The 71497-nt window shown below is 46.6% G+C and overlaps 1 protein-coding gene and 2 pseudogenes across 1 annotated transcript; 1 reads left to right on the top strand and 2 right to left on the bottom strand.

Moving 5' to 3' along the window:
- Positions 1 to 6859: 6859 nt before the first annotated feature.
- On the bottom strand, positions 6860 to 6972 carry LOC143656634 (U6 spliceosomal RNA; annotated as a pseudogene).
- An 18558-nt stretch (positions 6973 to 25530) lies between these two features.
- On the bottom strand, positions 25531 to 56988 carry CTSH (cathepsin H). The gene is made up of 12 exons (XM_077128556.1): positions 56844 to 56988; positions 46369 to 46400; positions 45605 to 45710; positions 44539 to 44609; positions 42807 to 42911; positions 40345 to 40431; positions 39601 to 39656; positions 36744 to 36825; positions 35169 to 35237; positions 32498 to 32604; positions 26736 to 26861; positions 25531 to 25961 (listed from the first exon to the last, which is right to left on the bottom strand). The coding sequence occupies exons 1-12, from the start codon at positions 56932 to 56934 to the stop codon at positions 25886 to 25888; spliced, it is 1008 nt and encodes a 335-aa protein (XP_076984671.1). The 5' UTR covers positions 56935 to 56988; the 3' UTR covers positions 25531 to 25885.
- Positions 56989 to 59889: 2901 nt separating this feature from the next.
- LOC143655524 (tripartite motif-containing protein 6 pseudogene) lies at positions 59890 to 65494 on the top strand (annotated as a pseudogene).
- The last annotated feature ends 6003 nt before the right edge of the window (positions 65495 to 71497 follow it).

Here is a 71497-nt window from a genome sequence, read left to right as displayed (position 1 = left end):
ACAAAAGAGGGAGGTCTGGAAGATGGCACAGAAAGAAAGTACCAGTACAGGTAATTTAAAGGATAAAAAGAAAATAAGTTGGTGGATTCAAGAAATGTCTTTACAGTAATAACTTTGTTAACAGACTAAACAAAAGATACAGATTAGGAGAATGGATTAAGAAATATAACCCAGATATATGCTGCTTATAAAAGACTCATTTTAGATGCAAAGATATAAACAGATTGAGAGTGGAAGGATGGAAAAAGATGTTCCACACAAGCTGTAAACAAAAGAAAGCAGGAGTAGCTATACTAATATCAGACAAAATAGACTTTAAATGTAAAGACATCATAAGAGACAAAGAAGGACATTATATATTAACAAAAGGGACAATTCATCCAGAAGTAACAACCATAAGTGATTATGCTCTCAATCAAGGAGCTCCAAAGTACATGAGACAAACACTGGCAAAAATGAAGGGTGTGATAGACTTTTCAACAATAAACAGTAGAAGATTGCAGCATATTGGTCTCTTCTATAGATGGAACAACCAGACAGAGTATAAACAAGGAAATAGAGAACTTAAACAATTTGATGAATGAATTAGCCCTGACAGGTATATATAGGTCATTATACCCCAAAACACGAGGATATACATTCTTCTCTAGGGCTCATGGAACATTATCTAGGATAGATCATATGCTGGGCCCCAAACAGGTCTTTATAAACTTAAGCACACTGAAATTATTCAAAGCACTTTCTCTGATCAGAGTAGAATGAAGCTGGAAATCAATAGCCACCAAAGAACAAGAACTTTCACAAATAGCTGGAGATTTAAATAACACACTCTTAAACAACCAGTGGGTCAAAGAAGAAATTGCTAGAGAAATTGGTAGCTGTCTGGAGATGAGTGAAAATGAGAATATCAGAACTTACAAGATGTGGGCAAAGGCTGCGCTGAAAGGGAAATTTATTACCCTAAATGCTTATATTAAAAAATAATAAGCAAAAATCAAGGACTTAAACTGCTCACCAGGAGGAACTGGAGAAAGAACAGCGAACAAACCCCAAGGCAAATAGAAGATGAGGAAAAAAAGATTAGAGCAGAGTTGGATGGGAGAATAAAAGAACAGTAGAAAGAATCAATAAAACCAAAAGTTGGTTCTTCGAGAAAATCAATAAAATCGATGGACCAGCAAGGCTGACAAAGAGAAAGAGAGGATGCAAATAAACAAAATCAGGAATGTGAGGGGGGTCGGTACCACAGACCCTGAAGAAATAAAATCATAAGAGGATACTATGAACAAATATATGCCAACAAACGACAACTTAGATGAAATGAACACATTCCTGGAAACACATGAACAAGCTACACTGACTTAAGAAGAAAGAGAAGATCTCAACAAACCAATCTCAAGTAACAATATTCAATAAATCATCAAAAATCTTCCTACAAAGAAAAGCCCAGGGCCAGATGGCTTCACAGTGGAATTTTATCAAACATTCCAATAAGAAGTAGCACCAATCCTGCTCAAACGCTTCCAAAAAAATTGAAGAAAAAGAGCTCAACCTAACTTATTTTATGAAGCTAACATCATCTTAATACCAAAGCCAGGTAAAGATGCTATAAGAAAGGAAAACTACAGGCCAATCTTCTTATGAACATAGATGCAAACATTCTCAGCAAAATGCTAGGAAATCGAATCCAATGACACTTTAAAATAATTCTACACAACAACCAATTGGGGTTTATACCTGGAATGCAAGGATCGTACAACAGAAGAAAATCAAGTAATATAATACAGCACATTAGCACGTTGAAAGGGAAAAATCACATGATCATCTTGATTGAAACTGAAAAAGCATCGATAAAACAACATCTTTTCTGATGAAAACACTTCAAAAGGTAGGAATCAGGGCGGTGCGATGGTGGCTCAGTGGCAGAATTCTCACCTGCCATGCCAGAGGCCCGGGTTCGGTTCCTAGTGCCTACCCATGTGGAAAAAAAAAAAAAGGTAGGAATCAAAGGTACTTCCTCAATATGATAAAAGGTATATATGAAAAACACATAGCCAGCATTGTACTCAGTGGTGATGGGTGGAAAGCTTTCCTCCTAAGACTGGAAACAAGACAACATTGCCCTCTGTCATCACTATTATTCCACATGGTACAGAAGTTCTAGCTAGAGCAATCAGGCAGGAAAAAGAAATAAAAGGCATCCAAATTGGAAAGGAAGAAATAAAACTTTCATTCTTTCCAGGTGACATGGTACTATTCTTGGAAAATCCTTTGAAATCCACAAGTTACCTGAGCTAATAAACAAATTCAGCAAGGTGGCAGACTATAAAATTAATGTGCAAAAATCAGTGACGTGTCTATAAACAAGCAATGACCTGAGGAGTCATTTAAGGAATACATTCCAATCAAAATACAACTAAAAGAATCAAGTACCTAGGAATGAAGTTAACTAGGGATATAAAGTACTTGTACATTGCTAAAAGAAATCAAAGATCCAAATAGGTGGAAAGACATTCCGTGCTCATAGATAGGAAGGTTAAATGTAGTTAAGATGTCAATTCTACCCAAATTGATCTACAGATTCAATGCAGTGCCAATCAAAATTCCAGCAACCTACTTTGAAGATGGGGAAAAGCTAGTTACCAAATTCATTTGGAAGGGAAAGAGACCCTGAATAGCTAAAACATCCTAAAAAAGAACGATATGGGAGGATTAAGAATTACTGATTTTAAAACTTATTATAAAGCCACAGTGGTCGAAACAGCATGGTACTGGTACAAAGGTAGAAGTAGTGATCAGTGGAATCAAATGGAGAGTGCAGAAGTAGACCACCAAATCTATGGTCAGCTAATCTTCAACAAGGCCCCCAAATTCACTGAACTGGGACATAATTGTCTTTACGATAATTAGGCATGGGAGAACTGGATATCAATAACCAGAATGAAAGAGGACCCTTACCTTACACGGTATACAAAAATTAAGTCAAAGTGGACCAAACACCTAAATATAAGAACCAGTACCATAAAGCTTCTAGAAAAAAATGTAAGGAAACATCTTCAAGCCCTAGTAATGGGAGGTAGCTTCCTAAACTTTACACCCAACGCACAAGCAACAAAAGAAAAAACATAAATGGAAACTCCTCAAAATCAAATGCTTTTGTGCCTAAAAAAGACTTTGTCAAAAAAGTGAAGAGGCGGCCAACTCAATGAGAGAAAATATTTGGAAATCGCACATCTGATAAATGTTTGATATCCTATATACATAAAAAAAATCATAAAACTCAACAACCAAAGAATAAACAACCCAATTATAAAGTGTGCTAAAGTTACGAATAGGCATTTTTCTGAAGAGCAAATGCAGATGGCTCAAAAGCATATGAAGAGGAGGTGTGAGGGTAGTTCAGTGGTAGAATTCTCGCCTGCCATGCAGGAGACCTGGGTTTGATCCCCAACCCATGCACTTCCCCAGAAAACAAACAACCAAGCAGGCAAGCAAACAAACAAACAAAAATTCAACGAAAAGATGCTGCAATAACGGATACTCACATGGAAAAAGAATGAAATGTTACCCTGCCATACATACAGCATACAAAAAAAAAAAAAAGAAAAAAAATGCACATGGAGAGATGCTCATTTTCATTGGCTATAAGGAAAATGCAGATCAAGACTACAATGAGATACCACCTCACACCTATAAGAATGGCTGCTATTAAACAAACAGGAAACTACAAATGTTGGAGAGGATGTGGAGAAATGCGGACACTTACGCACTGCTGGTGGGAATGTATAATGGTGCAGCCACTGTGGAAGATAGTTTGGCAGTTCCTCAGAAACTGTATCAAGTTGCCCTATGACCCGGCAATATCAATACTCAGTATATACCCAGAAGAGCTGAAAGCAGTGACACAAAGAGGGATTTTTGCACACCGATGTTCACAGCATCCTTATTCATAATTGCCAAAGGATTGGACCAATCCAAGTGCCCATCAACAGACAAGTGGATTAATAAAATGTAGTATATGCATATGATGGAATATTATGCAGCAGTAAGATGAGAAATGACGTCCTGAAGTACATGGCAAGATGGATGAGCCTTGACATAATGCTGAGTGAAGTAAGCCAGACACAAAAGGATAGATACTGTATGATTCCATTTTTATAAGCATAGTAAAGGTAAAATCAGAGGCTTTTAAACAGAATATAGGAGACCTAGAGATACCTGGAAGCTAGAGATAGGTGAAAGATTAGCTAATGAGGTTGAACTTAATGCAAGGGGATAGATAGAAGTAAAGGCAGTTCACTAGTGGTTTTATAAGTAAAATTACCATGCTAAAGGTGAACACGATTGAAAGGGGTTATATAGACTCCTTTTATGAGTCCCACTGATTAAGACTACAAATGTAAATAAATTCTTCCAAGAACCACTGCAAAGATATGAATACTTGTGCAAAGAGTATATGCATTTGGGGTATAGGGGAAACTGTGATTGCATGCCATGGGCTGTGTTCAACAGGAAGACATCATAGTACCACAGCAACAACAGGGCTATATAGTGTGGGGAGGACAACAGTTAAAACAGGAAGACATCATAGTACCACAGCAACAGCAGGGCTATATAGTGTGGGGAGGACAACAGTTAAAACAGGAAGACATCATAGTACCACAGCAACAACAGGGCTATATAGTGTGGGGAGGGACAACAGTTAAGGGTGATTTGAGTTTTCTATTTGGTGAGGGTGTGTTTACTGGTTTTCTTTCTCTTGGAAACAATGAAATTATCTAAAATTGAGAGTATTGATGGACTGTTGAGTTTGGATATTATACATGAGGCTCAGTGGACGGAGGTGGCTGAAGGATGCACTCCCTGAAAAGTAGATTGTCGAACATTGGTATATACATATGATAGAATATTGTGCTGCTATAAAAAGAAGCAAAGTTGTGAGGCATGAAACATTATAAACGAACCTGTGGAACATTTGCTGAGACAAAATAAGCCAGAAGCAAAAGACCAAATATTGTATGGTCTCATTTAGAAAACACTTAGAAGAAAACAGGGGCCTAGAATGTAAGTTCTTATAGCAGTCACATTTAGTCCAGAGTGGTAATTGTTATTTCTGGAATTGAAAGGCTGTTTTATATATGTATAACCTGGTATTTAGAAATAAGAATGAAGCCGATCAGGTTGGAATTAAGGTAATTCAGAATACAGGGGTAAGGAAGACATTGTCTGCATTTTAGGGCCTCATCTACTCTTTGTGATCAAAGGAAGAAAAGTTTATTTTGTTTAGAACTTAAAATTTTCTGTAACACATAATCTAACTCAACCTATCTGTTTAGATCATTTAAACAATCCAAACACAGGGTGCCCAGAAGAGAGTGAGGGCCTTTAATCCTGTATAGCTTAATGTAATGCCTGGATAAATCCCAGAATATATTAAACAGATAATCAAAAAAGTATTGGCAAAGTTCCTGGAGGGATGGGAGAAAAAAATAAGGAACTATTAAACCTTACCACTGGAAACCCCCTGATACTGTGTCAAAAATTACGGGCACCCAAATTAATAGGCCAAACCCTTGATCTTGAGGCTCGCTCTTGGGAAGCTTCTGTATGTTGCGGAGAAGCTTAGTCTACCTACAGGTATGCCTAACAGTTCCCTCTGGAGGACCTCTTTTTTTGCTCAGATGTGGCCTTTCTCTAAGTCCGACTCTGCAAGTGAAACCAGTGCCCTCCCCCCTATGTGCGACATGACATCCAGGGGTGAAAGTCTCCCTGGCAGTGAGGGAGATGACTCCCAGGGACAAGCCTGGCTCTGGTACCGCGGGATCAACAATTCCATCCTGACCAGAAGGGGGTAAAGAATTGTAACAAATAAGGTATCAGTGGCTGAGAGAGTTCAAATAGAGTCAAGAAGCTACTGTGGAGGTCACTCTTATGCAAGCTTCAGTTAGACATTCCTACCTATCATAGCTTGCCAAACCCCAACCAAAACCATTCCTGCCAATCCTAAAGAACACTGAGGGCAATTTATAAGATTCTGCAAAGGTTCCATGTGCTAGGATAAGTTTTCAGAAACCTACAACCTCCAGATGGGTCTTTGGACTAGATAAATACTGAAATACAGAGGGGCCAGCCTCTCCAGAACATCAACTAGTTCCACCCCCTATCCCATATTATTGACAGCCCCTTCCAACATGAAAAAGTTATAATGGATATAGCCCAAATACCCCTAAAGAGTGGGAGAAAGGGTGGGCCACAGTGGCTCAGCAGGCAAGAATGCTTGCCTGCCATACCAGAGGACCTGGGTTCGATTCCCGATGCCTGCCCATGTAAAAAAAAAAAAAGAGTGGGAGAAAGATCAAAGTGATGGTGGCGTTACACAGAGAAGTTGCAGGTTTAACAAATGAGTATGAGTGCAATATCATTATATTGATATTTCTTCTAGTATCTCAGAGCAGCTAGAAGTAAAAACTTAAAGTTGTAGAATTGTAACCCATACTAAACTTTGAAATCTGTTCTACAACTAATTGTTGCAGTGTACTTTGAACTTTATTGCTTTTTTGTATATGTGTTATTTTTCGCAAAAAGAAAAAAGTCAATTGTGATGATAAATGCATAGCTATATGATGATTTTGTAAACCATAATTGTACACTTTGGATGATGTTTACAAGGTATGTGAATATATAATGTATAATATTAAAAGTACTCATGGACCCCCACACACATTTACACAAAAGGCAAATAGTCAAGCCTTGTTTTACTGAGGTAGAATTTTCCAAAGGACCAGACATAAACACTAATTGATTTTTTAAAACCATTTGCTGCAAAAAGCTTTATTATTCACACTTGGTTCACAGCTTGAAAAATATAGAAGTCTTCATGAATTTGCATGACATCCTTGTAAATGGGAAGGGGTCATGCTAATCTTCTTTGTATCATTCCAATTTTAGTAAACATGCTGCCAAAGCGAGTACCACTAATTGCTTTTTTTAATGTGAATGTTAGAGTTTGTTAAATAGGAAACCTATCAACAGGAGGGAAAAAGGAAACTTACTTGGAAACTGGGCGAGAAGGCACAGAGTACATGGTACACCCTTACCGAGATGTCAGAGTATGCTCAGAAAGACACCAGGTCTCCTGCCCACTGGGAAGGCACTGATGGAATGGAAATTCCCGAGTCCTCATCTTCAGTGGACAAAACGCTACTTGAAAACGTTATCATTTTTAAATACAAAAGCCTACAAAATAGTGCATTTAACCAGCTTGACAGTGTGACTAAACCAAGAGGTGCCTCGGAACCGAGAGCTGCAGCCCTTGATAGGTGCGCCTGTGGTGGCTGCGAGAGGATGCAAGTCGGGACACCACGCGGGTGTGACAAGGCACAGATCCCTGCACAAGTCAACGTCTGGTGTTAAAGCTCAGTTACTGCGTGTCTCCACTTATTAATTGAATTTCTCTCACAACTAACATTCTGGGAAAATAATGGAAAGTACTTACTCAGAGCTGCTGTTTCCATGTTTAGTAATTTAAAAAGAAATGACCTGCTTTCATAAAATTTCTTCCAATAGATTATTAGAGTCTACAAAACCAGACAGTCGACCAACAAGGATTTCATATAAACTCTCGTGCAACTCATATTCACAGCTGCCCCCGGATTGCAACTGGCTAATGATACAGCTTCAGGTCATGGAATTAATACCTCATGATAAATATCTTTACTCTGGGGAAAGACTGCCGATTTAAAGACACAATCGCATTTCTAAATAACCAAGTAGTAATTTCAGGGTATAAGCAGAGCTTCAGGCTGGAAGCAGAGATTCCACGTCTCTGCTCCAGAAACCAGCTGCCGAAAGGAAGGGAGCAGACGCCGAGGTGCTACTGCAAGGCAGGCGCCCTGGCCAGGCCGCAGCGCCGCATCCCTCTCACTGCACCTCGGACACCTGAGCCTGGAGCAAACCCATTTCCAGTTCCCGGTGCACGACGTCATCCTCTGCTTTCGAGGCTCGCGGGGGCCCTCAGCTCGAGCTTCTGCGGCACCCGCTGGGCCGCCGACTCCAGATCACAGCAGCCTGGCTCCCCCAGCGTCTTTGCTTCTAATCTCGGCTCAAGCGTCCTCACCTGCCTGCTCGCTCACCTGCAGCATCGCGGGCGCGGGGCCTCCTGCTGGAGGCCGGGGTCGGGCAGAAGAACCCGCCAGGGCTGCAGGGCGAGGCGCTGGCAGCGACCCTCGGCCAGGCGTCTGCCCCACGGCCGGCGGCACTAGCCCGGTCGCACGCACCGTCCTCAGCCTCGGCCTCTTCCAGGGCTCCTGGGAAAATGGCTGCTGGCAGACCCCAGGTGTGTTGGAGCTCCAGTGCGTCGTGACCTCTTTGGATAGGTGGAGCGTCTTGGTTTTCAGAAAGTCTCGAAAGGAAAACGGGTTTGCCTCTTGAAGATCTCCAAGTTTATCATAGAGCTACTCTACCTCCAAAACGTGTCCCGTGGGCTCCTGTTGGCCCTTGCTTAGTCCATTTCCCTTTTCCATGGCCGGGACCTGTACCTCCCACGAAGCTGGCACCGGACTGGGTACCTAAGGCATAAACGGCGGCCGCATGCCCAGGAAGTGGGAGTCCAGGTCCCCCGTGGGGCGCGACCAGCCAGAATGGGGGCGGGGGGGGGAACGAGACCAGCCCTCATAGGACGCTGGGGCGAGGTGGCACCCAGACGGAGCCCGACACCCTCCGTGCTGCTCGCTGCTGCTCCGGCTCCCACCGCTAATTGATATTTTAAAAATTGTGGATGTATTACTTTGATTTTAAAAAGTGTTAGGAAGCGTGCCTTCCACCTATGTTTTATTGCCATCATAAACTATCCTGATGTTAGGAACCCAGGACCTGTGGTGGCCCTCTTCTAGCCTGCTTCACTGAAACTTTACAGCTTTACACAACCATTTTCTTTTTGTGAGTTGTGTGAGTCATGAATTCAGAATGTGCTTGGTTTGCAATTTGTCTTTCATCCATTTAGTGACAACTGGTGTGGCTGGAGCTGGAGGACTTGCTTCCAAGGTGGCTTCTTCACTCATATGCGATTGAGGCGTCTCCATGTAGCATCTCGTTCAACCTCCAGGGCTTCGCTGTATGACTTGAGCTTCTCATGTCATGGCATGGCCGCTTCCCAGTTGGAGGATTTCAAGAGATGGAAAGTGGAACCTGCTAGACTGGTTAAGGGCTATGCTTGAAACCGCTATTTTCTGTTGGTCCCAGAGGTCACAAAGCCTACCTTATTCAGTCAGTATTCCCACACACGCTACTTCTCAGTGGGAAGAGTATCAAAGAACTTAAGATGAACTTAAACCTGCTGCAAGATGTTTCCCAGTGAAACATTCCAGGATGGAGTGAGCTGTTTTTGTCCCTGAAATGTTTCTTGCCAGAAGGTTGAGTAGTAGGAGCAGTAGGGCACCTCAAGAAAGTAAGGGTTACTCAGAGATACCCAAATATGTTTAAAGTTTCTTAAATTTCATTGAAATGCAAAAGATAAAAGTAACTTTTGAAGAGGGGTCCTTTTGAATGTCCTAGGTTTCGAATTAGGCCCTTGCAAGTACAGGATCATCTTGACTGAGTTTTATTGAATTGTTTTCCTTGGTAATGTTAACCTATTGTTTGATTACACCTTATCTTGTAAGATGGAAGGAAGGCTTCACAAAGCACATTACTGATACAGTCTTCTACAGTCTGGGGATTCACCTGTAGAAACGACAAGACAGGGAAGGGACTTGAAGAGGTGTTCTTGTTGGTTCCCCTGCCTTCATGCAAGTCGACTCCAAAACTGTCTTGTCTTCCACACCGAAAAAAATCCAAGGAGAGAATCTAAAATGTCTCTGTGCTAGGCATGAGATTAATTTTTTTGTTGTTCCTTAGATTTAAAATTTACTTTTTCCTCATTGTAAAAATAATGCATGTTCAATAGAGAAGATTTTGGTGGAAACCCATCAGACTGGTAAAAGTTACAAAGAGCAGTACTAGAGACCTAACCAAATGGTTATGTATTGTGGCTGTTAGAAATATGAATTATTAGAACCCTTTTGGAATGCAGTCTGGTAGCATTACCTTTTTAAAAAATCAAGTACTCTTTTATCCTCTTACTAGTTAGGATTTAATCAGGTTATGAGAAAACGAAGTAACAGCAGCTTAATTAAGACAAAAGACTATTATTTTTTCCTCTAACGTTCCCGAGTCTGGAGGTAGCAAGTCCAGGGCTGTCATGACACTACCATTTCCATTCCCAAGGCCACCTTTCGTGACTGCTGAGCCCTCAGTCTCTGCATTACAACCAGCAGGAGCGGGGAAGAAAGAAGAGAGACATGGCCCTGCTTTTCAAAGCTGTTCCTGGAAGTCGCGCTCACCACTTCCACCCGTTGGTTGGAACACAGTTACATAGCCACACCTCGCTGCAAGGTGGGCTGGGAATTGTGGTTGTATTGGAACAGTTTTCTGCACAGCTAAAACTTAAGGATCCTATTACCATGGAAAGAGGAGAGAGCAGATATTGAGGGGCCAAGAGCAGTCTCTCCTGTTCTTGGCAATAATATGCCCAAGAATTTAGTCCATAGAAAGCAACGCTCAGTGTTTAAGGTTTTATGTGCAAAGATATTTACCAATGCCTTGTATAAAATGGCAAAAAATGATTAAAAGCAAAGTGCATGGGTGCATGGCTATTAATAGGAAAACGGTTGAGTAAAGTATGGTTCATTCCCACCATGGAATATTATTCCGTCGCTAAAAAGAATAAGTTTTTTGTGGAAGTTAAACTGACAAATTTTGAATAAGGTATTTGAGTAAGAAAACAAAGGGGAAGGAAAGCACATAATGTGCCCTCAGCTCCCTAGAAGCTCATGCTGTCAGACCTCATCGATCAGCAGCCCTTGCCGACCCCCTCACTTCTCTACTTCTGATCACTTTTGTACCTGGCCCATTGCTTTCTTTCCTTTCCACCCACACTTCTATCAGATTTCTTGGAGACTTCAACATCCTCATGGGGAAGATCTGTTCAAAATTCTGGCCTTAAAGTTCCTCAACTTCCTATCTGCCATCTTAGCTACCTACTCTCATGGTTATCCTTAACTTTATCATCATCAAAGACACACCTCCTCTCAAGTCTCACCTCGAGGAATCCCCTCTCTGACCACCACCTCCTGTGCATCCCCCACTCTAGAACTCCCACTCAAGCAATTTTTGTTTTACCCTATCAATTAAGACGTGAATCCATTGACCAGGCCACTTTTCCCCTTTAATGTCCTCACTTCTCCTGCTGGGGCTGCTGGCCTGCACTCCTTGGAGAATCTGGTTGGTGACAGCTGCTGAAATGAAACCAAAAGGAGAGTAATATTTCCAAGTATTGTGTATATCTTGGCTTTTAGAATACTGGGAATAACTAGGAAAATAGGAATTGAAGCCGAGGAAGAAGAAATGAGAGATTAAGAGGATGGTTTCGCAAGAACAGACGGATATGTCTTGGAATGCAGAGAGAAGGGCTGCTGAGCAAAGCACACCAGGCCTGGCATGTTCCTGCCATGAGGAAGGAGCTGTGGGTGGGGGGGTGAACGCTTGGGTGTTATATCCTGGGGTTACTGAGGTCAGACGAATCTCCAAGTGAATGTGTTTGCGTGAGAAGGGGTCAGCCTGGGATGTCCTAGATCTGGTGCTCTCTGACGTGGGCAGAGCGAAAGGCGTATCATCCTGTGGCCTTGGGAACGGTACTGACATTGCTGAGCCCATCTTGGTGAGCCTGAGAAATAAAGGTAGCGTGTTTTCCATGCTTATTATATTTCGTGAGTGAGGGCTACATGCTGTCACTGTGGGACTAAGACACCCTGCCCTTTCTGATCCCAAATCTGGAGCACAAGGATGCCTATTGGGCATTGAGTGTCCTGGAGCCCCCGAGCTTACTGATCTGACCAGGGTCCGTCAACTCCGGACACACTCTTTCACTTTTGCTTTTCTAGACGATTATTCAAGCCTTCACCTCCTTTAGCAGGGAGTCTTGTTTCTGCTTCTTGACCACCCCTGTCTTGATTCTCCAAGAATTAATTCCAGGGACCAGCCCTTTCTTCAAAGCCAGCCTGGGGGGACTGGAAAATTTGAGGTGAACACTAATTGACCATGGTGGCCACGAGGTGTCACTGTAGTAAGGGTCCCCTGCAGGGTGCAGCCGGCCGAGATGCCAGCCCATTCCGGTACCCTAAAGGTACTCCTTTCTCACCTCTCACTGTCCAGCCATCATTCCTCAGAGCAGAACACGTGCCAGGGTTCCTAGGACATCAGGGCCTTCACGCAGCCTTACTCTGCGGAAACCTGTCCATGTGAACCTTCAGACCCTGAACTTGAACCAGGGTCCCTTCCCTTCTCCAGGAGAGCCCCTTACGGTTCTTTCCTGCCACGAGCCTGCTGATAAATGCCTCTGACGTCACCCTCTGTGTTGGGCAAGCTGGCCCACCCTTTGCTATGCGGCACCCAGCAAACCAGGGACCTTGTTTATTATGTTCTTTACCCATGGAAGTTTATTGATTTAACATCCATGTAATCAGAGGAGTCTGGCTATTTTTTTCCCATAATAATGAAAATGTGTCCTGTTATCCGGAGGTCACGCACAACCTCCAGATAACTCCTTGCATCAGCCAGTGTCCCAGAAAGAGAAATTGAGGCGTGTTTAAAAAGGCATCGTTTACTAAGAGCAGACAGAAATAGGACACACACCAGGCACAGACAGTGCCCAGCTACCACCCCAGGCCCAGAGGGACAGGGCCAGGTTTCCTATGAGCAAACGCCAATCTGTAAAACCCATCTTCCAGGGTACTTGCAAGGGCTGGAAGTAAGTACTGTAAAATAGCTTAGTTTAGCATGGCATCATCAGGACACCGTGGGTGTTTATTTTTGCCCAATGGGATCATGTAAGTGGCTGAGCTGGAATTCAAACCCAGGCTGCCCACAGCCACCACCTCTTGAATCTTCTTTGTGTTCAGGTAAGGGCAGCACAGCTGGTGTTGGAGTTGTGAATGCCCTCTGCTCCGGGAAACTGGCAAGGGTCCCTGACCTGGTTTCTGGACCTACATCTGGCACATGCTTTGGGTGAGGATGGGCTGGCCCAGGTCAGGTGACCAGGTGGCCACTAGGAGCAGGGTTAGTTATCCCAAGGGCAGATTAAGCCCGTGCATGCTTCAGAGCACCGATAAGGCAGGCAGGGGACCTCGATAAGGTGACCAGTCCCTCTTGGCAAGGCAGGCTACGTCACCCAACTGCAAAATGAAATGAAAATGAAAATGTAAGGCCCGTTGTTCTAAAGGTAGGGAAAGACTACTGTTAATGGGACTAAAAACTAAATGCTTTCCTTTCTCCTGCTCTCTCTCCTGACCTGTCACGGTGTTTTTTCTCTTGGTATCTGATGCCATGCTCCCTTGGCAGTGGGATAATCGCCTGAGAGTACAGACCATCATGAAGTGCAGGGAGCGACTGGTTTTGCACATGGTCCACTGGCTGCAGGGTTTCCCCACCCGCCAGCACCAGACCTGACTGGGGGTGGGAAGCAGATTCCTTTCCATGGGCCTGCAACCCCAACCCACAGTGGACGGTCCACAAAGAACTGCAACCTCCGTGCTAGGACATGCTGGGGGTCTGGGCCAGGGGCGGACAATGGCTCACCCTTATGGAGTCACCTGGCTGATATGCTGTGGAGCTACCGGTCCGGTTTGGCGACAACCAGTACCGTGCCTTGTCCTGGGTGCTGCAGGGCACCCCTGAGCCCGTGCCCAGGTCCTGCCAGGTAGCAGGAAAGTGGGCAGCTGTGACCCGGTCTAGGAGAGGCAGGGGGGCGGTGGTGGTGGTGGGATGTGGGGGACCACACTTGAGCGGAGCGCCCAAGGCCGGGTTATGCGCCATTGTCCCAGTGGACTTCACTTACAAAGCACGCATCCAAAGATAAAATCATGACGAATTTCAAAACAGCGCAAGGCAGCCCCAAGCGTGGGCTCTTTCTGAGCTCAGGCCCGGCGTGGCTGCCCTGGTTGCACTCCCGAGAAGCCACCCTGCCTACCTGTTTTCCCAGACTGTCGCGGTTTCAGCACCGAAAGTCTCAAGTCCTGGGAACAGCCTCGGTCCCAGGCAGATGGAGGGTCGGTCATCCAACTGTAGCACAAGACCGACCCCGCCCAGGTTCTCCAGTGACTTACCTAGAACCGGGAACCCTGGAGAGAAGCTGCTTAACTTCAGTACGCACGACATCTGTGACGTTCCAAAAAGCTCAAATTCTGAATTTCATTCTGATACATATCTGAGTTGGGGATTTGCTTAATCTTTTCAAGTTTTGAGGCTGCTGGAACTCTTCCACCTGGTTCCCAGCGCAGTCACTCTCCTGTGCCCAAAGCTGCCTTCCGAGGCGGCTGGCTGCTGATGAGAGGGGGCTGGTCAGCTCTCAGCTGGCTCAGTAGACATTGCCCCTGAATCACCTTTGCAGGCCACAAGCAACTGCATTAAAGAGAAGATGTCCATATTGATGAGCCCCCACCCCCTGGGGGGGGGGGAAGGGGTAGGGGGCGTGGCTTGGACTCAGATGAACCCTGTTCTCTTCCAGGCCCAGAGCTTGTAAGCGTAGGCTAGCCACACCATCTCTGCACCTCCTCAGCCTCATTGAGGGTTAGGGGAGGATTAAATGGAGTCACGTGACTGATGTACCAGCCCCGAGCTGGCTGTACAGTAGGTGCTTAATAAGGCCTATGGATGAGCTTAATAAGGCCTATTGATGAGCACAGGTGGACCTTTATAAGAGTCACACCCAGAGTGAACCTCCCTGGCAACGTGGGACAGAAATCCTAGAATGAGCTGGGACTCAGCATTGAGGGATTGAGAAAACCTTCTCGACCGAAAGGGGGAAGAGTGAAATGAGACAAAATAAAGTGTCAGTGGCTGAGAGATTGCAAACAGAGTTGAGAGGTTATCCTGGCAGTTATTCTTATGAATTAAATAGATATCACCTTTTTAGTTGATGGTGTATTAGAGAGGCTAGAGGGAAGTGTCTGAAACCGCAGAGCTGTGTTCCAGTAGCCATGTTACATTTTTTAAAAATGCTTTTTTTTTTTTTAAGCATAACAGCATACAAACACGAACATTCTTACCATATGATCATTCCATTTTTGGTATGTAATCAATAATTCACAATATCATCACATAGTTGTGTATTCATCACCATGATCATTTCTTAGAGCAATTGCATCAATTCAGAAAAGAAATAAAAAGAAAAAAGAAAAAAACTCAAACATCCCATACCCCTTACCCCTCCCTCTCACTGGCTGCTAGTATTCCCATCTACCCACTATATTTTAGCCTTTGTTTCTTCAAGATGATTGTATAATGACAGCTTTCACAATGTGAATGTGTGATTGTGAAAATCTTGTGTCTGATGCTCCTTTTTTCTATGGTATGGACAGATGAGTAAAATATATGGATTAAAAATAAATAAATAATGGGGGAACAAGTGTTAAAATAAATTGAGTAGATTGAAATGCTGGTGATCAAAGAAAGGGAGGGGTAAGGGGTATAGAAAAAATAGGGGGAACAAAGGTTAAAACAGTGGGTAGATGGAGATACTAGTGGTCAATGAGAGGGTGGGGTAAGGGGTATGGTATGCATGAGTTTTTTCTTTTTATTTCATTTTCTGGAGTGATGCAAATGTTCTAAGAAATGATCATGGTAATGAATATACAACTATGTGATGATATTGTGAGCCATTGATTATATACAAAGAATGGAATGTTCATATGTTAAGAATGTTCGTGTTTGTATGGTTATGTTTTGTCAATTAAAAAAAAAAGAAAATATAGGATATGGAGAATGACGCCCCCCCCCCAAAAAAAGTCACACCCACCAGAACTGGCTGGCAGGATGGCTGTTGACCATTTCCAGAGAAGAACAGGAAGACTTGCTTGTGTAAAGCAGACTGAGTGTGTGAATGCAGCTACCACACCTGCCTGCCCCCTGCTGTGTGCCTTGTGGGGCAGGGCTGGGCACGGATTGTGGTTTAATGCATGATTGTCACACCGATGAGTGAAAGACAGCTCTCTTTCAGGGAACAGTGTCTATGAACTAGATGCGGGGCTGGGCATTCCCATAGAAATGACCACAGTTCTAACTGTGAGATACAAGTATATCAATTTCATAGATGAAGAAACGGAGGGTAGGTAAGTAACACCACGCACTTACCCCTTCCCAGGTCATCCGTGGCAGAAGTGGGATTGAACGCAGGTGTGTCAGGTTGTAAAGGGGCTGTTACTCTGTTGGTATTCCTTCCACCGTATGTTCTGGCAGGAGCTGGGCTGGCTGCCCTTTGGTCTTAGCAGGAGATGCCTAGTTCACTCACAATGACCATGGCAGGCCAGGCCCCCGTTCTTCCACAACATGCCTTGATGTTAAGTCTACGTCTTTTTATCTAAACATAGTCTCTTGGATTTATCAAGATTGCTTTCAGTGGCAACTGATTGCTGCAATTCAAACTGGTTGAAGCAAAAAAAAAAAAAAAAGATTTCATTGACTCACGTAACTGAAAATCTAAGAAATCTTCAGGTGTGGCTGGATCCAGTGCTCTCAAGAATATCTCATCTCTTGACCCTTCCTTCCTCTGTTTTGGTTTCAGTTTTAGGCAGTCTTTCCCAAAGTGGCTGAATAGGTGGCACTGGCAACTCTAGGTTATGTGTTCCTAGCTTAAGCACATCCAGGGACAAAAGAGAGCCCTCTTTCTGATGGTTCCCGTAAGATGCTGTGCTCTGTGCCTCTGATTGGCCCAGTTGGGCCCTGTGCTGTCCCCTGGACTGATCTCTGAGACTTGGGGGTAGAGGTTGTGCAATGCACAGGCCTCAGTCACCTAGCCCCTGTTGTCGGGGTGGGGTGGCGGGGTCAGCGATGGAAGGAAAGTCGGGGGTAGTGTGTACTTTCAAACCTCAGAGACTCAGAGTGCAAAGATACAGCTTCCAATGGAAAACCAGGGTGTTACCAAAATAAGAAGAAACAGGTGGTGGAGAGTCGGAGAGAGCACGTAACTCTGAACTTTTTAGACTTCCTGTAATTGTGCTCATTGGACTTAAGCAGAACTTCACAGGCACCCCATCACCCTGTGGATGAAGCCCAGACACGCTGGGGTGGCATTCTGGTTCCTTCATGAGCTGTCCCTCCCCCTCCACAGCCACAACTCCTGTTGTATAGAGACCCTGTACTCAGGGCTGACCCACAATGCTCTTTGCCACTCCTGAAGTTTCGAACCTGTGTTGTCCCTCTACGGGGAACAGTTTTGTTCTTCGTTTTTAAGCCCATACATCCTTCAAAACCCAGCTCAGATTTCGCCTCCTCTCTGAAGCCTCCCTGGTTTTCTGAGGCACAGCCCTTATCTCTGGGTTTCCACAGTACCTACATTTACCCCTCCCAGCACTGACCCCTAAACTTTTTTTCTTTGAGATATAATCCACATACCATAAAATCCAGTGGTACATAACGCAATGGTTTTTAGCAGATTCACAAGGTTGAACAACCATCACCACTAATTCTTGCTCATTTTCATGACTGCAAAGAGAAAGCTTGGATCCATTCGCAGTAACTCCCCATTCACTGCTTCCCCAGCCCTCGGCAACCATGAATCTACTTTCTGTCTCTATGGATTTTGCCGCGACCTCTTTTTCCTCCCCGGTTTGACACGGTTCCCTGGAAGGAAGGGCGGTGGCAAGGCCTTCAACGCCCCAAAAGAGGACGAGGCATAAAATGGTGTAATAGAAAAATACTGGGATTAACGACACTAATTGTGTATTTCTTGTTGCTGGTTGTGCTCCAAGCATTATATCAAAACGAATCAGAAAGCAAAAGAATTGGAAAAAATGATACAAATTGTACAAATTGCAAAACCTTGTTAATGACTGTTTGGAAAAAATTAGGTTGGGACGCCCCCATTAAGCAAGTCATGCTGCAGATACAGCAGGCAGAAGTGCTTTTAGAACAACTCACAGAAAAGTACCCCATAGAAAGTAAACACTTACAATTAAAAAACCCTGCATTGAGCCATCCTGGAAATTTACTCCCCCACCACGGCACCAGTCCATTGCTATAAAACAATAAAAAATCTAAGTAAACAATGTAACCTTTTAATCAAAACAAGCTAACCTTTAACCAGATTAAAATAGGTCTTGACATATTGCCTCACCTGTAGAATAATAGGAAAAGAAAGTCTAAACTCAGAAAACTGCAAACACAATGTCTGCGGTTTAAGCCAATATCTTGCTGCTATTAAAATCTTGTGTAAGTGTTCCTAAGAAAATCAGAACGTGTACTTTCGCTTTGCTTCCCTGAACCTGTAACTTTACCTAAAACGTAAGCCATGACACAACCATGATTCTGTGATACCTGTTTCCTTGCCAAGAATAAGGGTATAAAATCAGTTAAGCAAAAATAAATCTAAGCAACTCTTCTCAGAGGAAAATTCTCTAAGCTGTCTCTTGGTGTTCTTCTCGCGCCGACGACCCTCCACACCTTCAAGCCCGTTCCCTCTGCTGCTGCTGGACCGCGGCAGGATTTATCTGTTCTGAATGGTTCAAATGGAATGAACCAGCAGGTGCTCTCTGTGACTGCTTCTTTCACATATGCTTTCAAGTTTCATCTATATTGTAGCATGTATCAGGATTTCATTCTTTTTATGGGTGAATAATAATTCATTAAATGATCATTATATCAGATTTCATTTATCCATTCACCAGGCGATGGACATTTGGGTTATTTCTACTTTTTTGGCAATTATGAAGAATGCTGCTATGAACATTCATGGAGAAATTTTTGTGTGAATGTATTTTCAATTTTCTTGGGTTAGGGGTGCATTTCTGGGGCATACGGTAACTCTATACTTTTTGAGGACCTGCCAAGCTGTTTTCCAAAGTGACAGCTCCATTTTACATTCCTACCAGCAGCTCATGAGGGTTCCACTTTCTTCACATCAGCACCAACAACTGGATATTATCTGACTTTTTGATTATAGCTATTCTAATTGGTGCTCAGTGATACCTCATTCTGATTTTGATTTGCATTTTCCCTAATGACTAATGATGTTGAGCATCTTTTCATGTGCTTATTTGGCCACTTGTATGTCTTCTTTGGAGAAATGTCATTTGTCTTTTTATTGTTAAGTTGTAAGAGTTCTTTATGTAGTATGGATACTAGATTCATATCAGATATAAGATTTGCAAATATTTTCTCCAATTCTGTGGCTTGTCCTCTCACTTTCTTGATAGTATCCTTAAAGAACAGATATTTTTAATTTTTGAGGAAGCTCAATTTATCTATTTTTTTCCTGTGGTTGCTTATGTTTTAGATATCATAAAAATAAACAATTCTTTAATTCAAAGTCATGAAGATTTATGCCTGTTTTCTTCCTAGAGTTTTGTAGGTCTAGCTCTTGACATTTAGGGCTATGACTCATTTTGCATTAATTTTTCATATGTGGTGAAAAGCAGGGGCCCAGTTTCATGGTTTTGCACATGGATATCCATTTGTTGCAGCACCTTTCGCTAAAAATACTATTCTTTTCTCTATTGAATTGTTTTGGCAGCCTTGTCAAAAATTAATTTACATAAGTGAATGGGTTTATTTCCGGACCTTAAATTCTATTACAAAGCTTTATAGGCCATTCTTATGTCCGTGCCACACTGTCTTGATTACTGTGGCTCTGTAGTAAGTTTTGAATTGGGAAATGTGAGTCCTCCAACTTTGTTCTTCTTTTTCAAGATTGTTTTGGCTATTCTGGGGTCTCTTGCATTTTCATATGGATTTTAGGATCAGCTTGTCAATTTCTGCAAAGAAGCCAGTTGAGAATTTAATAAGGATTGCATTGAATCTGTTGATCAAATTGGGGAGTATTGTCACACTTGAGCATTATTAAGTCTTCTGATCCATGAGCCTACAATGTTTTGTAGGTTTTTTTGTTAAATTGATTCCTAAGTACTTTATTCTTGTGGATTCTTCTTGTGGATTCTATCGTAAATGAAATTATTTTCTTAGACTCATTTTCATACTGTTCATTACTCATATATAGAGATACAATTGATTTTTACATATTGATTTTGTATCCTACAACCTTGCAGAACTCATTCATTAATTCTGATAGCATTTTGTTTTTTTGTGGATTCCTTAGGATTTTCTATATATAAGATCCTGTCATTTGCTACTAGAGATAGTTTTACTTCTTCCTTCCCAATCTGGATGACTTTTTATCTTTTCTTGCCTAAATACCCTGGCTAGAACATCCAGTAAAATGTTGAGTAGAAGGCTGGAGGGAACTGCCTGAAAATGTAGAGCTGTGTTCCAGTAGACTGTTTCTTGAAGATGATTGTCTAATGATACAGCTTTCACAATGTGACTGTGTGATTGTGAAAACCTTGTGTCTGATGCTCCTTTTAGCTACCTTATCAACAGATGAGTAGAAGAACATGTGGAATAAAAATAAATAGGGGGAACAAATGTTAAAATAAATTTAGTAGACTGACATGCTAGTGATCAATGAAAGGGAAGGGTAAGGGGGATGGTATGTACGAATTTTTTTCTGTTGTCTTTTTATTTCTTTTTCTGAATTGATGCAAATGTTCTAAGAAATTATCATGATGATGAATATGCAATTATGTGATGATATTGTGCATTACTGATTATATATGTAGAATGGAATGATCATATGTTAAGAATGTTTGTGTTTGTTTGTTGTTAAATTAATTAAAAAAATATACACATCAAAAAAAAAATTCTGTATGACAAAAGACACCAAAAACAAGTTAAAAGATTAAAAGCAAACTGGGGGAAAACAAACAGAAGGAAAAAGAAAAACTAGGGGTACAAAAAAGGACCAGAAGGGAAACAGAAAAACTGGGGGAAACACTGACTGAAAGAAAAAGAAAAACTGACTAGAACAAAATAGTTCTCATAAATAGCAGGCAATATACAATAGCCTCTACATAGTAACTTGTATGCAAAGAACTCCTAAACCCGGATAAAAGAAAGACAAAAAGAAAAGAATCAAAAGATGGATGAACAGGTAATTCTCAGAAATTTTCTGAGGCAATTCTCAGAAAAAAGAAAAACAGATTACTAGTAAAAACGAGCTTAACATCTCTAAAAATGAAAAAAAAGTGTAAAACAAAGCAACCACAACGTATCGTTTTTACTTATCAGATTGGAAGAAATAAAATATATTTTTTGCAAAGATATGTAGACATGTGTACTCTCTTGTGCTATCAGTAAAGGAATAAATGAGTAGAATCCTTAAAAAAAAAATGTTGAGTAGAATTGGTGAGAGCTGACGTCCCTGTCTTTCTCCTGACCTTAGGGGAAAGTTCTCCAACTTTCATTATTTTTTTTTTTGACATGGGCAGGCACCGGAAACGAACCCCGGTGCTCGGGCTTGGCAGGCAAGCATTCTTACCTGCTGAGCCATCGTGGCCCGCCCCCATCTTTTATTCTTAACTATGCTGTTAGCTGTGGACTTTTCGCAGATGTCCTTTATAAGACCGAGGACATTCCCTTCTATTTTATTTAGTGTTTTTATCAAGAAAGGGTGTTGGATTTTTTTTTTAATGCCTTTTCTACAACAAATGAGATGATCATATGTTTCCCCCCCTTCTATTAACATAGATTAATTTTCAACCAATCGATCAACTGCCTTTGACTTTTTTGGGATAAGTCCAACTTGGGCATGGTGTATAATCCTTTTTTTTAATTGGGTGGAGGGTTCATGTACTGACCCGGGTCTCCTGCACGGAAGGTGAGCATTCTGCCACTGAACCACCCGTAGTCCTTCTTACATGTTGCTGAATGCAGTTGGCCAGTACTTCGTTGAGGACCTCTGCTTCTATGTTCATAAACGATATTGGTCTGTAGTTTTCTCTTGATGTCTTTTTTTTTGTTGTTGTTCTTCTAACCTCTAGTCTTTGTTTCTCCTTTGCTGTTTTCCTCCCAGAGTGGGAGCTACTTGGGGCCCAAAGTGGGTCCCACTAGCCTTTGATCTCTATAGGTCAGCACATGGCCTGCCCTGACCTAGAGGTCAAGAAACTGTGACTGAGACTAAGCAGGTAGCACCTCATCTGAACCCGGCTCTGTTCTCGATCCTTGAAGGTTAAGTGCATGTAGAATTTACTCGTCCCAGTTGGATCCAGCTTAGACAGATCTAGTGACAGCACTAGGGCAAGGGCCATTTTGCCTGTTTCCCAATGGCTGTGTCCACACCCAATGCCTGGAACAGCCCTGGGGCACCGGAGGGGAAGTGCTCACAGCTGACACCCGGTAGATGTTTGGCAAATTAATGAAAGGGAAGTAATCAGCCTTTGCAGCCCCTTTTAAAATAGGAGACCCAACATCACCTTCTGAATCTGAGGGCAGCGGACGCCCTGGGCACTTGCGGACAGGTAACATCAGCCCAAAGCTTGAGCCCATGCCTAAACCCACGGTCTGGGCTGAGCCTGTAAATCTCCCAAGTGAGGTTAATTTTGAAAAGAGATATTTCATGTTTCAAGATAATTTGAGTGCCCCTGAACTTCATCCAGAATTTTTTCTTTTTAATGAATGACCTAATATTGGTCCATTAATTGTGATTATTACTCCACTGCCCTAAGATGTTCATAAGAGGGAAACCAGGTGTGGGGTATACAGGCACTCCCTGCATTATTTTCTCAGTAATTCTGTAGATTTAAAACTATTCTAAATACAAGAAGTTTACCAACAACAACAAAGAGGAGAAAATAGTGCTGAGTGAAGATTTAGGCTGTTTTTCTAAATAGCTGTTCAACTTTCTAGTACCTTTTATGAAAAGAGTAAAAATTGAGTTCGTTGTATGCTACTTTTTATGTTGAATCCTCGTTTTCTAGACACTGGGTGATGTATGCACTGATTCCTTGATTAATTTAGCCATTAGCTCACATACTACTTTAAGTGTTGACATTTTATGTTTGGCATTTATAGGTATTTATGAAAAAAGTTCATTCTCTTTTATAAAATCTTCTTAACTATCTTGGCCTTTTTCTTCAAAGTAAATAGGAAGTATCCAACATTTTATTGAGATTTTAATGGGAAATATACCAAATCTTCATTTTCTGGGGGGAGAGGGGGAAATCAAATTAGTTGGTTTCAAAAATCAAGAATGTGATATGACTTTATAATTTTTAGTAATTTAATGATTTTCTTCATGTTGAACTTATTTTCCATAGTTATACCTACCTGCAATTTTGTTGCTAGAGTTTACATTATTTTTCTTCTGTTCTTTGTGGAAAGTTTTTTTATTTTTATTTCTTTATCTGGTAACAAACCACTTTCTGAACTCTTTCTTAGTTCTAAGTTTTTCCCATTGAGTCTCTTGAATGTTTCTTAGCCACACTGACACATTGTAAACAGTAATTTGTTTATTCCTTTATCACATTGACCAAACCTTCTAAACTGTTATTAAGCCATAAAAGTACTCTTGTTCCTTTAATGGAATTGATTTTACACCATTGAGCACTGGTCTGGGAGTCTTTATTATATTAAGAAACTATGCTTTCACTTCATCTTAGTTTTTAAATATCTCAAATAGCAATGAATTTCATACAAGTCTATTAAGATGGCTGCTTGTTGTCTTATCTGGCAGCTGTGATGTGTTGTTACTAGTGTTTTCTAATAGATTAGACCACATTTGCATTTTTAGATAAGTCTTGTCATGAAAATGAAATAAAAAAATTCAAATGTCCTTAAATCTTGAGCTCTCCAGCAGGCCCAAATGACACAAAAGGGTATTCTTTTCTTTTCTTTTTAAACTAAGGAACTGGAGGACAAAAAGCAGAGCTGTAACACATCCTACAGATGCTGCCCCCAGATCTCAGAAAGCAACAGCCCTCTAAATGGAATCCAAAGCTCCTGAAAAGGGAAGAGAGGGTATGGAAATTTCAGGAGCATCCGCATGCGTTCAAAGAATGGGGCTTGTTTCCCTAAAAACCTATGTGGTCGTTAGGTTCAGGTGTCAACTTGGCCAGGTGAAGGCACCTAGATTCTGTTGCTGTAGACATGAGCCAATGGTACGTTAAACCTCATCTGTTGCTGATTACATCTGCAGTCGGCTAGGAGGCGTACCTGCTGCAATGAATGACGTTTGACTTAATTGCATGGTGCTTCAATGAGAGAGCTCAATATAGCACGGCCCAAGCAGCTCAGCATACCTCATCTCAGCAGCTCAGCCCAGGCCTTTGGAGATACAGAAAGGAATCACCCCGGGGAAAGTTGTTGGAACCCAGAGGCCTGGAGAGAAGGCCAGCAGAGATCACCCTGTGCCTTCCCACGTAAGAAAGAACCTCAGATGGAAGTTAGCTGTGTGTCCTCTGAAGAACTAACAAAATAAATCCCCTTTTATTAAAAGCCAATCCATCTCTGGTGTGTTGCATTCCGGCAGCGAGCAAACTAGAACAATCTATGTGTATGGAAGACAGAATAGAGCATACTCCACAGAATTTTGGTTGCTGTGTCTTTTTTTTTTTTTACTTTTAAAACGGGCAGGCACCGGGATTCAAACCTGGGTCTCCAGCATGGCAGGTGACGAATTCTGCCACTGAGCCACCATCGCACCGCCCTCTGCTGCCTTATCTTTTTAAATTACTGTATTAAGAAACTTTCCTAGATATGTGTGGACATACTGAATTATTTTAAATGTCTCTATATAATGGATATATAATTAGTTATTTAACTAGTTCCTTATTAAGAACATTTAGAATGTTTCCCTTCCCTAACATAAATGGTGACACAGTGGACAGTGTGACTTGTACATGCATTTGCCTACACACCTGTGGGACAGGACCTCGTATGTGGAACTGCTGGGTTGAACAATGTATATGAACACTTTATATTCATGTATATTATGAATATATTATTTCATTTTATGTATGCTTATATGTATATGGATATTTCATTTATACATTTTTCCCCTTTTAAATTTTGATAGAAATTGCCATATTGCCTCCAAATACCTTGTATCAATTTACCCTCCCACCAAGAGTTTATAGGAGTTCTTGTCCCCACATTTCACCTCTTTAATATGTTAACATTTTCTTTTAAATAAAATTTGTTTTTACCATATGAAAAAAAAAAAGGAAAAAAGAACGGGGCTGGCTGAGGAAGGACTGGGGAGGAGGTCGTGGGGGGCAGTTCCAGGCTGGAGTTTGAGCAGAGAAAGCAAGCGGAGACTGCACAGGCGTCTCAGAGAGGTATAGGCTTTGAGAGCCAAAGTTGTGGGTTTGAATCCTGGCAGTACCTTCTCCTTCTCCCCACTTCCTCGTCTGGATTTCGGACGAATGTTCAAGAGGCCACATTATACCTGCCCCTCCTCCTGGGGACCCCACCAGGCAGGCAGTCACCCCAGCACCCACACCACCGTCCCCAACCAGAGACCCCGGCAATCCTTCCACGCCTCCCCCGCCAAGGCCGGCCTAGCTCTGAGTTATGGCTGGTCCCCAGCACGCAGCACAGGCCTGGCCCAGGGAGGAGCTCACAGAATGTTTATTGTGTAGAGAACACAGAAAACAGACTCTCCGGCAGGCACTGGGGGTGCTCTCCAAACGCGGCCCATCTGGAAAGAAGTACCTGAGTCCCAGCGCTTTCCAGCCGGGAAAAGCCGGGCCTAAGGCTCCTGCTGGAGGTCAGCTTTGCACCCCCGAGCATGTGGCTGACCCTGTGGCAAGGTGGGATTCCTCTTTCTGGTTTCCAGGCCCAGCACCAGGGCAAGGATGGAAGGTGGCAGAGCCTCTGGGTGGGTCTTCTCCAGGGCAGGACTCTGACGGAACGGCCCCCACCATTTCAGCCTTTCCCCCGCAGCCAGGCCCTGCTGCGTCCGGGCTCACACGAGAGGGATGGGGTAGGAGGCGCAGGCCGCCAGCCCACACATGTTCTTCCCGCGCTCGATGAGGAAGTACCTGGGAGGAGAGGGGGAGCTGGGGCCTGGCTGGTGGGGTCTCCACTGCAGGCCTTCTGGCGTATTCTGTGCCCACAAGATCCCACTCCAGGGACTGTGCCCTCTGCAGTTGTCCATAAGACACCCGCCTTGGGCCCTTCACCAGAAAACGACCGACTGACTTGGTGAATAATCCTTCCCTCTCCAGGGCCCCAAATGAGCTCTTTCTTATTTTCCCCACATCCCATTTCTCTCTTGAATTCACTGAGGGCCAACTTCTGAGCCCTCACATACTTATTTAATCATCAAGAATCCTTAAAAAAAATCCTTAACTGTCAATGAAGTAACAATTAAGATGTTGACAGAAGAGTCTAAGGAGACTCACGGCCAAGGTTGCATCAGAATACACACCCAGGCCTCCGGATTCTAGCCCCTTCTTCCTCTCAGGAGGGGCTGTTAGGGGCCGGTGGTAAACGTGCTGCTTTAATTTCTCAGAACAGACCCTCCCAGGTGCTGCCTTAGGCCCAGCAGGATTCCGAGCTGGAAGGGGTTTTTCCAGTAGTGCCTACAGACCTCACAGAGCCCAGTGGACCCCTGTTCCCTACCGTAAAGACCTGGGGTTCAGGAGAAGGGGGAAGGGCCTCGTGAAGCCCAGGGGCCGTGGAGGGGACCGTCCCACACCCCCTTCCCACTGCCTGGGCTGGGACCCAGCTCCTCCTTTCCTCTGAGGCGGGGAGGTCTCCTCCCAGGGCCCCCGAGCTCACACCCCAGCCCCAAGCATCCAGGACCCGCTTACCCGTTCATTCCCCAGTAGGGACCCCAAGAGTTTTTCACGATCCAGTAGGGTACCCCATTTCGTTCTCCATACCCGACGGCCAGTACTGCGTGGTTTACTTTATCTGGAGTTTTATGACAGGATTTGCTGGAAAACAGAATACAAAAGGTTTAAAAATAAGGGGAGGAGGGTGGGCCACGGTGGCTCAGCAGGCAGAGTCCTTGCCTTGCCTGCCGTGCCGGAGACCAGGGTTTGATTCCTGGTGCCTGCCCATGCCAAAACAAAAAAACAAACAAACAAACAAACAAAAAGGGAAGGAAAAAAGCAATGACACATTCAACATTCAAAAACAGTACTTCTTAGTGCTGTAAAGCCATGTTTTCCTACAGGACAGACTGGGAGGCATTTAAGGCATCGTTTAGTCCTGGTATGAGAATTATTCTCTTCACTTTTTCCAGTTCTGCCCACATGAAAGAGAATCTCAGGGTGGTGCTGGCCCATCTTTAACTCCTGACGCTTCCTCCTTCTGCTCATAATCGGGAGAAAACTGCCTGCTCGTGCGTCATTGCAGATAATTGGTGGCCACTGAGGATTTAACACAGCACTGCTTGGTTGCCACTGCATTTATTATTTATTTATTTTCAAGTTTCATGCCATTTTATTAATTGGGACATTATTTTTTTTTAACTTTTTAAATTATATAATATAAATATACGCAAAGCAAAGAAAGAAAAAAGCAATAGTTTCCAAAAGCACTCTTCAACAAGTAGTTACAGGACATCCCAGAGTCTGTCATGGGCCACCATACCATCCTCTCAGATTTTTCCTTCTAGCTACTCAAGAAGATAGGAGGCTAGAAGGAATAAATATTTTCATCATCACAATTGACTTTTTTTCTTTTTTGTGAAAAATAACATATATATAAAAAAGTAATAAACTTCAAAGCACAGCACCACAATTAGTTGTAGAACAGATTTCAGAGTTTGGCATGGGTTACAATTCCACAATTTTAGGTTTTTACTTCTAGCTGCTCTAAGATACTGGAAACTAAAAGAGGTATAAATTTTACTGATTCAGCATTCATATTCATTTGTTAAATCCCATCTTCTCTGTATGACTCCACCATCACCTTTAATCTTTCTACCCCTCTCTTTAGACATATGTGGGCAATGGCCATTCTAACTTTTTCATGTTGGAAGGGTCTGTCACTGGGGTACGGAAATGGAACTATCTGATGTTCTGGAGAGACTGGGCCCTCTGGGTTTTAGGACTTATCTGGACCAGGGATCCATCTGGAGGTTGTAGGTCACTGGCAAGTTACCCTAGTACATGGAACCCTCGTGGAATTTTATATATTGTCCTAGGTGTTCTTTAGGATTGGCTAGAATGGTTTTGGTTGGGGTTTGGCAAGTTATGATAGATAGCAAGCTCTAACTGAAGCTTGCAAAAGAGCAACCTTCAGAGTAGCTTCTCGACCCGATTTGAACTCTCTCAGCCACTGATACTTTATTAGTTACACTTCTTTCCCCCTTTTGATCAGGATGGAATTGTTGATCCCATGGTGCCAGGTCTGGATTCACCCCTGGGAGTCCTCTTCCACGTTGCCAGGGAGACTTTCACCCCTGGATGTCATGTCCCACATAGGTGGGAGGGCAATGATTTCATTTGCAGAGTTGGGCTTAGAGAGACTGAGGCCACATCTGAGCCACAACAGAGGTCCTCCGGAAGTAACTCTTAGGCATGCCTACAGGTAATCTAAGCTTCTCCGCTACCTACATAAGCTTCATAAGAGTAAGCCTCATGATCAAGGACATGGCCTATTGATTTGGGTGTCCCTATAGTTTGACACAGTATCAGGGATTCCCTGATGGTAAAGTATAATAGTTATATATTTTTTCTCCTATCCCTCAAGGGACTTTTTGATTATTTGCTTAATATATTCTAGGATGTATCCAGGCATTACATTAAGCTATACAGGATTAAAGGCCCTCTTTCTTAATTCTGTGCTTCCTGTGTTTCAATTGTTCAAGTGAGCTATACAGATAGGTTGAATCAGATTATGCACTACAGAAAATTTCAGTTCTAGACAAATAAAACTTTCTTCCTTTGGTCTCAAAGAGTAGGTGTGGTTCTAAAATATAGACACTGTCTTCCTTACCCTTGTGTTCTGAATTACTTTAAGCCCAACCTGTTTGGCTTCGTTCTTATCTCTTAATATCATATTATAGATAAAAAAACAGCCTCTCAAAATCCAGAAATAATAATCACCACTCTGGACTTAATGTGTCTGCTATAAAAGCTTACAGTCTAGGCCCCTGTTTTCTTATAAGCATTTTCTAAAGGAGATCATACCATTGTTCTTTTGTTTCTGACTTATTTTGCCTCACACTGCATTTATTTTTAAGGTTACTTTGATGGTCTGAAGCTGCATGTTCCCCAGAAAAACATGTTCTTAAACCGAATCCATTCCTGTGGATGTGAACCAATTGTAAGTAGGACTTTCCAATGAGGCTTCTTCAGTCAAGCTGTGACCAACCCAATGAGGATGGGTCTTAATCCTACTCCCAGAGTTCTGTATAAGCAGAACGAAATTCACCCAGAGACAGAAAGACACAAAAAGTAAAAAGCTAAAGCCAATGAAACCTGGAGGAGAGCAGAGAGGCCTGAAGATGCCGCCATGCCTTGCCATGTGCCAAACTAAGAACCAGCATGTTGCAGATGTCAGGAAAAAAGTAATGCCTTGATGATGCCTTGATTTGAACTTTTTCCCCCAGTTTCAAACCGTGAGTGAATACATTTCCATGTTTTAATTGGACCCCTTTGTGATATTAGGTTGAGCAACCCAGTAAACTAAAACAGTTACCTTCTCCTTACAGTAAATGCACAGGTTTTCCGTTTACCATCGTGAACTGGTTTCCATGAGGAAATCTGAGAGAACGAACTGCTAGGGTCATGCATTCACTCAGCTAACGTGCACGGAATCATCAGTGTGTGTCAGGCCTGGGGCCAGGTGCTGGGGCATGAGCAGCATGCAAAACTTCTGCTGGCCTCAGGGAGCTTTGTTTGGCAGGGAGCAGATGGGCAAAGAGATGACTTCAATATAGCCAAGTGAGGGTTGGAGCAGCGGGGAGGGCGTCTGGAGACCCCAAGAGGGCATCCAAACCAGGGGGATACTGCAGGGTCGAGAAGGGCTTCCCCGAGAAGGCAGGACCCAAGCGGGCAACGACAGACCTTTCACAGTGTGGTCAGGGTGGGGGCAGCGGGCTGGGGATGGGTGATGAGTCTCAGAGTCAGGGAAGACCAGATCATGCGAGTCCTCCCGGCCAAACTACGACGCTGGACTTTCATCCTGAAGGCCACGAGGAGACCCTGGGGGATTTAAAAGGTGATACGGCAAGGGGAATGTTCCAGAAGGCTGACTCTGGTTCCAAGTGGAGGCTGGAGGGGTGGGGGTGGGGGAGTGGACACAGACAAACCAGTGAGGGCGTGGCTGCAGGGGAGGGCGGGGGTGGCCTCGGGCAGGGACCCGGCATGGAGGGGAGGGGACAGATGTGGGCCGTGTTATGGGGCAGTGTCTACGAGACGTGGGGGTGAAGATGAGGGAGGGAAGGCTTTGGGAATGGCTCTGGCCTTTCATCTGTGCAGCTGCAGGAAGGTGGCCTCATGACCAGGACAAGGACCTGGGGTGGAAGGTGTAGATATGCAGGGTTCGAGGGTTCTATGGGTCTTCCAGGCCGAGGTGTCCTGAAACTATGGACCTCCTGCTAAACAGAGAGTGGGCTGGCAGGTGGAGACTGGCACGCTCTCAGCAAACAGCTGGCACGGAGTCGGAGCAAAGAGGCAGAAAGAGAGTGCATCAGTGAGGAGAGGAAAACGGCTGAGGACAAGCCCTGGGGACGCCAATATTTCAGGGGTGCCAAGGGGACCATGGAGGAGATTCTGGAGAAGCATGCAGAAAGGGGCTGGACTCACTTCACAACACAGGTGAGCCAAAACGGGTGCACGTGAGATACACCACGCACTGAACACGCGAAGGAGCTTGGTTTTTTTGAAGAACCCTGAAATCCTGGTGTTTGAGAACTGCTACTTTCTCTTCCCTGTCTCATACCTTCAAAGTTTTGGACCTGGGTATTCTTTTTTTCAATTTTTGTTAATAAAATTAATCAACATACAACACAAACATTCTTAATGTATGAACACTCCATACTGGGTGTGCAATCAATGGCTCACAATATCATCACATAGTTGTGTATTCATCACCATGATCATTTCTCAGAACATTTGCGTCACTCCAGAAAAAGAAATAAAAAAAGAAAAAAACTCATACATACCATACCCCTAACCCCTCCCTCTCATTGACCACTAGTATTTCCCTCTACCCAATTTATTTTAACATTTGTTCCCCCTATTATTTATTTATTTATTTATTTTGTGTGGTTTTTTTTGCATGGGCAGGCACTGGGAATCAAATCTGGGTCTCCAACATGGCAGGCAAGAACTCTGCCACTGAGCCACCATGGCCTGCCCTATTTATTTATTTTTAATCCATATATTTTTACTCATCTGTCCATACCATAGATAAAAGGGGCATCAGACACAAGGTTTTCACAATCACACAGTCACAGTGTGAAAGCTGTATCATTATACAATCATCTTCAAGAAACATGGCTACTGGAACACAACTCTACATTATCAAGCAGTTCCCTCCAGCCTCTCCATTACATCTTGACTAACAAGGTGATATCTATATAATGCATAAGAATAACCTCCAGGGTAAGCTCTTGACTCTGTTTGGAATCTCTCAGCCATTGACACTATTTTGTCTCATTTCTCTTTTCCCCCTTTTGGTCAAGAAGGTTTTCTCAATCCCTTGATGCTGAGTCCCAGCTTGTTCTAGGATTTCTGTCCCATGTTGCCAGGAAGGTCCACACCCCTGGGAGTCATGTCCCACGTTGGGGGAGGGGGGCAGTGAGTTTGCTTGTCATGTTGGCTGAGAGAGAGAGGCCACATCTGAGCAACAAAAAAGGTTCTCTTGGGGGTGACTCTTAAACCTTATTTTAAGTAGGCTTAGCCTATTCTTTGTGGGGTGAAGTTTCTTATGAAAAAACCCCAAAAGAATGAGGGTTCAGCCTGTTGATCTGGTTGTCCCCACTGCTTGTGAGAATATCAGGAATTTTCTAAATGGGGAAGTTGAATTTTCCCCTTTTCTCACCATCTCCCCAAGGGAACTTTGCAAATATTTATTTCCTGTTCAGATCTCTCTGGGATTTATCGGGGCAGCACTTGGGGGAAACCTACAAACTCTCATGCCCTACTCCAGGTTCCCTGCACTTACAGTGCTCAACCACTGTCCACACACGCTATATTATGGTCCTGGGTTTCCTTTCTTTTTTTTTCACATGTGCAGCAAAGGCACGGGGAATCGAACCCAGGTCCTCTGGCATCGCAGGCGAGCGCTCCTGCCTGCTGAGCCAAGGACCTGGTATTCTTAACTGGAGGTGGCTGTTCTGTTCAGGGTGGTGGAGCCCTGAGCTCAGATTTTGCCCCCAACACTGACTAGCGTGTGTCCCTAGTGGACCACCCCACTTCCAACCTTCTCTCTCTGCCTCTGTATGATGGAGACCATGGTTCTTGTCTCCCACGGATGCACAAAAACCATCCCACACACACGGTAGGTGTGAAGAAATGGCATGCGTGGCGCTGGGCAGATTCCAGGCCTCCCTGTGAGCAGACACCGCCAGCCCTTCGGCCACTCTCCCTCCTGCCTCCGGGTCGCGGCTCACCTGGAGTAGATGCCTTTCCTGTACCCCACAAAGTCACTGGTCACCTCGAAGGCAAAGCTCACAGGGTTGTACAAGGCCACAGCCTCCACCATAGCCTTCTCGTCGTTCTGTGGATGGACAGAGAGATGGATAGACGGACAGAGGGATGGGTAGACGGACAAGCACGGCCTCTGCCACATCTCAGACCCATTTTCAAAAGATGGCCCTTGGGCCCAAGGTGGGGAAAAGAGGCCTAAGCCAATATCCAGCAGGAAGGAAGGGAGGGGAGGCAGCCTGCCTCCTCGCTGAGGCAGAACTGGGAGTTGGGAGAGGGCAGTGGTGTGCGGGGCGACCCTCTTGCGCAAGAATGGAAAGGATCCCCGACCCCCGTTTTATTTATTTATTTATTTTTTTGGTATGGCAGGGTCACATTTCATTCTTTTTTTTCCATGTTATTGCAGCACCATTTGTTGAATTTTTGATTGTTTCTTTTGTTTTGTTTTTGGAAAGTGCATGGGCTGGGACTTGAACCTGGGTCTCTGGCATGTGCAGGTGATAATTCTACCACTGGGTCACCCTTGCACCCCCCGCCCCCCCTTCTTTTAAACACTTCACTTACAGATCCCTTCTCCCAAACGAACTCCCCTGTGGCCTCTCTCCCTTCACTGAGCTGGTTCTGGTGGACATCTTCCTTCCCCTCTCCTGCTCGGCGAATCCCCGCCTCCCCTGGAGTGGGGCCCCTGGGTGCAGGGTGGGCCACTCATCCAGGCCCTCACAGTCCTTCAGTGAGGGCCTCTTGTGAGGCAGGTGCCCCAAGGGATGCAGAGATGCGCCCCGCCCCCCACTTCTGCCCCCGGGACTCCCCCAAAAAGCCAGTCCCCAGAGCTTTTTTGGGGGGAAGAAGGGGGTTACAAGTTCATGAATAAATAAGACGCAGACTGTGGTGGAACTAAGAGGAAACCTAGCAAGGGGCTATGTGCTGCCCTTTTCAGCCGGGAAGGCACGTGGGAGGAAATCAAGGAGGCTTCTTGGAGGCAGCAGCTTTAGAACCAAGCAAAGAACCAGCACCCTGGCTGCATGTCACAACCATCTGGGGAGCATTAGAAGAATCCTGAGGCCCAGAATCTGTGCAGAGGGTCCTGGGCACTGGTGTTTCTTAAAGTTCCCCAGCTGGGAACGGCTGGGTGAGAGCAAGCTAAGAAAGCTATTCCCCTCTCTGAAGACCTACGAGAGCTGCAGTGAGGGTGGAGGTTTTGTGAGCTGCGGCCAAGGCTCTGCTGAAGGGAAGGGAGGTGATGCGTGGGCAGGTGGCAGATGGGGTCCCCAGCCCTCCCGCTGTCCTACTTCCCTGGGGGTGGGGAGGTGGGGAGAAAGCCAGCAGATGCCTTGTAAGAAAGAGGCTTCCTTCCCTGCACACTCGGAGAAGATGCTGTAACCCCGGTGGGGTCAGAGGAGACCCGAGATAAGGAAGGTATGGCGGCCTGTCCGCCCGGGCACTGCATGCTGCGGTGGCACCAGCACCGTTTCCACGGCCAGCCCTGGCCATGGCTGAGCCAGTGGCCTTGCCAAAGAGGCTGAGTGTCAGGTGCACCCAGGAGGCTCTCTCGGGGCCAGCAACAGGGACACCTGTGAGACCCTAATTGGCCTTTTGGTGGGATGCAACGGCTGGAGCAGGTCAGCCCTTTGTGGGCACGTCTCAGAGAAAACTGGCTCTTTTCTGAAGATAAATTTGTGGCAGCCAGTGACATCCCCTGCTCCTAGGCGTAAGCTCTATCTTGTTGAGGTGACGAGCCCTGTTTCTGGAATGACACGATCTCAGTTCAAAGTCCAGGCTTCACCTCCTAGATTTGAGGCCTCGAGGCCTCTGTTTCCTCAGCTATAAAATGAGGATAATAATGTCATTATCTCCAGGGTTATTCTGAGTCTAAAGGATATAAGGCCTGCTAAGTGGTTGGCCCAGCACCTGCAAGCACTCCATAAACTAAACCGCTGTCATTCTTGCCAAGAGCTTGGCATGTGCTTCAATTACATGGTAGCTGCCGTGATTATGTGGGCATCAAGCCTGTGATTTGCACAGACAATTGTAGCACATGCATGGCCAGCCTCGTGCTCTCATCTGCACACATCACACCCACACCCTAGGGAGATGTTCTCCTGTCCTTTACACACATCCTCCCACTGGTATCGTGGGGACTGTTTACGAGGATTCCAGCTCTCCCTTCAAAAAGAGGGTGGGAGTCCATTCCCCGTCCTTCTGAAGTTAGGTGTGACAGTGTAACTTTTTTGGGCACGATTTACCACTCTCCTTCCCTTTGCCTGGATCCTGACTGATACACATTCACACTTTCCCTCACTCTTTCCGCACACACGAATCCTTACACACAGATGCCAACATCGCACACATGCTCCCTCTTTTGCAGTATGGAGATTATTGTTTGCATTTTATAGACAAGAAAACTGAAATGCAAAAAATGAGGCCGTGCATAGAACTGGAGCCAGATCCAGGGTATCTGACTGCCATCCCCACGCTGCCACCACGGTGATTATATTCAATGACAATCGCAACTTCTCTAATCCAAGTGACGTGCTCCAAGAAAGCCTGTCCTGTCTGGCCCACTGGCCATCTGACACCTGTGAAGACCGGGCCCCTTGACAGGACACATTCTCCACCTGAGAGAAGGATCACACTCACGATTGTGATGTTGGCGACATCCTTGACGAAAGCAATGGCCTTTTTAGACTGGAACTTGCAGGTTCCCTCCTGTTCAGGGAGGCAAAAGGCAGGGAACACAGGTTAGGGGTGCTTGGTCCCAGGCTGAGAATTCACGTACTAAGCAAAAATCACGTGTCAGGGCCTGTGCTGGGTGGCGGGTCCCTTAAGGGAGAATTAGATGCCGCCTTGTCCTCCAGGAGCTCAGTCTTGTGGTAGGTCACTGCCCTGCTGTGGCTTTGACAGACGTGGGCACAGCAGCTGGTGGGAGGACGAGGGAGAGCCCTGGCCGGCCCAGGGAGATGTGCTGAGACCTGGGGCCAAGCAAGAGCCTGGAGGGCAGGGGAAAGGAAAGGCATTCTCAGTACAGGGAACAACGCTGGTAAGAGGTGGGCGCAGAGATGGGGTTCCACGAAGGGAAGCTCAAGCCCTTCTGAGAGGAGCAGGGAGAAGTCGGGGATGCGAGAGATGGGACTATAGAGAGAGGCAGGAGCTGGGATTGGGGGCCAGCCAGCAGTTTGACTGCAGCAGAGTGCAAGGTTATGAGGGGACAGCAAAGGGAGATACAGCTGGAAAGACTGGTTTGGGTGGGGGACTGGGGAGGACCTCAAAGGGCAGGCCAAAGAGTCCCGAGGTCATCCTGGAATCCCTGAGGAGCCTCAGGAGATGCTGAACAAGGCTGGGATGTGGTCAGAGCTGGGCTGAGAGGCCACACAAGCAGTCCCTGTGAAGAGGGGGCCTAAGAGGAGGCCACCTCAGTGGAGGGAGGCACGTGGCACGGCCCAAGGAGCGGCAGTGAAAGGCCTACTGGGTCAGCTGGTTGGTGCTTGACCGGAGGAGGTGAGGGGTGGCTGCCAGGCTGAGGGAGGCAGGCGCTGCTGTCCCCAAGACGGGGGGCTACAGGAGGAGGTGAGGGGTGGCTGCCAGGCTGAGGGAGGCAGGCGCTGCTGCCCCCAAGACGGGGGGCTACAGGAGGAGGCACATCCTCGGGGGAAAGACCAGGTGCTTGGCTGGGGACAGGCCGGACTGAGGGATGGAGAGGAGGACCCTGGCAGCTGGCCAAGAAGGAAAGGGTCCAGGAGAACACTGGCAGCACCAGAGGCCGAGGGACAGACACGGCACCGATGGGCTGGAATGCCGTGTGTCAGGCGAGGGTGAAGCCAGAGGCCGAAGGACAGACACGGCACCGATGGGCTGGAATGCCGTGTGTCAGGCGAGGGTGAAGCCAGAGGATGGCAGGACAATGCCCACTCCCAGCTGGAGGACGAAGAGGAGCTGGGAGGAAAGAGAACACTGTGGGGAGAGGGCCAAGGCCTTGGGGAGCAGGGCGTCTCAGGAAGGGGAGGGTAAGGTGGCTGAGGGCGACGAGGGGTCCCCAGATCTGAGCAGTGCCTCAGGCAAGTAGAGCGGGTTGAAGAACGGATCGGAAGAGTGGAGACAATTCCGAAGGTTCCAGCAGGAGGGGGCTGTCCAGTACCCCAAGGAAGGGGAGGGGAACAGTTTCAGAGGCGGGGAAGCTTTGCAGATCAAGACAGACCCCAAGTTGCCCAGAATTACCCTGGCCTTGTAGGGGTAGGTGTCTTCACCCATGATGCCCTTGTTGTACCGGATATACTCGAAGGCCTGGCTGGGGAGACCCCTGCAAGAAGCACACAGAGGTGAGTGGCCGGGCACCAGCCCTGAGGGAGGCAGCTCTGCTCCCCCTGGGCAGAGCGGGGCGGCCTTGATGGCGGAGCATCCGAGAGGTGGAAGAGGCCTCCGCGGGCCTCTCAGTGGCCGACGGTGCCGTGCCATTCGTCTGGCCTCGTGTTAAAGCTCAACAAAGTCAGGCGAGGCTCCGGGAGTCCAAGGACCCGCCACGCAGGCTTCAGGGGGACAGAGCTCTCTGGAAGCCAGGCCCCGGGCTCCACCGGGAGCGGGAGGTCCCACAGGATGGCGGGTGGGGTCAGCCCCAGGCACCGAGCCAGGGCAGGTGCTCTGCAAACACGACTGCTTGCCCCTCCTACCAACCCATGGGTTGGTTATTTCCAACTAATAATGCTGTTATTTCCATTTTACCAAAAGGAAGGCCAAGGCGCAAAGAGCCTGGACAACTCTTCCCAGCCACAGAGCTCAAGTCAGGATTGTTTTCTACATCACGTTGCCGCCCACAGAAACCAAAGCTCAATGACTGCCGTAATTCCTCAGCAATCCTGCCCTCCTCACTGTTCTCTCCCACCGCATTGTATTCGTCATTAACTATTATATATTTGATTATGGTCTGTTTTACCCAGCTAGGATGTCAGCCTCCTGTGTTTTCTTTTCGCATGGGCAGGTACCGGAAATTGAACCCGGGTCTCTGGCATGGCAGGAGAGAACTCTGCCACTGAGCCACCACTGCAACCCACACCCCCCGTGTTTTCTTGATTGCTGCAGCCCCAGTGCCTAAATAACTACTTATTCGGAACCAAGGAAAAGAGATTGTTTTAAAAAATAAGGAGTCAGAGTCTCCTTGTCAGACTCGTTATTGGTGGTGCTTGCATGCTGCAAAGAGGAAAGAGACCACAAATGAGGGAGGGATGAGCCTGAATGCGATGGCGAGGCCGTGCCCTCAGCCCCGAGTCCCAAGCACAGGACCCGGCTCTCTGCAGGACGCCCTGGTTTTCTGTTTTCACAGGACCGAGGAGACGCGGCCCGGGAGAGGGACGGGCCACAGGGAGGCAGGGGGCCGTCCGGGATGGGAGCTGGCATTTGGGGAATACAGGAGCCTGTCTGGATGCATGTCGTTGGTCAGGAGAGCAGAGCGACCCTGGGGACAGGTTTGAGGGAGGCGCGGGTTAGAGACTGCAGAAACAGGCTGATTGCTAAGCACCGGCTTTAAGAACGGGTCAGAATTAAGTAAGAGATGAGCAAGGGAAGGGAATAAGCATTTCACCCGAGAAGCTATATGAACGGCCAATAAACACATGAAAAGATGCTCCACAGAACTGGTGATAAGAGAAATGCAAATCAAAAGCCCCACGAGATGGGCAGTCCCAAGGGTTGGTGATGAGAAGCTGGGTCCTTAACAACCTGCAGGTGAGAACAGACAACGCTAAACCACTTCGGAAAACAGTTTGGCATTTTCTTAGAAAGAAAACATTATGTCCACCTAAATGCTTTTATATGCTCATAGCAGCATCATGTATAATTCCAAAAAAAAGGAAACAAGCCAAATGTGCCTCAATGATGAATGGATAAACAAAACGTAGGATTTCTGTACAATGGAATATTATTCAGCAATAAAAAGGAATGAATACTGATACACACTACAACATGGGTGAGCCTCAAAGATGGAATGCTAAGTGAAAGAAGCCAGGTAGGTGTAAAAGGCCAAATGTACAATTCCATTTATGCAAAATGTCTAGAAAGGGCAAATCTACAGAGACAGAGATAGCTTAGTGGTGGCCTGGGGCTGAGGGTGGGAAAAGGGAGCGATGGCAAACAGGCAAAAGGGTACTTTTGGGGATGATGGAAATGTTCTAAAATTGGATATAAAAAAAAAGAGTTGCCCAACAATAAAAAAAAAAATCATTGGCTGGCACACTTAAAACAAGTGAACTGTATGGCATATAAATTATACCTCAATAAAATTGTTTTTTCTACAACTAATTGTGGTACTGTGCTTTGACATTTATTGCTTCTTAGTATACACGTTATTTTTCACAAAAAAGAAGGAAAAAAAGTTGATTGTGATGATAAAAATATATTTAAGCCCTCTAGCCTCCTATATTCTGGAGCAGCTAAAAGGAAAAATATGAAATGAAAACTTCATAAACTATTGAAAACTATTGCTTTTTTCTTTGCTTTGTATATATGTTATACTCTATGATAAAAAAAGTTAAAAAAAAAATGCATTACAAAAAAAGAACAGGTCAGGAAAGCAGGCCCGGGAAAGTGCAGCCGTGTGGGAAAGCTCCCGGGGCCGACGCGTGCGTGCAGTGGTTTCAGGGAATTTGCATAAAGGCCACGCCGACCTCCATGGTCCGTGTGCGCCTTTTCGATCTGGAGGATTTGTGTGACTGTTTCTCACTCTACGGTTCCTTTTGGCCCAGACCCAGAGGCCTTGGCAGCCAACTGTGCCGAGAGGCTGTGGGATGGGAGAGGAGCAGCACCTGGGAGAAAGGACGAATGACCGAGCTCAGATTCCTGCCCCGCCCCGGTCCGGCTGCAGGCCCCTGGGCACCTGGGGTGACCTGCCTCCCCTGCACCATGGGGAAGATTCTGCTCTCCTCCAGGACAGTGTGTGGACTTCCCACTGAGGCAGTGCCCGGCACAGACTAAGCTGCTTGATACATGGTGAGTTTCCTTCCTTTCACAGGAAACCAAAGCTCAACTAGAAGCGACCCAGTGGAGATGAGAAGAGATGCCAGGCCCCTCCCCCTCGGGCACGTACCCTTGGCAGCCGTGATTGTTGAAGTCTTCAGCGCAGTCCACAAGCTGCTGTTCCGCCTGGGGGAAGGGACACAGACCCAATGAGTGGAAGCTGAGAGGGCAGCAGAGGGCAAGGGCACCGGGACTCCCCTTTGCCCAACTCAACGCTGTGTCCAGATGTCCAGAGCACCGGCTCCCCAAAGGGCAGGACGGCTGTTTGTCTTAGCATGTCTGAGCGGCCAGGCCGAGCGGGGGCCAAACTGGCAGGTGAGAGGGTGTGCATGGGCCCCGCCCGGCCTGAGAGCCCCCCTTGCAGGTGTGCACATGCAGTGCAGACCAGGGCTCCAGAGGGAGGCGACGGGCCTTCCTGGAGACCCTGCCCCACACTCTTTCCCTTTCCCACGAGCACACAGGGGTCCTTTCTTCAGAAGCTGCGGCCCCTCACTTTGGGGTGGGGGTGGGGGGGCAGGGGCACGGATTCCTCTTGGTGAAAACAACCCAGCCAGCTTGGGAAGGGTCCAAGGGCCCCAGAGTGACCCCCAGGCAGTGCTGGGGTGCTGGGGAGCACCCAGATTCACCAGGAGTGAGTCCTTGGGCCATGTCCTCAATACGCCCCATTCCCTTCTGTGAAATGCATCACGTGGGACTCCCATGCCAAAGGCCTCAAAAGTGCAAAAACAGCCCTAAGGGACGCCTGACCCTCCCCATCACGGCTGGGGCAAAGCTGCGACCCCTGCAGGAGGTGACCCAGGGGCTGATTTCTTACCAAAGACAGCAGCTTCCCAGTTGCTATGGCAACTGCAGACTCCAGGGCCCCCGTGGTGGAGAAAGTCCAGCAACTGCCACAGGAGCCCTACAGGCCACAGGGGAGACGGGGTGAGGTGAGCAATCAGGGCACCGTGAGACGGCCCTTCCCTTCTGCCTCCTCCACGGACCCCCAAGTGGACCCCAAAGGCTCCCCAAAGCCTTTCCAGGTCACAGCATCCTGCTCTCGACTTGTCTGCTCAGAGTCCCCAGGTCCCGAGAGGCTGGGCATCTCCCCAAGTTACGGACAAGGCAGTGGTGACTGGCGGCAGAGCTGGAGCAGCAGCGCCAGTGGTGCAGCAGCCTCTGGCACCCGCGGATGCCCAATCCCAGCCTCTTCTCGACCCATCGCCACCTCCTGCCAGGCCTGGGAGCCTCCCCCACCTCACTCTATAGTCTGCGGGCTCTCCTTCGTCATTTGCTGGCTCAGCTTCCCCTATGGTTTTGCAGCCGAAAGATTTACCAAAGTCCCACTTGTAGAACCTTCTCTTGCCTCTCCATCACCACTCTCACTTCCACCACAGTTCTGGGAAACAGCCCCCCTGATTTCCACTCAGGCCAGACATAGAACTGACTCCTGGACAGACCCCCGGACAGCCCGGCCACTGCGGACTTCTGGGTCCCACCCCGCCACCCATGTCCACATTGGCTCCCAGATTCAGGGCCACTTTTAGTCGCGGCACCTCCGGGACAGCACAAGGGCCAGGTGCTGGGTGCTGGAACCGGACAGTCCCGCTCGATCACTAGTGTGACCCCAGGAAGCCACTTCCCTCCTCTAAGTTTCATTTGTAAGAAGGGAGCGAGACCAGCTCTGACCTCATGGGGCTGGTAAGGGGGTTAGAATAAATTGTGCCTGCCAGTGGGCTCCGTTCGCTGTTATTCTTTTTCCTCTCAGCTTCCAAACTTCAAAAATCACATCTTTGCCTCTTTACCTGCCTTCACTGGTTCAGTCTCCATATTCTCTCTCTGAATCGTCCCTTTCAAACTGCCTGTCTCATGCCCATGGCATCATCCTGGTGGAGTCCTCTAACTCCATACCAGCCCCCGCCGCTTGCCGCTTCCTCTCAAACCCTCCCCTCAGCAGAGACGGGGTGCACCAGGTCAGGGGGGCCCCGGGTGCGTGTGACCACTCACTGCCCAGGGCTGAGCTTTGGGCACTGGGCTTGGGGCAGAGACCTGGGTGTGAGTTCCTTCTGTAACCCTCCCCTCGGTGCCCCCTCCATAAAGCGAGGGACCCCAAAGGGCTGCTGAGCTGACGGTAGATGCTCCATTGCTGTCTGCAGCCCAGATGCCACTCCCACCCAGGAGACGTGCCCTGTTCTTGCTCCCCCTGGCCCACCTGGGCACTCAGTCCTGCTGGTTGGCCAGGATCAGCTAACCCAAGGACTCAGATAACTCTTGGCACCCCACCCCCCACCTTCCAGCTGCCCAGGTGATAAGCAGGCTCAGGCTTCCATACGTGCTTTGGGGTGGACTGTCATGGGATGGTCTAAATGCTCCCCGTGGGCCCTGTGGGCAACGGCAAGGCTCTTTCCACCCCACCGGGGAGGAGAGACTCGTTTTGGCCCTGGGCACCTGGCAGGTGAGCCTGGAGGAGCTGAAGCTGTGCCAGGTGACGCAGGAAGTGGGAAAAAAGGTTTCGCATCGAGAGTAATCAAATTGTTTCCAGGAAGCAAACATTTACTTTTCATTTTCAGGAATTGAGAAATCAGCACCCTTTGGAGAGAGGCCGATTTACAGGGGAGGATCACAGAAGGCAGAGTGGGCAGCAGGCAGTGGGCCCGCGCCCCTCCTGGATATGCCAGAGATCCCCGCCTCCCCCCCTTCACCCCCCCTCCCCCAGCAAGCGGCCCCAGGCCTCAGCTCCGAGGAGCAGACGTCAGGGTGAGGGAGGCACGGCCACTCCGCCTGCCAGGTGCCCCATGGCCCGCAGGAGGTACCCTCCCCACCCCCAGAAACGAACCTTCCACAGAGGGGCCCCTGAGACTGCATCCACTGCCATGGCCGGGCGCACGGAAATTCTGGCTTTTGTTCTGGTCTTGGACCACCTGAGCCCCCCAGCTGCCCGGGGAGGCAGCTGGCTGGTCCCTGGTGCCCCGGGGAATGGACAGGGGGCTGGGACGAGGAGAGCTGGGCAGCTGGTGCCTGGCCCCTGGTGGGCACAGCGAGCGTTATGGCCTGGGTGGTCCCGAGGGCCAGTCCCAGGACCAGGGGAAGCTCAAGGAGCTGTACCCCAACAGGGAAGTACGTCTCATCCTCCAGGGCGGTCCACCGGAGAAGGGACTTACCCCCACGGCAGGAGAAGGGGATATGGGGTTGGGACCCACGCGTGGTGGTTCTGTGGTTCTCCTGACTTTTCCTTCCAGATGCGCTGCCTGAGAACACAGGGTCTGTCTGAGAAAGGACAGGGGTTGCCGTGCATACCTGATTTTTCACTGGTGTGATAAAATTTCCCTTTTTCCGCCAGTCCACAGCGCGTGGGTAGGGACCACTGCCCCGCAGGTAGTTGCTTTTGGTGGCTGAGCAATTCTGAAATGACCAAATATATTTTTACAGGGAAAAAAAACACCTTCTTGACAAAAATGTTTAATTAAAATGGAATCACTGCGAGGAAAAGGGAGAGACTGTGTCAGAGCCACCCTCCCCATCCACTCATCCCAAATGCTGGACAACCTTGGGGGCCAGCCTGGCCAAGTCGGGAGCGTGTTGCCAGATTTAGCAAATAAAAATACATTTCACCCAGTTACAGTAGAAAATTTCCATCAAGTTATAACTTCTTTAAAAAAATTTCTGTGTTGTCCTGTGTCATTCTGACGTCAACAACACAGAAGTTCCAACAATTTGTACTTATTGAGTGCGTATGACATACCTGATTTCCTGCTAACCACCAATTTTTTTTTTTATTTTTAACTTTTTTTTGCACAGTATAACATATATACGAAGCAAAGCCATAAAAAAGCAAGAGTTTTCAAAGCACTCTTCAACAAGTGGTTACAGGACAGATTCCAGAGTTCGTCATGGGCACCGCATGATCCTCTCAGATTTTTCCTTCCTGAAGCTCCAAACATGAGAGGCTAGTGGGCTTAAATATTTTTTTATCATCATAATGACTTTTTTCCTTCCTTTTTGTGAAAAATAACATACATACAAAAAAGCTATAAATTTCAAGGCACAGCCCCACAATTAGTTGTAGAACATATTTCAGAGTTTGACATGGGTTATAATTTCACAATTTTAGGTTTTTACTTCTAGCTGCTCCAAAACACCGGAGACTAAAAGAGATATCAATTTAATGATTCAGCAGCATTCATATTCATTTGTTAAGTCCTATCTTCTATGTGTAATTCCACCATCACCTTTGATCTACCCATACCTCTCTTTAGGGGTATTTGGACTATGGCAATTCTAAATTTTTCATATTGGAAGGGTCTGCCACTAAAACGGGATAGGGAGATAGAACTAGCTGATGTTCTGGAGAGGCTGGGCTAGGTTTCAGGACTTATCTGGACCAGGGACCCATCTGGAGGTTGTAGGTTTCTGGAAAAGTGCCTGGAACCCTTGTGGAATCTTATATATTGCCCTAGGTGTTCTTTAGGATTGGCTGGAATGGCCCTGGTTGGGGGTTGGCAGGTTATGATAGGTAGAAAGGTCTAACTGAAGCTTTTGTAAGAGCAACCTCCAGAGTAGCCTCTCGACTCTATTTGAACTCTTTCTGCCACTGACACTTTATTAGTTATACTTCTTTTCCCCCTTTTGGTCAGGATGGAATTGTTGATCCCATGGTGCCAGGTCTGGACTCATCCCTGGGAGTTCTCTCCCAACCCTATAACTTTTTAGTGTTGGTACATCCCATGCATTCCTTGGGATATACCCATGCTAAGAAATGACCTGTTGTTCATCTGAAATTCAATTTTAACTGGGCATCTATATTTCACCTGGCAAATCTGAGTTATGGGACCACAATGCCGTGGCCGTGAGCCTGGGCTGGGGAACTGTGATGGAATTCTACTCCTCTGTGTCTCCCAAAGAATCTGCTGCTGGGGGTGGAATTTTGGGGGAGCCGGAGGTGAAGTAGAGCTGGCTTGGAAATAGAGCAGGCTACAAACTTATTCCAAAGGCTTGCGTGAAAAGATTCAGATTTGGTCACAATACCTACCTGAGGCTCAGACCATAGATATTTTTTTTTTATTTCAGCAAAGGTCATATCTGAAAATTGGTTTAATGCCACTGAAAAGAGAAGGAAAAGAAGAAAACAAAACAATCACCACCAGAGGTGCTTAGCACATCACGCATAAAGAAACATAGAAAGACAATGAAACCTCTTGTTCCCCTGTCTCCTCTTTGTAGCCACTGCAACTTGGCCCCTTTAAATATTTCCACTGAATATAGCAAGGCCCTGCCATGTCAGGGCTGACTAATATGGTGGCTGTCACCTCGACCACTCCAGAACGGCCTGGGGACTTGTGCAGGTGTCTGGGCAACATTCTAGAGTGGCTGGTGCTGGTGATTTGGGGGGGATTTCTTTGACACCTTGCTCAGGGGTCCAGCGGACTCCCAGGTAGAGAACCGCTCACCTGGCTACGTGCTCTCCTACCTCAGAACCCAGAGAAGGGAGCACTGTCAGCTCCACAGCTGAGTCAAATGTCTCTGAAGGTTAATTACCTCAAGGTCACACATCCAGCATGAGACAGAAAGGAGATTCCAACCCAGGTGTCCTTCCGGCTCATGCCTGTCACCCCTGCACCAACTTAGGCGGCACTGCCGTCATTTCTCAGGACCGGGTGAATACCCTCGGATGTGTGTGTGTTTCTAGGGAAACGTACCCCAGTGAAGGCAGATGCCCCTCGAGGCTGCTCATGAACGCAGAGCGTGTGCTGAAGGGCCACTGTCCACTGTCGCCCTGGGCCCCCCAAAGGCCAGGCTGAACCCCGGGGCTGGACCCTGGGATAGCAGGGTCCTCTCTACTGGCGGTACTAGCCTGGGGGGGTCCCAGCACTGTCCTAATTGACAGCCTCACGTTACATGGAGATCAGTAGCAGAGCGGGATGTGAGGTCGGCCAAGCACAGCTCCAGAGTCTGGGCTCCTGCTCCCTCTGCCCAAAAGCCCCTCGTGGGCCCCCCACCCCGACCACTGTGCATCATTAACTGATTTCTTTCCAGAACTGAGACCCTCCCCCCCTCAAGGTCCCGAGAGGACTGGAGGACCGGTGTCACCACGGTACTTTTAAAGGTGTGGTTCCCAGCATTGTGGGCACTGATTTTCCTCCAGTTACTCAAAAACGTCTGCTGCCGTTGGTGGTACTCCTCAGAGGTATATTTCTTTCGGTGCTAAAACAAAACACAGCAGTGGCAAGTCAAGGGAAGCAGGAGGCAGCTCTCCCAGAGAGACCCGACGTGTTGAGAGTCCACTGTCGCCCTCGGGCAAGCCTGAGCCACTGGGTGGGCCGGGACACTGCCCTGGGTCTCTGCTGTGAAAGGCAGGAAGTGACCAAGTTACAGACCCCCTGCCTCCAGGGCGCCATGGCCACGCTGAAGACCAGGCGGCTGCCTGAAAGTAAGCTGAAGGTCCGAGTGGACCTGGTGAAGAGACTCGCCAAGGGCACAGCCCCACCTCCCCATACAATAGCAGGTGCTGGGTCAAGTTTAAGGCAAAAATCACCCCTTCTCAAAAGCACACACACCTGGCATTCTCCAACTGAATTTGCAGCCAGCACACCATGCGATTTGAATACAAAATAAGCAAATGAATTCCAAAGCTGGCCGGACCACCAGCTAACTTCCACATTTGTTACTGGGAACACCGTCTGGGAGAAGTTATTTTACTGAAGCTTTCTCACTTTGGCCAATGCCCAGTGTGGAAAGACCCAGAGCGGGGGTGTGGTGGCAAAAAAAAATTCTCTTTACTGTCTCAAATCCGGTATAGTTTGGTTTGGTAACAGTAAAGTTACAAAACGAAAACTTTGAAAAAGGAGAAGTTGGCACTGACCTGCAACATCCATGACCTAAAGTGAAAGTTCTCTGCAAAAAAGGAAAAAGAAAAAAAAAAAAAGATTAGCTCTGGGTGCCTCCTGGGTTCAGGGCACTTTAGAACTGATTTGCATTGTAGGTAACCGTGCTAAATTTAGAACACCAAAAATGGTGCTAACGTACATGCAAAAAGGAACCTGTACTTTTTCTCATGCCCCAAATTAATTCTGAAAAGCCATACACACTAATCTTTGGTGTGAAAAGTCAGGAGAGTGGTTAGCCTTAGTGGGGCGCAGAGAAAGCTTCAGGGGTGCTGAGAATATTCTATTTCTTCATCTGGGTGCCGGTTACGTGTGTCTTGATTGTGGAAATCCAGTGAAACGCACACTTAGGATTTGTGCATTTTTCTGCGTGATGTTCCATATCAATAATAAGTAGTTAATAAAAATAACAAAACCCAACTATATACCCCAGGGCCCAGCAAACTTTTTCTTAAAGGAACAGATGGTAAATATTTTAGGCTTTGCCGACTGTTTGGTTTCTGTCTCAACTCCTTAATCGTGCCGCTCTAATGCCAAAGCAGCCACGCACAACCTGGAAACAAACAGATGTGTTTGGTGTTCCATTAAAACAGGCTTTAATAAACACAGGCCAGTCAACCATTTGAAGATCCTTGATACACTTCCTTGGGTAATTTTAAGTTATCTAAAAGTTTTCATTTTAGATTCAAATTCAAATAGCTGCAAAGGATGCACTCCTTCTCTGCCCCTTTCAGGCACTGCTTCTGTTAATACGATTTTCACAAAAATCCTGTTGGCTTTGTGTGCAGTTCCAGGGCCTCCTAATGTATTCCAGGTTATTGTAAATACTGACATTTAAACATAAGACAGTCACTCCATGCTCTTAAAGCTAGCCAATGGACTATAAATGCCATCATGGTTTAATACCCACCACCAATAACATGGCATTGTCTTACTGTCTTCAAGAGCAGAACAGATTACACATTTTTTCCTTGGACCCTATCTCTTTCCCCTCCCCACAGAATTTTATTCTAAGGGAGCAGGCTTTCACGCTTGATCACCCTAACACACTTTCCTGTAACAAAAAAGAAAAATATAAATTTAAATTATTTTTACTTCCTGTGATCCAAATGTTTCTGAATATTCCAAAAATTAATTCTGGATAGGGTAATCAATATAATTATTAGCAGTACATTGTTTTGGTTCCTCAGCTGCTAAAACAAATAGCAGGCAATGGATTGTTTAACGACAGAGATGTACTGCCTCACAGTTTCAGAGGCAAGAAGTCTTGCTTCTCCCAGGGCAGGTGTCTTAAGGCCGGCCAGTAATCTTGGAGTTTCCTTGTTTTTTCTGTCACGTGGCCAATGCACATGGTAGCATCTTTTCCTTTTTCTTCTGGGTGCCGCTGGCTTTCAGTCTCTGGCTGGTCCATGTGGCTTCTCTCTCTGTGGGCTTCCCTGTAAGCTCTCCAGTAACAGGATTAAAACCCATCCTGACTCAGCTGGGCCACATCTTAACTCAAGTAGCCTCATCAAAACGTCCTACTTACAGCGGGTTCACACTCCTAGGAATGGATTAAGATTAAGGATGTGCTTTTCTGGGGTTCATAACTCCAAATCATCACAGTCCACCCTCTGGACCCCCAAAAGACATGTTCTTCCCAAATGCAAAATACATTCATTCCATCATGATATCCCCAAAGCCTTAAATCACTTTAGAATAAAGCGAAATCCAAGGTGCCATTAAAACCAGTTATGGACATGGCCTGCCTGGGCAAAATCCCTCTGTCTAATGGATCTGTGAAACCGAGAATTCAAGTTATCTTCCCTCCATATATAACGGTGGTAGAGAAATGGATAAACACAGGGAGAAGCTGGAAGGAAAACAGGACCACGGGTCCCAAAGGAGTCTGAAGCCTAACAGGGCAAGCTCCGTTAGACCTCAAGCTCTCGAGGCCACCTCTGGCCTTGGTACTTTGTCTTCCAGGCCTGATGGAGCAGTGACCACACGCTGCCCAAGGGCTTGTGTTGTGGCCATGCTCTCCCCTGAGACTGGGGTGAAGGCTTCACCTGAGCATCAGAGCGGTAGACAGGCGTCCACTAGCACAGGGACCCGGGCCCGATCCACTCTGAGATGGGGGTGGCAACACTCTCTCAACAATGGGGCGCAAGGGCCACCCAAACACAGGGTGTACCTGCCCTTTCCACGCAGGTGGGTGGGCCCGCTCTTTTGGCCTGAGGACGTCTTTTCTATCCAGACCCCAGCTCCCGTGATTCTGCCCTTGAAGTCATTCTTTGTTCAATTCATTCCTTCTCTGTCCCTTTCTGCCACTGCTTCTGCTAATACAGATTTCACAAAAACCTTGTTGGCTTTGTGTGCAGTTCCAGGGCATCCCAACCATCAGACAATAGAACTTCTCACAGATCCTTCCTGGAAAACCGCACTTCCAATCCTGACCGCCAGTGAAATGGCTGACTGGATCCACATTCAGCCACGGCTTATTTAGCAAAGGTTGTTCAGTTAAACCCTCACCCTCTGATGGGTCACGTCCCGAAAGCTCCGGGAGGTCCCTGTTAGAGCCACCTCTGCCCCTGGTCTTAGGGGACACTATCTGCACAGGCTGAGGATTTTCAAAATCCTCAACTGCTGGTTCCTTGTGCTTTAAGCGTAATTCTCTGCTCATCCCTTTCCCCTTTCATTTTACTATAAGCCATAGACAAATCCAGGCTTCACCTTCCACACTTAGCTTGGAAATCTTCCCAGCTAAATATCCAAATTCATAGCTTGCAAGTTCTGCCTTCCATCCAACAAGAGAACACAATTTTGCCAAGTTCTCTACCACGTTATAAACAGGATCACCTTCCCAGAGGAGCCGAGGACTGAGGAGTCCTGGCACCCAGGCCCATAACACCCTTCTTTGGGAAGGAAGCATCGCCTTGCAAGGACTTGCCTTGAACTTCTCCTGGGCTCAAAACCCATGAGCCAATAAAATCTCATTGCTTAAGCCAACCCACCACAGGGTATTTGCTTGAGCGCCTAGGAAACGGAAACAATCCCATGTAGCTGATGATAAAATACTGTTTTTTCTCTTTTAGTGAGACTTCTCTAAAGTATCTTTTAATTTAATTTAATTTTAATTTGCTCTTTTTCCAAATGTTGTGGAGAGTTGAATTATCCAATAGTTTTCTGGCCTAACACCTATGTCAAGATACTTATCCTAGCCAGGATTTACGTATGTGTGTATGATTTAAAATGCCCAGATAATTGAATAAAATGTGGCTATCTATTTTGTGTCTTTTGAAGTACAGTTTTATTTTTATTTTTTTAAGTCAGGTTTATTGAGGTATTATTTACGTACAATAAAATTCACCCTTTTAGGCATTAAGAAAAAAAAAAGGATCACCTTTCTTCCAGTTTCCAATGACACATTCATCGTTTCCTTCTAAGGCCTCTTCAGAGGTGCCTTTAATGTCCTCATTTCTATCGAGACTCTTGTCAAAACAATCTAGGCTTTTTCTATCAAGCACCTCAGAATTCCTTCAGCCTCTACTCATTGCCCAATTACAAAGCTTTCCCCACATTTTTAGGTATTGGTTATAAGAGCACTCTACTTTTTGGTACCAAAAACTGTTCTAGTTTTCCATCTGCTAAAACAAGTATCACGCAATAGGCAGGTTTAACAACAGGAAGTTACTGGTTCATGGTGTTGGAAGCTAGGAGGTTTGCAACTTCTCAGCATTGGTATCTTCTGACTGGCAGGCAATCTTTGCGGTCCCTTGGTTTTTCCATCACATGACAATGCACTTGTGTCTTCTCCTTTTTCTTCTCAGTTCCACTGACTTCCATCCTCTGGCTGCTCCCTGCAGCTTCTCTCTGGGCCCTTCTCTATAAGGCTCCCAGTAATAGGATTAAGACCCATTGTACACCTTCACTAAAGCAGCCTCATCCAAAGAGCCTATGAATAATGGGTTCCCACCCACGGGACTGGTTAAGATTAAGCATATGTTTTTTTGGGGGTAACTCCAAGACCCCATGTAATCAATTACTCAAAACATTAAAAATAATTACATATTGTGAAAGGTAATTATTAAACTTAAAAAGTAATCATTAAACATAAAAACTAAAACTGTATTGGAAATGCATCTCTTGACGAAGTGACTGTGGTTTTACCACTCCTCCCGTGAGCTAATGCATTCATGGATAAATAGTATCTATTGCTTGAATAACACACTCAATTTCTCGTACTTCTTCTTATGCCCCAAACTGCATGGTGCTCAGTCACCCAAACTGTGCCTACGATGCACTAGATGGTACCTCTGGGAGGTCCTCCCTCCTTCAATTTCAGTTCTGTTGAAGAGCTGGAGACACCAGACTTGAAGGATTTGTTACTAATGGCCCCTGATGCTGTCCCTTTTGTTTGTTGTCCCCAGGGCAAGTTCAGTTCAGATTCAAGATGAAGGAGAAGACGTGCTCCTTCCTGTCTTCAGGCAGGTCAGTGTTACCAAAGAGGAAGTAAAGAGCCTGAAAACGGATCCCCTTAAACACTGTTAGTAAAGCAGGGTAGAATATGACAACTGTACGTCCCTGGCTCCTTATCTACCCCCAAAGCAATGAACATAAACTGCAAACTTCAGTTGCAAACTTCATTGGACATAACATTTCCTCAAACCATTGAAACACTACAACCCATAACAGTTTGCAAAATCATGGGCCCAAAGCAAACTCTTAATGACAAAAAAGCATAGGGTCATAAAGATTGTTCAATATCTGCCCAAAAACAAATACAAAATTTTTTCAGAACCCAGAGCATTGATTGTTATCTCCTTCTGAAACAGAACAAACCACGTCAGCACATGCTATTCAAATGTCACTATGGAAACCTGTTCCCAACAAAACCTTCCTATAAAACAAGCCAACCCATTCCACTCAGTCGTGTTTCTCCCTTGAACATGTCCGAGTTAATCTCTTTAACGTGTACTTTCCCTCTCTCTTTAATGAACTTTACTACCTATTCTGGCTGGCCCTCTGGTCTCTAAATTTTTCCAGTGATGACAACAGTATCGAACCTGGAACAGGGCTGAGCGGCCACCACTGTCAGTGGGCACCACTTACAGTAACGTCTTCTGTTCCCCAGGGACCCATGCCCCCAGTTAGAAGATCCCTGCTACAGAGCATTTAGGAGTTCCCGGATCAGACCTGTTTCAGAACCACAGGAGAGCTACAGGCATTTTCCCTGGGGGGTAAAGCACATTTCCTCAGTACTCCTCCTGCTCAGGGTTTCCGGGGATCCCAAGCCTTGGTTAAGGACTCTACTTCAGTTGACAGCTCAAAGGAAGAGACGCCAACTCAGGACCAGGGTCTGAGGCAAGATGGAGTCCAGGGTAATTGACTGGCCTCTAGGGCTTTCAAAAGAAACAGGAAGGTGTGAAAAACCTTGACTTTTGGTGGAAGAAACAGCACACATTGAGGGCACTCCTGAGGCCGAAGACGACCTTGGGAAAGGGATTGTAACTGAAAAATTAATAGCAAATGATTATGATTACTAAATCATTATATAGATACTCTTTCTTTCTATAATGTAGACTAGCCAAAAGTTAATACCTGACATTACTGAAACTCGACTGGTGTCAACGTTATTTATCACCATTGTGATGGTATTTCTAGCCTGGTCTCAGCCCTGTTTGTATTTGATATTGTAATGGTAACAACTCCATCTTCCCTTGTTTGAGTCAATAAAAATCTTGAACTCCTTGGAAAAAGAGACAGATTTTTTCTAGCCAACAGGCCATCTCATCTTTTGTTCTGTGTGCAGCAATAAATTCTCTCTTTGAAACCCCAGTGTTATGGGTTGCACAGAGGAAATGTGGAATAGGCCAGGTTTGATCTGAAAGAATTCCCCAATTAAAATTTTTTCCCTGCAATGGTAACCACAATAAATGAATCATTATTAAAATAAAAATAGTGCTGCCTAAATGGCATTAAGGTGACAATTCTACTCAAATTGATCCAGACAGTCAATGCAATACCAATAAAAATATTAACTAACTACTTTGCAGAATTGGAAAAGGTAGTTATCAAATTTATTTGGGAGGGAAAGGGGACTGAAATAGCCAAAAACATCTTGAAAAAGAAGAATGAAGTAGGAAGATTCACATTTCCTGACTTTAAAGCTTATTATAAAGCCACAATGGTCAAATCAGCATGGTACTGGCATAAAGATAGACCTATTGATCAATGAAAAGAGACCCTTGGATCTATGGTCAACTGATTTTTGACAAGGCCCACAAATTGTCTAAACTGAGACGGAATAGTCTCTTCAATAAATAGTATTAGGAGAACTGAATATCCATATCCAAAGGAATGAAAGAGGACCCTATTCAAAAATTAACTCAAAGTGAATCAAAGACCTAAATATAGGAGCCAGTGTGATAAAACTCCTAGAAAAAAAAATATGGAAACATCTTCGAGACCCAGTGATTGGAAGTAGCTTCTTAGACCTTATACCCAAAGCACAAGCAATGGAAAAAGCAAAAAACAAAAAAACAGATAAACAGGACCGTCTCAAGACTGAAGACCTCTGTACCTTAAAAGATTTTGTCAAAAGGGTGCAAAGGCAACTGATTCAATGGGAGAAAATATTTGGTAATCATATATTTGATACCTAGAATATATAAAGAAATTCCACAACTCAACAATAAAGAAGGCAAACCACCCAATATAAAATGGGCAAAAAACATGAATAAATATTTCTCCAAAGAGGAAATGGCTAAAAAGCACGTGAAAAGATGCTCAACTTCACTAGTATTAGGGAAATGCAAATCCAAACCACAATGAGATATCATCTTATACCTATTAGAATGGCCGCTATTAAACAAACAAAAAACTACAGGTGTGGGAGAGGATGTGGAGAAATGGGAACACTTGTTCATGGCTGGTGGGGATGTGAAATAGTGCAGCTGCTGTGCAGGATGGCTTGGCGGTTCCTCAGGAAGCTAAGGATAGAGTTGCCTCATGACTCGGCAATTGCACACCAGTGTTTCATAGCAGCAACAGTCACAGTCGCCAAAAGAGGGAAACAATCCAAGTGCCCATCACCCAGGGAACAGATAAACAAAATGCAGCATATACGCACAATGGAATATTACTCGGCAGTCAAAAGGAATGAAGTCCTGAACACGTGACAACGTGGATGAGCTTTGAGGACATAACGCTGAGTGAAATAAGCCAGACACAAAAGGATCGATACTGTATGATTTCACTAATATGAGCTAATTACAATGTGTAAACTCACAGTCTTAAAACAGAATATAGGTTACCAAGAGATAGAACGAGGCTAGAGAATGGGGAGCGGTTGCCTAATATGTACAGATTATTTAATGAGGTTGAACTTAAACGTTAGGAAATGGATAGAGATGATCATAGCTTGTTATTGGGCTTAATGGATAGAGATGATCATAGCTTGTTATTGGGCTTATAAGTGTTGAATTGTAGGTGAATATGGTTGAAAGGGGTTGTTTAGAGTCATGCATGTCACCAGAAGGAAAGCTAGAGGTTAAAATATAGGATTGTAGAACACAGCAAACATTGTGGTGGGTGAAGTTTATGACGAACACTACAAATATAATTCTTTCATGAAGTGGTACAAACGTACTGCCTCAGTGCAAAGAGTCAATAATGAAGTAGCATGGGGGAAAAAGTACCTACTGCAAATCATGGACTATAGTTAACACCAATATCTTCATATTTTTCATCAACAGTAACAAATGTACCCACACCAATACTAGGGGTCAATAATGGGGGTGGGGGGGGGATGAAAGGGATGAGACTTTTTGAGTTCTCTTTTTAAAAAATGTCTATTTGTTATTTTTCTTTTTGGAGCAAGAAAAATGTTCTAAAGTTGCTTCTGATGATAATAATGCAACTAGGTGATGACACTGAGAGACAGTGATTGTATACGTTGGATGGATTATATGGTCTTTGTGAATATATTTCAATAAAATTTGCAGTTAAAAAATAGCCTTGGGATGGGGTAACTGAATAAGATCCGACTGCCAAATTTCAGTTAAGTAAAAGAAAATGTCCTTGAGACCTATGGAAAAGTTTTCCTGGATTTAGGCTTGGGACACATTAAACAACTGTATATCTTCCAGAATTAGATGCTTTTGAGGTTTTTATAATTTTAGGATATTATGAAACAAAGAGTTTTTTTTTAAACTTCCAATACAAAAAGGCCAACACAGCTGCAAAAATGCACTGACAAAGTCTAGTCCTATTCCTGTTTTTATGAAGACTTTTGAACCAAACAAATACAATTTTATTCTACTTGGGTTCTCCCTAAATTTATACACGCTTACTGATAAAATAAGCTAGCATTATATCTATTAGATCTTTAAGGTGATGAAAAATGTAAGTCTGTGTTTAATGAAATTAAATTATTTTCTTGATAAACCAATTAAAAAATCATGTTTTGTAGGATTTTTAAAGAAATGTTTATAAAAATTAAGGCCTATAGTATTAAGCTCTTACCAAAGTCACATTTATTCCTTAGCCTTAACTGTTAACTTCTAAATTCTGAATGCTCTGATTTTTGTGTATTTCCCTGGAATGCCGGGGTGTGTGTGACACCTGAGACTCAGACTCAAGAGTTTTCCAACTTTAAAAGTACTAAATGAGCAACATTACTCCATACAGCAACTGTTAAAGAAGCTGAAAAAGATCAGACTCCAGTTAGGGATATAAATGAGGCATGACTTCCAGGGGTAACCTCCCTGGCACTGCGGTATCAGCAATAGATTTGTGATCTAAAAGGGGAAAGGAAATAAAGGTTCAGTGGCTAAGAGATTTCAAGTAGAGCCGTGAGATCATTCTGAAGGTTACTCTTAGGCAGGTCTTAGCCAGATATCGCTGACACTATTCCTGAAAACCCTAAAGAATATCCGAGGTTCTATCTAAAATATGTAAAAAAGTTATTTTCCCAGTGTAACACAGCTATAAATCTCCTCCTTTTACTCCTTTTATTTACATCTATTATTTTCAGTTTACTTATTAACTTTCTTTTTCAGAAATGTAAAGCCTCTGTGAAAGTCAGAGGTATCAGTCTAAGAATGACAACTGGTTTCATTCCTCTACCCTAGAATGCCGATGTCCCTTATCAGCATGAAGTTAGAACAGTCGTTGCCCAGACACCCCTCAAGACAGAGGAATAAACAAAGGGGGGAATGGTACCCGAGAAGTTAAGAACTAACAAATGATTACGATTATCGAATCATTATATAGATGTTTTTCTTTCTATATTGTAGAATAGGTAGAAGTTAATACATAAAATTACTGAAACTCAGCTGATCTCACCCTTGCGCATAGGAACCATGCAATGATTATTCTAGCCTGGTCTCGCCCTTGTGTATACTCACTATTGTGATGGTTACTGCAGCCCAGCTCAGCCCTGCCTGTACTTCTACTTACAATGGGAACATCTCCATTCCCCCTTGTTTGAATCCATTAAGACCCTGAACTCCTTAACTCAGGGAGACAGATTCTGGGGCTGATAAGCCATCTGATCTCCTGCTTTGCGTGTAGCAATAAACTCTCTTTGAAACTGCAGTGTCATATAGATGGGCTGTTGTGTGCATCCAGCAGAGAACCCATTGCTTTTGCCATCAGCCCCTACCCCAGAGGGGTCCTCAGCTGCACTTCTCCATCCCCAGGGTGAGGGGGCCGGGTGGGCTTTCTGAGCTCAGAGCTTGTGGGTGATGGGCTGAGGCTGGGGGTAGCAATGAAGGAGGAAGGTAGGGGAGACCTTCAACTTCAAACTGGAGAAAAGTGGGGAGCAGGGCAGCAGAGAAGGTTGCAAGAGTAGTATAAAGCTGGACCAGTCACAGCTGACTTGGCCTGGAAGGTGGAATCCTGGGGTTGACCTTACACCATGGGTCCTTAAACTGCTGCTGGTCTAAGTGCCTTCCTAGCCAACAGGAGGAGTTACTCCTCCAAGCAACCTGTCTGACTTATCCTACAGATGGATTCTCAAGGCACCTATGGGGAACCCTTCTGTGACAAATTCCTGGTAAGCTGCTGAGAAATAAAAAAGCTGGAAAGTCCCTGCTTGCCTCTGCGGGGGCAGATGAGGCCCCAACGTCTCAAATTGGGGATGCAGAAGGCAGCAGAAAGGGGTGCAGACTTCTTTGGTATTCTAACCTCTAGAGCCACCTGGGCAAGTGAGCCCCGCGCCACCCAGCCCACCTCCAGCCCTGGTCCTGCCAGACCCTCGTCCCCCAGTCTCCGGCGTGGAGGAACCCTGCCTTCCCCAGGCTGGGCAGTGCACCCCTCCCGGGTCCAGGACGCGCAACCCCTGAACCTGGAAACGCCCTGGCCCGCCCCTCCCGAGCGCGGGGCCCCTTCCTCCCCAAGTTCTCTCAAGTCTGCGAGACCCCGTGCCATCCGCGCCGCCCGGGAAGCCCGAGTTCCGTCGCCCCCGTACCTAAGGAGCTCGCGGACAGGGCGGCGGCGCCGCAGGCGGAGGGTCCCGGGAGCCAAGCCCCGGCGCCGAGCAGTGCCAGGACGAGCCACATGGCAGCGGCGGCGACGGCGGCGGCGACGGGCTGCGCGCACCGGGCAGGGGCAGGAGGCTGCGGGCGCGGCGGTCGGAGCGGAGGCGCGACGGCGGGGCGGGGCGGGCCGGGGCGGGGCATCCCGGCTCTCTCCGACCCTCCTCGGCCTCAGCCTCCTCCTTCCCCTTTCCCCTTCTCGCCGGCCCCTCCCGCCCTCGGCGCCCGCACCCCTTCCGCGCCCTGGCCGTCCCTTCGGCCTCGGGTGACCTTGGCCGCTGCAGGAACGAGACGCATCTGCGGGAGGGGTTTTGGGTTCTGCTGGGAAAGTTGCACGGGCGGTTGCAGGGCCATTTTCTCTAGTTTACGAATCAGAACGAAGGAGGAAGTCTATATGTAAGGCCTGGGCGTGAGACAGTGACCGAAACGGTGGACATTGCAAAGGGAGAAGGAGGCGCTGAGATGGCAGTGGGCGGGAAGGACAGAGCGACCCGTGGGGCAGGTTCTTCACGTACGAGGCGGCGTGTGGCTGGGTGCCCATTTTACAGATGGGGACACCGGGGCCCCAGGGGTTGGCGGCCACTTCCCTGCTGAGGGCGCACAGGGAGTCAGAACCGAGGTTTGACCGGTCGCAGCGCTCCTTCTGCCCTACTGAGGTTCCGAACATTTTCGTGTGGACGCGGCCGGTCCGGGGGTTTCACTTCAGAACCCTGATCTCTCCGACAGCTTTTCTGGGACCCTGCTCTTCCCACCCCCCAAGGTTCGCAGTCAAGACTCTGCCTGAGAAGGGGAACGGAGTCTGCTGGGCCTTAGGCGGTCTGAGATGGGCTCCAGAACCTGCAGGACGGCACCCCTGGGCGCCCTCTTACGCTTTCCTAGTGGCCGGGTCATTGGATCTGCGCAGGAACGGGCTGCCGGCTCCCGCAGGCGGTGTATTTCCAGATGGAGCGGGTCTTTGTGGGTTTATGAATCTGCTCCTGTCTGGATGTCTCTCTGGGTATGACCCTCTCTTCTGTGCTCTGAGACTAATACCTCAGAAAAGACCCTGCATGGTAAATCTCGGAAATCCTAGAAAGTAAACCTCGGGCTTCGGGATACGGGCGTCTTCCTTTGTTCAGGGGTCCCACCTGTGTGTGCTCCACCAGGCCCCTCTGCTCACCCTGGAACAGCGGGGAGTGGTGGTCCCTGAGGGCCTGCATATTAGACCTCAGGCCCCCGGGGCCGGGAGGTGGGGAGGGCAGTGACCTGGTCACTAGGAGACCAGGGTCTGGTCTGGGTCCTGGCACAGATCCACCGTGTGACCTGGACAAGTGGCTTACCTCCTCTGGGCCTCCGCTTCCTCACCTGTAAAGTGGGGTCCGTATCTCCGCCTTACAGGGCTGTGGAAGACAACCACCCAGTTCAAATAGAGTTAGAACTAAACCTCCTGGGCCGGGACGTGACCCTGTGATGGTGACCTACCCCAAAGGTGGGTTTCTCGGGAGCTCAGTCCCAGCGACCTGCCCTTCCCTACCTGCACCCACTTTCACGGCGGGTTCGGCTTCCCCCGTGGCTCCAGCTGCGTCACTTCTGTGAGCGCCCTCCTCCCAGACCCGTGCATCCCTGCAGAGGTGAGCTGGCGGACAGGCGCTGTGCCCAGGTGTGACGGGCAGAGTTAAAAGGTCCCCCTGCCCAGCCATGCAAGCAGACACTGCCTAGGGACTGCTGTGAAAGGCGTTTGCAGATGGGATTAAGGTCTGAATCAGGAGGCTTCCTGCTAGGTTTATCCTGGATTAGCCCAGGGGGTCTGAAGAGCAGAAGAGAAAGATGGCGGAAGAGGAACTCAGAGGAGAGGTGGGAGGGAAGGGATGAGAGAGAGTCCTGAGAAGGACCCTGCCTGCCGCCACAGGCTTTGAAGGGGGTCCTGAGCCAAGGAACCGGGTGGCTTCCGGAAACTGAGACTGAGCCCTGCCATCCACCAGCAGGGACACGGGGACCTCCGTTCCACGTCCGCCTGGGCCTGGATGCTGCCACCAACCTGGGTGAGCTTGGACGCAGGTCCACCCTCAGAGCCTGCAGCCAGGGACGCAGCCCTGACCGCCCGACGGCACCTTGATGTCATTGAGCCCGTGGGACCTTGTGAGGCACCCACCAGACCCACCTGGCTTCTGACCTGTGGAGCTGTGCTGCTCTCAGCCTCTGAGTTTGTGGTGATTTGTTGGGTGCGTGTACCCAGTGGAAAATGAATGCCCTGGGTGAAATGCCCAGCATGATGGTGTCATTGATGACAGAGGGCTGGGCGCAGCCCGTGGCACCCTTTTGTGCTTCTAGGGTCTGGAAGGTTGAAAGAGGAGAGAAGACCCCATTCTCCCTGGGAAGGAGTCCTGGCCTCCTGTGGCAGGTGCCTCATGGGGGGAAACTGTGTAAGTCCCACCATCCTCCTTGTGTAGGTGAGATGACTGGGGCACCCAAGTCACTTGCCTAAGTAAGACCTGAGATACGAACCCCTGACCCGCCGGGCCCAGAGTTCTGGAGAGGATGAAGGAAGGGGAGTCCACAAGCCTATGTATCGTGCTAACCTTCCAGCTTCCGAAATCCCCGAGGCATCAGCAGGGGCCCGGCACCCAGTCCCTCCCGGCCGGGAACTCCTGAGGGGCATGGCCCGTCCCAGGGTTGTCACTGCCCCGTCCTCCACCTGTTCTTTTCCTTTAGGCCACATCTGCTTTCCTCAATCCCATCCCAGTGGACCTCTTTTGGCCCCTCCCAGTGTTAACTGTTGGTTTAACTGGTTATCCAGCTCACCTGGACAAGGTGGGCCCCTCACCAGATTCCTTTCCGTCCTCTACCCCTAGCACCTCATAATAATCATAATTGCCATAACAGTGTAATAGAAACACTACCATTTGTGTGAGTTTTTCTTGTTTCACGCTCACAACAGTTCTGTATCCACATCCACTTTCCAGATGAAGGGAGTTGAATCTTGGCGACGTAGGCTGGTGCATGGAGGAGCTCTACCCAAGCCTGCAGGCTGATGTCAGGTAGGTGAGGTGTTGGTTAAGGGGTTGGGTGGATGGCTGTCTGAACGGATCCATATACACACACGTAAGCGAGGTATGGGCGAGAGAGGGCTGGATTGAAGGAGGGATGGCTGGATAGATGGAAAAGTGGCTTTATGGCTGGATGGGAAGATGGGTGATTGGATGGAAGGGTGGCTGGTTGAAGGTAGAGATGAGTGACTAGAGTGTTTGTAGAAGTCTACAAATGCTGCTACTAAATGCAGGAGGGATATAAATCTGCATCAAAGAGGCTGAGCCACAGAAGCAGTTGAAATGTGGACTCGGAGCTCTTTTTAGTTCCGCTGCTAATGGAAGGACCCCCTGCTCAGCCACCCTGGCCGCCCCCCTTGCTGTGGGGCTGAGAAGTCTGGCCTGAATGCTCTCTGATGCCTGAGAAGGCGTGCTTTGTCCCCTGGAAGTGAGGAAGTGGAGAACGCCACCTCCTTGTCTCTTGTTGGAGACTTGGGGTTGCTGCACCCACAGCCAAGGAAGGTATGGAGGCTTGTCGGGAAGCTCGGCGACGGGTAGCCCATCCCGGGCTGGGATTAGGGTGGGTGGAGTAAGGCCGAATTATGCACATGCAGGGTCAAGTTCTATTTTTACTTAAAAACTTGATAATTTTGTTCATGGTGGATTTTTTTTTTGCATTAATGTTTGACTTTTAAAATCGTGCATACAAATATTAATGATCTTGATTCCTAAGTATTTTGCCCCCCCCTTAAATTTTGTGCCTGAGATAAGTGCCTCATTCTTCCCTCCCTTGTCCTGTCCCTATGATGAACCATTAGCGTTTGGACTTTTCTACAAAAGTCCCTGCACCCTCTGCAAGGGGACCTTAGCCCCAGCTGAGTTGGCCTCACTCTCACATCTGCCTTCATCTGTGTGAGGCAGGAGTACAGAGAGTGGAGCCCAGTTATTTTCTCCTTAGGGCTTCCTTCAGTCACCTGTTTCTCCAAGATTCTTATGGCTACACTCCTTTATCTGGCATTTAAGACCCTCTGTGATATGACCCTATCCTGCTTGCTGTTGTCCATCAACGCTGCATCCCTCGTCAGCCTGCTAGTCTGCCCCCTGTCCAACACACCCCACTGGGTCCCATCTCCTCTGCCATGCCTTCCCCACCTGCACCCTAAATTCTGCCACAGCTGAGCCTCTCTTTCACAGAAGTTTCCTCTTCCTGAACTCCCTGAGTCAGTAATCCACACCATGTGCTGTCATGCTTAAACCTTTGCTACTTCGGAGGGTTTCCTGCAGAGTTAACTGATCTTTGTTTCATTTGCATTCATTTGGTGTTAGCTCTAGTGGTCAGCGCCCGTGCCATATGGGTGGTTACATATTTAGAAAATCACCCCTGATTTCCTGATCCTTGCCCTGGTCCATGAAATGGAGGTGAAAGCGTCTGTGTGACACTCTGCAGGCAGGGTGTAGGTGGTGGCAGCTGTGGCAGTGCTTGGCATTCTTTATTCTGAGTGAGACGGTAAAAGGCTTTGAAGTGCTGGGAAGTGCTGCACTCACCTCCGGATGAAGAGTGCTTGAGAGGACTCTTGAGAGAAGCAGACTGCCCCTATGGGGCTTGGGGGTGGGCATGAGCCTTGGAAGGAACAGAGGAAGAGAAAGCAGTGGTTGGGGCTGTGGGGAGGCCCCAGGCTTAGAGGATGCAGAGTCTGCCTGAGAGGCTTGGTAAGTTTGCCTAGCTGCTGCCTCAACTGAGCTGAATATTCCCGACTTCCTTTTCTGTAAATGTGAAATGGGCTTTAGCTATTTCTGGGTCATGAGTCACTTGGTCCGAATGCGGGAAATAATTGCACAGTTAACATGCGTCGTTGCATACACTGTGATAAAAGCTGATAAGAGCTTGACTCCTTTTTGCCTTCTGGTGTATTGGAGTAGACAGAGGGAAAGTCCTGAAATCTCTAAACTGTAACCCAGCTGCCTTGATCTCTGATAATGATTGTACAGCCCTTCTCTTCTGCCCCTGTGATTGTAAAAACCTTGCGACTAACCTTCGTTTGTACCCAGTTATCCAGTTTTTCAACTTTAGAGTCTCGTAATATTTATTAATGAAGGGTCTTGGGTCAGCCCAGAACTAACCCACCCCAAGTCCAAAGAAATTGTGATAACCGAGACTGAATGGAACCTAAGTGGGGCCACCTGACATGGGCAGTAGCTTAGAATTTAGCCTCTAAGTCACCTAGACCTCATTCCGCCATTTTCTTATATACATTTTGTGACTAAGCATGTAATCAATCTGTGCAGGCTCATTAATCAAATCCCCTGTAACTGCATCGTCTGGGGCCTCTGTGCCCATTAGCCGTTATCCTAAACCACGCCCATCTTTTCTCTAATAAAACTATCAGAATTACTGCAATTCAGGGAGACGGATTTTGGGCCTTTAGGCCATCTGCTCTCTACTGTGTGCCTAGTAAGTAACTCTTTCTCTCTTTGAAACCTGGTATCTCAGGAATTGGTTATTGAGCACTTCGGGCAAAAGAGTCCAGGGCGTTTGTCCAGTAACATTGGGACTGTATGAAAGTCAGGCATGGTGGTGTTTGTATTAGTCTCCTCTTGTTGCTGTAACAAATGACATCGTGGCTTCAAACGACCCAAGTTTGGTATCTTGCATTTCTGTAGGTCTGAAATCCAGGTGGGCTGGCTGCTTCCTCAGCCCCGACACACAGGATTGGAAGCAGAGTGTTGGTACTCCATTCTGGGGGCTGTGGGGATAAATCCACCTCCAAGTTCATTCAGGCTGGTGGCAGAATTCAGTTCCATTTGGTTTTAGAACTGAGGTCCCCATTTCCTGGCCAGCTTATTTCTCCTTCTGTAGCATCTCTTCTGCCTCGAGCTGGAGAAGGTTCTCTACTCTTAAGGGCTTATGTGATTAGTTAGGGTTCAGCCAGATAATCCAGGATACACCTATTTTAAGCTCTGTAACCTTAATAACATCTGCAAACTCCCTTTTGTCATGTAGCGTCACATATTTGCAGGTTTCATGGGTATCTTTGGGGACCCTTCTGCCCACCAAAGTGCTCAGTCCACATGTGGTGGAATTAATCTTAATTAAAGCTTACAGCCCATAGTGTGATCTGGTGGGCAGGCGTGGGAGTGGGGGGCGACGCAGCTGGAAAAGGGGGATGTGGCCATTCACTGAGGCTGGAAGGACGTTTACCTGATGAGACCTTGATGCAGTTTCCAGGCCTGAGCTTCTAAAACAGTCACGTGCACGCAGATCACCTGGGGGTGTGGTTAAAATGCAAAGCCTGATGCAGGGATCCTGGGGCAAGGACTGAAATCCTGCATTTCTAGCAAACTGCCAGGCCAGGTTGATTTTGCTGGTCCCGAGCCTGTTTATTTATTTATTGTTGCATGGGCAGGCCCCGGGAGTTGATCCTGGGTCTCCAGCGTGGTAGGTGAGACTTCTGCCACTGAACCACTGTGGCCCGCCCCCGGGCTTATTTTAAATAACAAGGATCTGGTTCATTCGTTCAACAAACTTCACCTTGGGACCTGACCATATCCCAGGCTCTAGGCAGTGATGAATAAAAGAGCCATGCAGGTTACACGTCAGTGGGGGAGGACAGCAATGAAGTAATGACGTCCGTGATGCAGGGAATCGGAGGCACGAGAATGTATGGCAGAGGTGGTTTCTAGAATGTCTTCTCTGGGGCAGTAGTATCTGAGTTGCAATCTGAAAGATGGGTAAGTGTTGCCTCAGAAAAAGAAGGCATGGCACGTGCAGAGCCCCTGAGATGGTGTGGTGATTAGTTTTATGTCTACTTGCCTAGGCTATGGTGCCCAGTTGTTTGGTCAAACACTGGTATAGATGTTGTAGATGTGATTAGCATCTATAATCAGTAGACTCTAAGTAAAAAGAGATTATCCTCGATAATGCGGGTGAACCTCATTCAATCAGTGAAGGCCTTAAGGGCAAAAACTGAGTTTTTGGAGGAAAGGAGAAATTCTTCCTCGAGATTGCAACATCAGCTCCTGCTGTGTTTCCAGCCTGCAACCTGCCCTGCAGAATCACACTTGCCAGACCCCAGATTTGCGTGTGTGTGGATTCCTTAAAATAAATCAAGTTCCCGTTGTTTCTTCATATGTGGAGAATCCCGTCTGGTGCAGATGGGAAGGAACTCGATGGGGAACAGAAGGTGGTGTGGCCGGGGCCCAGAAATCAAGCGGGAGAGGAGGTAGACAAGGGAGAGATGTTTCAGTGTTTTGCAGACCACTTTGAGCATTTTGACCTTGAACCTGGGACCGCTGCGATGTCCTTAGAGAATTTTAATGCAAATGATATGATCAGATTCGTGTCTGAAGGCAATCCCTTTGGCTCTAGCTAGAAAATGAGCTAGGCTGAGGTGGGATGGGACAGTGCAATCACACAGGTCTGGCCAAGGCTAGTGGCCTTGTCTAGGATGGTGTCTCTCAAAAAGGGGTGTGAGGTCAGAACTATTTTTGCAATAAGATTAATATCTTCACTTTTGTTCTCTGATGAGGGTACCGTAGGGTTTTCCAAAGGCTATTTTATAACAGCTTGAATGCAGAAGCACATATGGAAATCTAACTGCTTCTAGTAAGCCAGAAGTTCAAAGAGATTTGTGATACCTGCCTCTATCCTTGCCTTTTTTGGGAAACAGAGATGAGAGAATTCGGGATGCAAAAAACTGTGTGTGCTGGGGAGTTTATGAGCAAGAGGACAGATAAGAGCAGGGGAGCAGCTGCTGTGGCTTCAGAAATCCTGGCGGACGTAGGGAGGAGGTGACCTGCCTCATCTGCCTGGACTTCTTGACAGAACCCCTGAGCCTAGGCTGTGGCCACAGCTTCTTGCCAAGCCTGCGTCACAGGAGGACAGCGAGCAATCAGAGATCAACCACCAAGGGGAAAGCAGCTGTCCTGCATGCTGAACCAGCGACCAGCCTGGGAACCTCTGGGCTTATTGGCAACTGGCCAACACAGGAGAAAGACGCAGGGAAGTGGCAGTGGGCCCAGGGAAGCAGCCGAAGTTAAATTTTTGTGCACAGCATAGAGAGAAACTCCATTCCTTCTGTAAGGAGGATGGACAGGTCATCTGCTGGCTTCGTGAGTGGGCTCAGGAGCACACATTCCTCTTGGAGGGGTTGCCCAGGAATACCAGGAGAAGCTCCAGGTGGTTCTGGAGAGGCTGAGGAAGGACCAGCATGAAGCTGAGAACTGGGGAAGCAGACATCGCAGAAGAGAGAGCTCTCTGGAGGAAGTAGATACAGAACGGGAGGCCATGTATCCAGGCAGAGTTTGTCAGTGGAGCGGTATCCTGCACAGGGAGGGGCAGAGGAAGCTGCAGACACTGAAAAGAGAGGAGGGGAAGGTTCTGGAAAACCTGGCAGAGGCTGACCGTGAGCTGGTCGGGCAGAGCTGGTTCGGGAGAGAGCTCATCTTGGATCCGACACAGGCTCAGGGTGGAGAAGGGCTGTGCTGCGGGCTGTGAATGGCGTCATGAGGAGTGAGAGTTTGACCCTGAGAAGCCAATGACTTTTCAAAACAAAGGAATGCATGCCAAGCTCCAAGTCTGAGTGGGGTTCTGAGTTTCCTGAGAGCTGGCAGATGTCTGGTGCTCCTGGGGTAAGGAAAACCACAGGATCTTCAAGACACCCTGTTCTCATCACCTTTCAGAATTTTGTCCTCTCTAGTAGGCCTCATGCTTTAATGGCCCCACTTCTAACACACACACACACACACACACACACGCACACACACACACACACACATTTCTCCAGTCTGCCCTCTCTCCCTCTGACCCCTGAACAAAGTTCTTCTGAGCTTCCTCTCAAATTCTTCTTAAGATCCTTATAAAAACATCACAAATAAAACGACTTCACATCTCTCACATGCTCTGTAATTTTCCTCCCAGCTTACGTATTGCTGAGTCCAATCAAGACAGATTCAGATATTGTGATCTCTGAGGATTGGAGACAAGTGAGAGATGCACCCAATTTGATGAAAATTCATTTGGTCTCCTCTGCTGTTTCAGTTTGGCTGTCAGGCTGGGCTCTGTCTGCACTGTGATATGCTCAGTGATCTGCTGTCTTCGTGGCATGTAAGTATCTTGATTGGTTTACTTTGGATGTTGATTTCCTTCAGTTGTCTACAGCTTTGTATTTGCAGGATGGTTGTGGAGCAGGATGCGGGGTGCCCAACAAGGAGGTGATGCTTTACAGGACGGGTATAGGCATAGGTTGGGGACGCTACACTCGTGCCTGTGAGCATGGGGTGTGGGTCTCGGGGTGTGGAGGTGCAGTGTAGGGGCTGTGGGTATGGGGTGCAGCTCAGGCAGACCTTGGAGCACAGGAGTAGGTGCAGTGTGGAGGACACAGAGAGTTCTTAGCCCCCGTCTCCCAAGGGCTCCAGGCTTCCTTTTGGAAAAGGGCTCGTGAGGATGTTTGCACCAGCTGGACGGGTCTCTGGTTCTGTGCATCTCAGTTCTTCAGCTTTTGCAGCTAGGACCTCCCTGTGTGGTGTAGAGACCCCCCAGGTCATGTTCACCCTGGAATTGCCATCTCAGTTGCCTTCCCATCCCTGCCTTAGCTGTTCCTTGGAGCAGGGTGAACTCGACCTATCCTATTCCACCGTCTTCCCAGAACCCTGGGTCCAGCCCTTTTGCAGTATTTTGTGCTGTCCGACTCAAAGAACCTTTTTCTTTTTTCCCCATCAGCCCTGCCCTCTCTCTGCGGGACAAAAACTCCGAGTACCTTTAGCACTTTTTCCAGGTTTATCTGAGCTGGGAGCCTATTTTTAGTAGTCAGAATTTGTTAATTAATCCCACAATTGGAGCTTGGTTGTGCTCAGCCTCTGCTGCTGGTAAACCCTCTTTCCTTTCTTCCCTGGGAAGTAGCCTGTGAGGGAGGGTCACCAGCTCTGTGGCTTGGGGGACTCACGGTTTTGGGGGTGGCTCACAGCTGGGCCAGCTGGGCCAGACTGGGGTGCACTGTGTGTCTGGTCACAGACGTGGTCCCAGCAGGTATTCTGTACTGTTCCTGGCTATTTTACTAGCTGCTCTGAGGACAAATTAAATCCCACTCCTCACTGCTACCACCCTGCCTCCTGTTAACCCTTGGTAGATATGTACCCCTCAGGAGTACTGAGGCAGGAGGGGGGGACAGCAAAAGGCAGCAAAGGAGATGAGAGACTCTAGGCACCATGGCCTTTACCAGAAGTTGAGTTGCCCAGGGACACTGCCCTGATGGCTGACATTTGGGATTGTTTCTTGTCAGGGTGGTCTGTGAGCCTCTTGAGTTCTGGCAAGGACCGTGTCTGCTTCCCTGGTGCCAGGGTGCCCCTGAGAAGTTCATTTAGGAAGGGCGGGTACAGTGCTGATGTCCTGGCCTCCCTCTTGGTCCTATCGGGGAAACATCACGGAGCGTAGTTGTGTGGAGGGCTGCCCGGCTCCTGGGGACACACTGGAAAAGATGCCCAATCCTTTGCAAACTTTGGTGTTAAAAAGGTGTGAGTTGTGGAAATGGTTACTCCAGATGTCAACCTCACTATGGCTACTGGGGTGCGGGTTTACGGAACTGCTATGGCCATCAGACTCTTGGAGCTTCTTCTTCCTCAGATCCCTTGGTCTCGACCCTCTCCTTGCCTGCCCCTCCTTGTTGTGTTGGGGTCTCCCTAGACGAGGGAGCTAACACTGTGCCATCTTTCAAGGCCACTCACTGCGGGTTTGTCGTATATACATCCTCTAACTGTCACTTTTCTCAACCTGTTCATCCATTTTTCAGTCCTATGAATTGTGAAGATCCCAGGTCCTTGGGGTCGCCAAGCTCTTGACCTTTCTTACCCGCTAGCAGAGGGTTAGACGTTACGTTTAATTAGCACTTACCAGCAGGGTAACATCTCCCACCGTGGCCGAGGAACGTGAAGGCCAGTGCTCCAAAAAGAAGGCGGGGGCAGTGCAAGGGCTCGTAAGGATTTAGGACAAGGGTGAGGACAGAGTTTCGGCAGTGTCTCCTTGCTGTCAACAGCGATCGAGGGAGCGGAGCATCAAGTCTCTTTTTCGATACCATCTGTACATTCTTCCACCCCCACCCCCAGCTCGTCTGATGACCTTTAGTGTCTGCCTGGTCACGTCGGCGGACAGCTGCAATGACCTGCTGTCAATATGGAGGGGCATCCCGGGCCCTGCATCTCTGCAGCAGCCCAGCTCCCTTCCGTGTAGTGCCCCTTGTCCTGGGACACATTTTGCACCCCTTCATCAGTGCCCACCATCTTTTCCTTGCTCTCTCCCTTCTTTCCTTTAGAAAGTCCTCCAGTCATCAATGTGACATACCTTTTTCCTTGCGTCTTATTCTTCCAATATCTTGGAAGCTTTAGGGGAGACACCTCATTCATCATTTTCCATATTCCAAGGAAAAACGACGATCCCTCCTGAAACATAAAAGATCACCATTGGAGTATCACTTTGGACAACATTTGACTCGTCATTTTCTCGGCCATTGGCTTGAGAAGTTGAGGCAAAGGTTTACAGCAGCATGCTCTGTTATCTAAGACCTTCTGAAGGAGTCGCTTGCTAAAAAAATGAGTCCTCAGGGCTGCAGTTTACCCTTATTTACGAAGGAGTTATGGAGAAACTACTTGTTTTAGTTTGCTAGCTGCCGGAATGCAATATACCAGAAACAGAATGACTTTTAAAAAGGGGAATTTAATAAGTTGCTAGTTTACAGTTCTAAGGCCGAGAAAATGTCCAATTAAAGCAAGTCTATAGAAATGTACAATCAAAGGTATCCAGGGAAAGATACCTTGGTTCAAGAAGGCCGATGAAGTTCAGGGTTCCTCTCTCATCTGGAAGGGCACATGGAGAACACGGCGTCATTTGTTAGCTTTCTCTCCTGGCTTCCAGTTTCATGAAGCTCCCCTGGAGGCATTTTCCTTCTTCATCTCCAAAGGTTGCTGGATGGTGGACTTTCTGTTTCGTGGTGCTGCAGCATTCTCTGCTCTCTCCGAATCTCTTATTCTCCAAAACGTTTCCTCTTTTATAGGACTTCAATAAACCAAGCAAGACCCACCCAAATGGGTGGAGACATGTTGTCACCTAATCCAGTTTAACAACTGTTCTTTACTAAATCACATCATCCAGGGAGACGATCCAATCACAGTTCAAAATATACAGTATTGAACAGGGATTATTCTACTTTTATGAAATGGGATTTTGATTAAAACATGGGTTTTCTAGGGGGCATACATCCTTTCAAACCCGCACACTACTATAAACAATATATGCCAAGAGTGCAAGTTTTGGGTCCCATGTCTGAGTTCAAGCCCTTCCTCTCCACATGCTCTAGCAGTGTAACCTCGAAAAAGATACTTAAAGGGTTGTGCTTGGGTGGGCCACGGTGGCTCAGGGGCAGAGTTTTCACCTGCCATGCCAGAGACCCGGGTTCGATTCCCGGTGCCTGCCCATGCAAAAAAAAAAAAAAGAAAGAAAAAAGAGTTAGATGGTTATGCTTAATTTCTTAAAGTCATTCAAGGATAAAGACTGTTGACTAATACTTAAAATCATTGTGAGGAACTCAATATTATTAAATGTCAAGTACCTGGCTAAATGTCTTGACTTAATAACTATTTATTCTACTTTTACTGAAAAAACCCATAGAACAGTTTTGTACCTTCAGGGAAACTACAGAAGGCTCTACTAAGTCTCATTTTTTTCAGGTCTTAGATATCACCAGCTTTTCTTTAACAAGCATTTATCTATCTCTCTATATATTACGGTAAGATTTTATTCTAATTATGATGTTGCTAGCCCTTACATGTAGTAAACTAAATTCTATAGGATTCACTTTCTCATTTGTAAAATAAAATAATGAAACTTACCTGATGAAGTATTGTGAAAATTAAATGATGGAATGTTTCAATAACTTCTGCCATTTCTTAGCATGTTAACAGTGATCCATAATGGTGTGTGTTCTGTTTTTTGTTTTTTTGTTTGACTCCCTTTCTCTATGATTTGAAATAACAGATTTTTAAGAGTACATTTTAGTTTATTTTCAAATTATTACTTTTACTTTGTTTTAAGAAATAGAATAATGATGAAAGAATCACAGATATTTAGAAAGATTACCTAATTGTAAAATAAATATTTCAGCAATGTAAAACATTCTTTGTTCTTATTATCGTCACAGCCACTTAGACTTATTGTATAATTTTAATATACCCTATAATCTGATTCTATTAAAAGTTGATTTGCTATTCAAAAACTAGAGATTTTTGATGCCACTCTTCTCAAAATAATTTTTTGTCTTTGAAATTTTAGTTTTCATTAAAAATAGGTTATTTATGTCAACGCATAATGAGTCTAATAGCAATAGACTCATTATGTGTTGACATAAATATTAATTAATAAATCAATTACTAATTAATTAATTAATAGTTATTAAAAAATTTCCCCCAGTTTGGGTTTTGAATATAAAGAGCAGTAATACATTAACATTGTCAGATGACATCCACATAAACCAAAGCTCTATAGGGTCCTCAAATTTCAAGAGTGAGGGGAGTCCTGGGGGCCAAAAAGTTTGAGAACTGCTGGCCCAGGATGGTGGCAGAGAAGATGAGGAGCTTTTAGCCTGCTTGGGAAGATAACAAATGACAGTTGACATTTTCTGGACCCAGAGACTCTGGAAGTGGGACATGAGGGAAGGGCAGGAGCCGGGGGACCTCTGATGGCTGGATGGGTGCTGCGGCTGGGCAGGAGCCGGGGGACCTCTGATGGCTGAATGGGTGCTGCGGCTGGGCTGGAGCTGGGGGACCTCTGATGGCTGGGTGGGTGCTGTGGCAGGCCCAGGAGGGGTGGAGAAGAGCCTTAAGGTGAGTCCGGTTCAGTGGAGTTGGTGGTGGCTGTAGGACATCCAAGTGGGGTGGTTGACCTTTGGGGTCTGGAGCCTGGAGGGAGGTCTGGGTGGAAGCTAGGAACGTGAGAGGTGTTTCAGAGGTGAGTCTCCTGAATTTGGATGGGTGGTGAGCTCCAGCAGGTCAGGGACAGGGTTGGCTTCTTGCTCTCTTGATATGCATACCACAGGAGCTTAATAAATGCTTGGAGCTTGGGTGGGTGTGGGTGGCGCCTTCCTATGCGTATGACAATGACCACCTGCTTCATTAGTGTGCCTGGGCGGCCGGGGAGCCTCCACTAGGATGACGGTAGAAAACAGACTGTCGTCATCAAACAAGGGGCGCCAGCAAGCAGCCGGGAGGGGCAGCCAGATGCCAACCAGCTGGCACCACTGGCCCCAGTCACACCGAGGACTCTAATGGGCCAGGTGCCATCTTCCCTTTTTTTTTTTAAGATTTTATTTTCAAAATTTTAATTGTTCTTTATAATATTTGACCCGTCAAGAGAATCTTCTGATGGCATTTCCATTTTTTTTCATTTTTTTTATTAATTAAAAAAAATTAACTAACACAACATTTAGAAATCATTCCATTCTACATATGCAATCAGTAATTCTTAATATCATCACATAGATGTATGATCATCATTTCTTAGTACATTTGCATCTATTTAGAAAAAGAAATAGCAAGACAAC

This window comes from Tamandua tetradactyla, chromosome 14, assembly GCF_023851605.1.
Source record: "Tamandua tetradactyla isolate mTamTet1 chromosome 14, mTamTet1.pri, whole genome shotgun sequence".
NCBI lineage: Eukaryota > Metazoa > Chordata > Mammalia > Pilosa > Myrmecophagidae > Tamandua > Tamandua tetradactyla.
The sequence above is the reverse complement of the archived record's forward strand: the minus strand, read 5'-3'. Positions and strand labels throughout refer to the sequence as shown.

Excerpts from the sequence above, each read along its gene's own strand:
- CTSH (XM_077128556.1), bottom strand. The coding sequence starts at position 56,934 with ATGTGGCTCGTCCTGGCACTGCTCGGCGCCGGGGCTTGGCTCCCGGGA. Across the intron at positions 44,610-45,604 it reads TGGGAACCACACCTTTAAAA|TGGCATTAAACCAATTTTCA; the intron begins GTACCGTGGTGA and ends TTCTCTTTTCAG. Across the intron at positions 35,238-36,743 it reads CCTACCCCTACAAGGCCAGG|GAGGGAACCTGCAAGTTCCA; the intron begins GTAATTCTGGGC and ends CTCCCTGAACAG.